We start from the raw sequence: 72,089 nt of genomic DNA, 5'->3' as shown, positions 1-72,089 counted from the left end.
AGCAACACACAAATTTAATGAGAAAAATAAAGAATAACAGCAAATAGCACAAGCACCTCTGGGCTCACCCAGCATGGGGATGCTCTGGGGTGCCCACACTTCTCCTGGCTCATGGTGGTTTCCGAGTCCCTCCCTCCAGCTCCCACGGGTGGCCCAGTGCCCAGTCTTTGCAGCTCACTTTCCAGCCATGCCTTCTGAGGCCCTGTACCCTCAGACCATCTGTGTTACCAGAGGAACCAGGAAACATCCTCCTCCTCTCAGACTCACATTTCCTCTTCCAGCTTTCGAGACTGGAAAGGGTCTATCTCAACCTTATTGTGTATCTGGAGGCTCATCTCTCTGGCCCCACTAGAAGAGAGAGGTCTTGTGATAATCAAATCACCCGTAGGAGGTGACCATGCAGTTTATTTTCCAAACTAAGGCAGTTTTGAGAGTGAAATGTAGGCAAGTGGGAGGTATTAATAATAATACTGATATGTATACATATGCATGACTGGGACATTATGCTGTATACCAGAAACTGACACATTGTAACTGACTATACTTCAATTTAAAAAAACAAATTAATTAAAAAAAATAATAAGTGCAGAAAACGGGAGTAAACCAGGACTATCCAGCTCTCTTCCCCCAACCCAGCCCCCCAACACTCTTAACTTGTCTAGTTACTTTTTTTCTGGGCTTCTGTGGCCAACCCACCTCTGCTTCTACTCCTGAAGGTCAGATTCTTTAGCTACATTGATGCCTTTAATACTGTTCATTCTTCGCTGCCTCTATCCCTTCAGGGTAACAGCTCAAATTTCTGTACTCACCATGTGTTGGTTATTGTAGTGGACCTCTCAAAGGAAATCTTATTTGCACTTTCCTGAGGGCAACTCAGGGTGGTTGTCTACCCCCATCCCTCCCTTTTCCCTCTCCCCTGCCCATCAGGAGGAATTAGTTTACTAAAACAACCTGAAATTGTAGAATTTATTTAAAATAAAGCAGAAATAAAACCCCAAGAGCAATGCAAATGTTCCACAAAAAGGCAATGTCCAAATCAAGCTGAAGGTATTGAAGTCATTGGTTAATATTTAGGGAGGTGGTGGTTTTGTAGAATCTGGCAATATGGAAAATGTAGATGCTGTAATGATTAGTGAAAAAATTAAGAAGGAGGATATAAAGTTGGACCACTTTGACTATAATTATACGAAAATAATAATAAATATGTTACAATGTCAGGAGGGAAAAAAAATGCCAAAATGCTAACAAAGCTTTGTTTCAATTATGGGATTAGGAATGGGTTTTTTTCTCTCTCTTTCACTATTCTCCAGTTTTTCTGGAATGTGGTTAATATAATGGAAACAATGCTCTCTCCCTCCCCTTCTGCAGGAATTAAATGAGGTAATGATTATGAAGTGATTTTCCTTTGTTTCTCCCCTCTCTGTAACCTCATTGTATCCTCACCACCTTGCTCTGAAGGAGAGAGAATGGGGGTCGGGTGGTTTCACTTGTTTGGAGGAGGTGTTCCCAGGGCCAGGCTTTCTCCAGTTTTCACTGTTGTCCTTCAACTAAGTCAGCCTTGAGCCACAAATGAAATGCTCCGAGAACCCCTCCAGACTTATCTTGAGGACCTCGTGCACCTGCAAAACAAAGCCTTCTGTATCACTTCCACAGAAACTGCAACCCTGTCAAACACAGCTTCGTTATGTGAGGCTTTATTGGGAAAGGAAATGTCCTGAAAATTTTCTACAAGTTCACTCCTCCTCTCTGACACTCACTCAGATTTCTGGCCACTTTGGTGGTCTAGGCTGTTAGCTTGTTGAACTGATTCCCTGTTCAGGTTCTGAGGTTATTCTGAATTTAGCCTCATCTTGATGTTTGCCACTTCTTCAATTTTCTTCTTCTTTATTCTAAGCCACTCGTGAAAAGGACAGGGACTCTTCTTCAAGACAAAGCATCTTTCCTCTATTGCTAATAGAACCCCATCTGAAGAAAATCTTAGAGGAATGAATGTGTCTTGACAGCACAGGGAAAGGGTCTGAGCCATGGAGAGGCCAGGATCCTGCTGGCAGGAGAATCCTGAACATTCTTCTCACATGTCCTTCCAGGAGCCAGCTAAACCCAGAAAACTGACCCATAAGTATATTTCCTGTGTCTTAGGCGAATCCTGACTTCACTCATGTCAAAGAGCCTTTCAACTACCCCATCAGTATTTATTTCCGCATACCTGGTAATAGCAGGCTATTGGAGGCATTCTTGTGTCGAACAGAGGTCTGGTTCGATAGATTATGGTGCATCCTAGCAGCAAAAATTCTAATTACAAGAGTGAAGCGCAGAACAACGTGTGCAGTAAGGTGTCGTGTTGCAGTGTGTTTAGATGTGTCTATAGGTAGGTGTCCTTAGGACATTTCTGCCAAGATAGAGACAAAATCAGTAACAGCCTCCCTTGGGGAGGATGAACTAGAAGACGGAAAGACAGAGAGAAGAGACTGATTTTTATGTTTTGTTTTTGTCTTTGTTTTTTCATATTTCTCTGTCTCTTTTGGATTTGGTACCAATTAAAAATATGTAATCTTAGCATTCCCACCAATTATACACTTACAACTTTTTCTAGTGACTATAAATACATGCATGTGTGTGTATGAATATACATATTACATTATATTTACTAGAAAGCATTAAATGTACAATTGGTGGGAGTGCTGAGACCCTTCTATTTGTGGGAATTACCTCCTAAGATTACAATTTTCTTATTTTCATCTCTCTGCATTAAAAAGGGAAATAATTTCCATGCCTGTACCTTTGGCAAGTCCTCTAACCTTACTTCCTTAAATTGCTTCAGGCTGCTGCAAACACATTCAAGGATTGCTTTCTTTGCTTTTCAGCTCCTCACTCTCTTGGGAGCCACTTTTAAAATTTTCAGGCTAAAAACTCACCCCACCCTTCCCTGCCCCACCCGCAAAAGGTGCAAGAAATCTAAAACATAAATACTGGAAAATTGATTTTTGATAAGAACTTAAGACATAATATTTATATAAACTTGAGCTCCCGCAAAAACGTCTCCAATGTATGCTAGATGTTGAATGATAAGGAGACCGCAGCTTTCAGCAGCGAAGTCAAGGTGATCTCAAATTGTTTACACATGGACAGAGGGATTAATAAGAGGATGGTGTAAGTTATGAATTGCTCTTCCACATTCAAGTGCAAGCAGCATCACATTTCTTTCTTTCTTTCTTTTTTTAAAATCAAATTACATCTGGCTCCAAGCATGTACTCCCCTCACTAACAGGGTTAGCAAGAAACACAGTATTGGCGGTTCTTGGGGCTCTCTTCCCTTCACTTAGATCACATGGGATCCTCGGGCTCCTGAGTCCAGGGAGATGGGCAAGAGCTGCTTCTTATCTATCTGTGTGGTTGGCATCATTGTCACTGCTGCATCCTGCTTGCCAGATGATTCCCCTGTCCTGTCTAGGGCACTGGGGCTTGAGGGCCCACAGAAGTGCCTCTTATCTCACATCATTGGCTAGAAAGAGTGTTTGCCGCTCGCTGGTCTCAGAAGCAGCAGAGTGTCATTTCTAGCTTCCATGCAACCATGCAAGACTGACTCCCTGCCTGCCATCCCTGGCCCTAAGAGCCTTAGCTGCCCCCAGACCTTGGTGTGGGAAGGGGCACAGGTTCCCACCAGGGCTCCCCTGCCCTTGCTGCCCAGGCATCTCCCCTATCTTGGAAACCCCATATTCCATCTTTTACTCTTAAACAAAAAGTGATTTCTCTTGATGGCCCAGCTTTCTAAAGCAAAAGCTTGAGTCTTCAAGGCTGCCTTTCTGTCTCCTGAAATTTGAGAGTTGAGTGATCAGGTCTCAGGAGAATAGTGCCTGCTTCTCTGAGCAGCACATTGATGCCTTCCTAGATAAGCCGATGACACCAGTACCTCCATCGCTCCCGGCAATGCTTGCTGCCTCACTGTCCACCTTAGACTCGTCTCTCAAAACTTAGTGCTCCACCAGGAGAGTGAAGCTCGGGCTGTCCCTGCCCTGCATGCTCTGGTTCCTCTCCAGCTTAGGTCTCCAAGCTCTGTCACTCTGCACCTGTACACAGGACACCTGGCTCCAAGGTTCCTGGCATCTGTAAGCCATCTGGGAAGAGCAAATTTTATGATTCATCCCTGGGGCACTGACTCCCTTCTGCTCCAGTATACTCTGAGTCCCCAGCTCTGGGCAGAGTGCTTGTTCCACAGCTGGAAGGATAGACTGTGAGCAGGTGGATGGATGGACGGACGGATGGACAAAGGAATTAACTGTAGAGTACACTAAATACTAAAGAATGAGAAACCAAAACAAAAGGACAAAGAAGTTAGCATTTAAGAGAATTTTAAAGATCATTGCCTCACATTGTCGCAGTTTGCTGTCAAATCTTACTTTTTAGATGATAAAGTGTAATGTATAATAATTTACACAATACAGATGTGTACAAATTAAAAGCTAATAATGCCCATGCCTCCCTCCAGACTCACACCTCCAAGGTAACTGATGTTAATACTTTGGTGTGCATCCCACCACATTTTTCTCTGTAGTCATAAAACTCATGTAAAAATGTATAAGATATTTTACTTAATGAAAAACAAAAACAAAGGTGAGGACTTACCATTTTCATTTATTTCTGTCACCTAGTATTAAATAAATGGACCTCTGTCACCTAAACAATACATCCTGGATATCTGTGTAGGTCAATTCAAATAGATCTATTTTTAAAAAATTATTTCATATACTTCATGGTATAAGTATACAATAATTAGGTCTTCTAGTTTCTTTTCTTTTCCTTTTAACTTTTCTTCCTATGTTTCCTGCCAGCTCCTCCCCTTGATTTTCTTATTTCTTCAAGTCTATACAAATAATCTTATAAAATCTTTGTACCCTCCAAGCCCAAATGGTGACTTGGTGCACTTAAAAAAAGACATCTCCCAAGACATTTTACAGCTGGGAAACTGTCATAAAATATATGTAAATTCATGGTGACTAATTGAGAGATGCTGCAGTGGCCATCACTCTCCCAACATATTTATATCTTTATGACAGAAGATCAGACCCCTGAGCAATGCAAATGCATACTTTAAATTGTAATAGTTCCTGTCAGATTACATTCCAAAAAAGTTGTAATACAATGCATGCAACACACCCTCAATAGCATGAATTTCTAATTTGAAGATAAATGCTTCGAAAATAGCTTTATTGTTTCATTGTAAAGTGATAAAGGCTCATTGTTAAAAGTCCCCAGAGTCCCAATAGCCTAAGATGGCTATTGTTAATACTCAGAGCAGCATTTGTTCAAGTATTCCTTTATGGCTGCTGACACATTTGCCAATACTGTTACATGAGTGGGATCACGTTAAAACAGCTGTTGTTGGACCTGCTTTTCCGGCTCCAAGGTATGTTGGGAATCGCTTTCTGGGCCAAGAAATGGAGATGTTCACCACCATTTTCTGGGGGTATGTGTGTTCTTCCCAACCCCTGCTTCTGAGTACATGCATTGTTTCCCATCCTGACTTTCTGGGGGACGTGTGTTTTTACCTGTCCTCGCTTCCACCTATTGGAGGGTCTATGTTTGGGGTTTGTTTTTTTTCCTACAGATTAAAAATAAATTTGAAAATATCTGAAAGTATTTACTGTTCTTTACAAATGCGAATGTATTGTTCACAGCAAATGTTTGGGTTTTGGAATTGTTTATTGTTTTAATGGTGCTTATGTTATGCTTTATTGATTTTCCTTTTGTTTCTATTTTTGTAATACAGTCTGTTTTATTGTTATTATTATTTTTAATTTGAAAGGTATAGCATCTTTTTAGTTCTACATTTATAATGTGAAGTAACAGCCTTAAATCAACCTTTGCAATTTTTAGTAAAATTCTTAAACATTTTGTTCACTCTATCATTTTTTGAAATAAATAAATTACTATATGTTGTCACTCAAGATGAGAAAATAAGTAATTTTCACTCACTGCTTGTCACTCCCCATATTTTTTTCCATATTCTGGAAGTTTGGCTCCATTGTACTACTGTAAATTATTAATATTCTTATTTTAAGGATGTTCTTTTTAAGAATGATAAACTCCCTATTCTGCTTTCAAATTATAATTACCTAAGTTATTTATATTTAATTATATTGATTTATTTTTCCTTATTAATGAAATAATTATTTATATAATAAATAAACTGCACATATTTAGAGTGTACACTTTGGAAAGTTTTGACGTGTATCTGTGAAACTGATACGGTAAAATGTGGGGTGAGAAGATGGCTGTGTCCCAGATCTCAGCTGAGTCCCTGGGATGTGCTTCACCAAGTGTGGGTTCTTGGCTTCACACAGGAAAGAATCTAAGAGCAAGCCACAGTTGAGTAAAAATAGATTTATTCAGAGAGATGCACAATCCATAGATGGAGTGCAAGCCATCTCAGAAGGCAAGAGAAAGGCTGCGAGGTATGGGGGTTGGGGCTTTATTTATTTATTTATTTTTATTGAAGTACAGTCAGTTACAATGTGTCAATTTCTGGTGTACAGCACAATGTCCCAGTCATGCATATACATACATGTATTTGTTTTCATATCCTTTTTCATTAAAGGTTATAAATGATATAGTTCCCTGTGCTATACAGAAGAAACTTTTTTTTACATTTAACTTTTTATTTTTTTCTTTTCTTTTTTTCAGTTTTTCTTTTTTTTAACATCTTTTTTCATTGAGTTATAGTCATTTTACAATGTTGTGTCAAATTCCCACATACAGCACAATTTTTCAGTTATACATGAACATACATACATTCATTGTCACTTTCTCTTTCGTTGTGAACCACCACAAGATCCTGTATATATTTCCCTGTGCTACACAGTACAATCTTGTTTATCTATTCTATATTTTGAAATCTCAGTCTGTCCCTTCCCACTCCCCATCCCCCTGACAACCACAAGTTTGTATTCTATGTCTATGAGTGTTTCTGTTTTGTATTTATGCTGTTTTTCCTTAGATTCCGCATATGAGCGACCTCATATGGTATTTTTCTTTCTCTTTCTGGCTTACTTCCCTTAGAATGACATTCTCCAGGAGCAACCATGTTGCTGCAAATGGCATTATGCTGTCGGTTTTTATGGCTGAATAGTATTCCATTGTATAAGTATACCACTTCTTCTTTATCCAGTCATCTGTTGATGGACATTTAGGCTGTTTCCATGTCTTGGCCATTGTAAATAGTGCTGCTATGAACATTGAGGTGCAAGTGTCATCCTGAAGTAGGGTTCCTTCTGGATATATGCCCAGGAGCGGGATTCCTGGGTCATACGGTAAGTCTATTCCTAGTCTTTTGAGGAATCTCCATACTGTTTTCCACAGTAGCTGCACCAAACTGCATTCCCACCAACAGTGTAGGAAGGTACCCTTTTCTCCACAGCCTCTCCAGCATTTGTCATTTGTGGACTTTTGAATGATGGCCATTCTGACTGGTATGAGGTGATACCTCATTGTAGTTTTGATTTGCATTTCTCTGATAATTAGTAATACTGAGCATTTTTTCATGTGCCTATTGATCACTTGTATTTCTTCCTTGGAGAATTGCTTGTTTAAGACTTCTGCCCATTTTTGGATTGGGTTGTTTGTTTTTTTCTTATTAAGTTGTATGAGCTGCATATGTATTCTAGAGATCAAGCCTTTGATGGTTTCATTTGCAAAAATTTTCTCCCATTCCATAGGTTATCTTTTTATTTTACTTATGGTTTCCTTTGCTGTGCATAAACTTGTAAGTTTTATTAGGTCCCATTTGTTTATTCTTGCTTTTATTTCTATAGCTTGGGTAGACTGCTCTAGGAGAACATTTTTGAGATGTATGTCAGATAATATTTTGCCTATATTTTCCAGAAGAAACTTGTTTTTTTTTTAAATCTATTTTTATATATAGTGGCTAAGATTTGCAAATCTCAAACTCCCAAATTTATCCCTTTCCACCCACTTTCCCCTGGTAGCCATAAGGTTGTTTACTATGTCTGTGAGTTTGTTTTTGTTTTGTAGATGAGTTCATTAGTGTCCTTTTATTTTCTTTCTTCCTTTTTTTTTTTTTTTTAGATTCCACACATGAGTGATATCATATGGTATTTTCTTTCGCTTTCTGGCTTACTTCACTTAGAATGACAGCCTCTAGGTCCATTCATGTTGCTGCAAATGGCATTATTTTATTCTTTTTAATGGCTGAGTAGTGTCCCACTGTAAGAATATACCACAACTTCTCTATCGAGTCATCTGTTGATGGATATTTGGTTGATTCCATGTCTTGGCTATTGTATATATAGTGCTGCTATGAACATTGGGGTTCATCTATCTTTTCAAATTAGATTTCCCTCTGGATATATGCCCAGGAGTGGGGATTGCTGGATCATATGGTAGTAAGAGTAGATACATACTCCACAGAGTGTGGGCATCTCAGAAGGCAAGGGAGCAAGAGGCCGTGAGGCGAGGTGTTCCTAGTTTTTATGGATTCAGTAGCTTCATATGCTAACAAATGAGAAGATTATTCCAACTACTTTTGAGGAAGGGGTGGGGATTCCCAGGAATTGGGCCACAGCCCACTTTTTGACCTTTTATGGTCAGCCTCGGAGCTGTCATGGCACCTGTGGTAGTGCTATTTTCCATGTTAATATATTACAATGAATGTATAATGAAGCTCAAGGTCTACCAGAAGTCAAATCTCCTGCCATCTAGGGCCTGAAGGTCTGTTGGGAGTTGAATTTTCCACCACCTTTGTGTTAATTGCTCTGGCATTCCTTGAATGGCTGTGCCCTGCCCTCTTCCTTCCTGTTTCAAAACCATCACCACAATCAATATAATGAGCATATCCATCACCCCTAAGAGTTTCCTTGTACCCCTTAGTAATCCCTCCTTACACCTTTTTGATCCCCTTCCTCAGATGGCTACTGATCTCTTTCCTGTTAGTTTAGATTAGTTTGTATGTTCCAGATTTTATATAAATGGGGCTATTCTGTATGTACACTTTTTGTCAACATGGCTTCTTTAACAGAACAATTATTTTTGAGATTTGTCTCTGTTTCCATGTGTATCATTGGTTAACTTCTACTTATTTCTGAGTGTATTCCATCATATAGATAAACTATAATTTGTTTATTGAGTGTTTTGTTGATGGACACTTGAGTCTTTCTCAGTATTAGGATATTACACATAAAGTTGCTAGGAAAATTTCTGGACAAGTCTTTGTATAGACACATGTTTTTATTTTTCTTCGGTAAATATCTAGGGGTGGAATGGGCACATCATGTAGTAGGTATGTGTTTAACTTTTTAAGAAACCGCCAAGCTGTTTTCCAGAGTGGTTGTACTATTTTGCAATACTGACAGCAGTGTCTGAGAAATGCAGTTGCTCAGTGTCCTTGACAACATTTGGTATCTTTTTAATTACAGAGATTCTGACAGGTGCATAGTAGTCTCATTGTGATTTTATTTCACATTGCACAAATGTCTAATGATCTTGAGTATTTTTTCTCCTGCTTGTTTGCCATCCACATAACTTCTTTGGTAAGATATCTGTTGAAATATTTTGCCCATTTTAATTGGGTTGGTTATTATCTTATTACTGAGTTTTGAGAGTTCTTTATGTATTTAAGGTACAAGTACCTTACTAATAAGCAATTATTTTCTCCCATAACTTGTCTTTTAATTCTCCTAATAGTGCACTTGAAAGGGCAGAAGTTGTTAATTTTAATGAAATCCAATTGATTAATTTTTAATGGATTTTTTTTTTTTTTTTTTTTTTTGCTGTCTTATCAAGTAATCTTTGCTTAACTCAAGCTCATGGAGGTTTTCTCCTATTTTCCTCTAGAAGTACAATAGCTTAACATTTTATTTAGGTCTATAATTCAAGTTAATTTTATATATGATGCAAAGTATGAGTTAAAGATCATTTTAAAATATGGTTTATCATTTTTCAGCACCATTTGTGGAAAAGATTATTTGTTCTTCACTGAATTTTCTTTGCACCTTTGTTGAAATTTTCATAAATGCATGGGACAATTTTTGGACCTCAGATTACATTTCACTGATCAATTTGTCTTTATGCTGCTAACACACTGTTTTCATGATTACACCTTGATAAATTTTGAAATCATGCAATATTAGACCTGCAATCTTATTGTCATTTTTGCAAATTGTTTTGGTTTTTCTAGGTCCTTTGTATTTCCACATTAATTTTAGAGTAACTTTGCTAATTTCTACAAAAAAAATTCTCCTTGGATTTTAATTAGAATTGCACTGGATCTGTAGATCAATTTGGAGAAAACTGTTATCGAACAATATTGAGTCTTCAGAACCATGGGCACAATATAGCTCTCTATTTATTTAGATCTTTTAAGTTTTTTCTCCACAATATTTTGTAGATTTCAGTGTATAGGTCTTACACTTTTCTACCAGATATTTCCTTATGTACTTCATATTTCATGCTACTCTAGTTAATAATATTAATTAAATTTTTTCAGTTTCACAATTTTCAGTGTTAGTATATGGAAATAATTTGATTTTTGTTATTGATATTAAGTCCTGCAACCTTGATAACCTCATCTGCACATAAATATAATTTTACTTCATCCCTTCCAATCTGGATGCTTTATATATATATTTTTTCTTGCCTGGGCTAGAACTTCCATTTCAGTATAGAATTTAAAAAAGAAGGTAACTATGGGAGGTGATGGATATGTTAATTTGTCTGATTGTGATAATCATTTCACAATGTATACACATGTAAAACATCATGTTATACACCTTAAAGATATACAAATTTTATTTGTCAAAAAAAAAAAAAAAAAGAAAGAAACAAAGAATGGTGAGAGCAGGCATTTTTGCCTTGTTCCTGACCTCAGGGGGAAAGCATTCAGTCTCTTTCTGTTAAGTAGGTGGTTAGCTGTGGGTTTTTGTAGAGGACCTTCAGCAGACTCAGGAAGTCCCTTCTATTGCTAGTTTGCTGAGAATTTTTTTTTTTCGAATTTTATTTTTGAGATAATTGGGGGGCAGATTTAATAACTAATAAAGAGAGATCCCATACAGCCTTCACCCAGCTTTCCCCAATGATAAAATATTGCATAACCATTGCACAATTTCACAATCAGTAAATTGACATTGATTCAAACACTGCCCTTATTCAGATTTCACCAGTTTTGTGATTTCCCTCATTTGCGTGTGCATGTGTGTAGTTCTATGCAGTTTTATCACATGTGTATCTTTGTGACCATCACCACAGTTAAGATATAAACAAGCCATCACAAAGATCCCTCAGGCTAATCTTCTGACTCTACTGCCACATCCCTTCCTTTCCTCTTCCCTAGGCTTGACAACCAGTAATGTATTCTTTATCTCTACAATTTTGTGGTTCCAAAAATGTGATATAGGTGGACTCATACAGTATATAATCCCTTGAGACTGGCTTTTTCTTTAAGTGTAATGCCCTGGAGATCTGTCCTGGTTGCTACCTGTATCAGTAGTTCATATCTCTTTATTACTGAGCGTTATTCCGTGGTATGGATGTACTACAGTTTTATCAATCATTCATCCACTGAAGGACATTTGAGTTGTTTCCAGTGTTGGGCTATTACAAATAAAGCTGCTATAAATATTTGTGTATAGGTTTTTATGTGGACATAAGTCTGGGGTAAGTGTCTCTGGAATAAATGGCCAAGAGTGAAACTGCTGGGTCGTATGATTGTTCTCTTTAGTGAAATGTCTCTTATGTCTTTTGTCTATTTTCTAATTGGTATGACTGACTTTCACTATTCAGTTTTGAGAGTTCTTTATGTAGTCTAGATACTAATCCTTTATGAGATATGAAGTTTGCAAATAGTTTCTCTTAGTCTGTAACTTGTCTTATCATCCTCTTCACAAAGTCTTTTGCAGAGCAAAAAGCTCTTAATTTTAATGAGGTCCAATTTGTCAAGTTTTCCTTTCATGGATTGTCTTTGAGTGTCAAGTCTAAGAACTCTAGGTCCCGAAAACTTTTTCCTGTTTTTTTTTTTCTAAAGGGATAGTAAGGAAAACTTTTAAAAACTTTTTTCTAAAAGTTTTCTAATTTTATATTTCAATTCATGATATATTTTGAGTTCATATTTGTACAAGATGTGAGGTTTAGGCTTTTTATTTATTTATTTTTTTTGGCCTATGAATGTCCAGCTGCTCCAGCATCATTTGTAAGAAAGACCATCCTTCCTTGTTTGAGTTGCTTTGTCAAAGATGAGTAGGGCATATTTGAGTGGATCTACTTCTGTCAGTATCACATTTCTTGATTACTGTGGCTATAGTAAGCCTTAACATTGGGTAGTGATTTCTCCCACCTCATTATCTTTTTTCAAAAGTGGTCTCACTTTTCTATGTCCTTGCTTTTCCATATACATTTTAGAGTAAACTTATTTTAAAACCTGACTATAATTTTGATAGAAACTGCATTGAATCTAGAGGCCATTATGGGCAAAATTGTCATCTTTACTATACTGAGTCTTTCAACCCATGAATATAGGGTGTCTCTCCACTTATTTAGGTCTTTTGTTTTTTATTTATTTCATCAGAATTTTGTGAATTTTAGTACATATATTGTTAGATTAGTAGCTAAGTGTTTCATTTTTGGAAAGGCAATTATGAATAGTGTGTTTTTAATGTCAATTTCCACATGTTCATTTTTGATGACTGGAAATTTGATTGATTATTGTGTGTTGATCTTGTGTCATGTAACTTTGCTGAACTCACTTATTAGTTTTATGAGTGTTTTTTTTTTTTTGGTAGATTCTGATTCCTTGGGATTTTCTATGTAGACAGTTGTGTTATTTGCAAATAGACGTAGTTTCAATTCTTTATTTCCAGTTTGTATGCTTTTTATATCTTTTTCTTTCTTATAGCACTGGCCAGGATCACCATTACTATGTTGAATAAGTGAAGTGAGAATGGACATCCTTGCTCTATTCCTGATTTTTGGAGGAAAACACTCAGTCTGTCACTATCATGTATGATGTTGCCTGTAGGCTTTTTGTGGATGCTCCATATCAAGTTGAGGTAGTTCTCCTCTATTTCTAGTTTGCTGAGAACTTTTATCATAATTTTGAATATTATATTTTTTATCATGGCTTCAGATTGTGTCAAAAGCCTTTTCTGTATCAGTATGTATGAGCACATAACTTTTCTTCTTTCATGCACTGATATGGTGGATTATATTGATTGATTTTAAATACTGAATCAGATTTACATTCCCTAGAATAAACTCTACTTGGTCATGGTGTAAAACTATTTTGATAGATTGATGGAACTGATTTGCTAATATCTTGTAGATCAATATGTCTAAGTTTTGACATAGATTAAGCAGTACTTTTCTTTACTGTGTTGTTAAAATGAGCTGGGAAATATTATTACCTATTATTTTCTGGAAGAGCTAGTGTAAAATTGGTAATTCTTCTTAAAATGTTTGGTAGAATTTTCCTGTGATATCAACTGAGCCTGCATATTTCTTTTGGGAATTTTAAAATTCTGAATTACACTTCTATAATAGTTATAGGACTATTCAGATTTTAAATTTTATCTTGGTTGAATTTTGATAGTTTGTGGTTTTCAAGGGATTGGTCTATTCTAAATTGTTCTAAGTATAAAGTTGTTCATAATATTTCCTTACTATCCCTTTAGTGGCTGTGGAATCTGTAGTAATGTCTCTTATTTCAATTTTGAAACTGATTATTTGGATCTCTCTAGAGGTATTGTTTTTCTGTTTTCCATTTTATTTATTTCTGCTCTTACCTTTATTATTTCTCCTTCTTGCTTTGTACTTATTTTGTTCTTATTTTACACGTTTCTTGAGGAAGGAACTTAGATTATTGACTTGAGAGTTTCTGTTCTATAACGTAAGCATCTTAATGTTGTAAGTTTCCTTCTCAGTACTACTTCAGTTGCATCTCACACATTTTTATATGTTGTATTTTAATTTTCATCTAGTTTGATGTAATTTATTTCCATTGGGACTTACTCTTTGATCCATGGATTGCTTAAAAGTGTGTTGTTTAATTTCCAAGTGCTTAGAGATTTTTCAGTTGTCTTTCTTCTACTGATTTCTAATTTGATCCCATTATGGTCAGAAAACATTCTTTATGATTTCAGTTTTTTTAAAAAATTAATATGTATTGAGGTTTGTCTTATGGCTCAAGTTATGGTGAACTGTTCCATGGACCCCTGAAATAAATGTGCTGTTGTTGAGTGTTCTGTGTGTATCAATTAGATCATCTGGGCTGACTGTGTTGCTCAATAATTCTTCTATGTCTGCTGATTTTCTGCTTACAAGTTACATCAGTTGCTGAGGGGGAGTGTTGAAGTTCCCAACTATAGTTGTGGATTTGTCTATTTCTCTTCTCAAATCTGTCCATTTTGCTTCATGTATTTTGAGTCTCTGTTGTTTGGTGCATGTACATGTCTTCCTTGTGGATTGATTCTTTTATCATTATGTAATATCCTTCTTTGGCTCTAATAACTTTTTTTTGCTTTGAATTTATTTTATGTATCAATGTAGCTACTTCTGCTTTTTATAAAATAGTTTTCTTAATGTTTGCTCTATGTGTGACAACATAATTATGAAACAGCCTATTAATATTTTACCACCTTAAGTGAATGTAGAAATCTTATTTCCATGAGGTCTCTTTACTCTCCCCTTTTTCAAAATATAATTGATTAAAGCACTTCCTCTACATACAGTGCATCAGAAGGTGTTATAATCTTTTATTTAACAATCAAATATTATTTAACAAAGTCATAACAGTTATATTTATATTTGTCCTTTTTGTTTACTCATTCTGATTTTTCCCCCTGAAGTTCTGAGCCTTCTGCTATTATTTCCTTTCTGTTTAGAGAACTTCCTTTAATCATTCTTCAAGGGTAAGTTTGCTAGTGGCCAATCCTCTTAAGTTTTCCTTCATCTGATAATTTCTTTATGTGCCCTTCCTTCCAAAAGGAGATTTTAGCCAGATATGGAATTTATAGTTGACAATATTTTCCTTTCAGAACTTGAAAAATGTTGTATTACTTCCTCTGGCCTCCATGGTTTTGGGTGAAAATCCCACTGTCATTCAAATTTGCATTCCCTTATAAGTAATGGATCATTTTGCTCTGGCTGCTTTCAAGTTTTCTTTTTCCCCTCTATCTTAAGATTTCAGAACTTTAATTATGATGTTATGCCTATTCTGGATTTCTTTGAGTTTATTCTATTTGGTTTCATTAAGTTTCTTAAATCTGTAGATTTCTTTTGTTTTTGTTTTGTTTTGTCCACCTTTGGGAAATTTTAAGACATTATTTCTTCAAATACTTTTCCAGTTCACTCTCTCACCTTTCTTTTGGGACTCTTATGATAAGAATTATCTCTTTTGTTATTGTCAAAGAAGTCTCTGAGACTGTTTCCTTTTTTTTTAGTCGGCTTTCTCTCTGTTGTTCAGATTGGGTAGATTCTGTTTGTTGGTCCTCAAGTCTCCTGACTCTATTCTCTGTCTGCTTCATTCTACTATTTAAATTTCAGTTACTGCATATTAAGAACTGAGTTGTGTCTTCCCAAAATTCACATGTTGAAGCTTCAATCTTGAATGTGACTGTATTTAGAGATAGGACCTTTATAGACATTATTAAAGTTAGGTGGGATTATAAAATCATAATCTGATAGAACTGGAGTTCTTATAAAAGGAGTAAGGGACACCAGACCTCTCTCTCTCTCTTTTTCTCCTTGTCTCTTTCTGAGCTGGTACAGAAGAAAGGCTGTGTGAAGACTCATGTGAGATGGTGGCTTCTGAGGAAGAGAACCCTCACCAGAAACTGAATGTTCCAGCCCTTGACCTTGACTTCTAGCCTCCAGAACTCTGAGAAAATAAATTTCTGTTGTTAAGCTACCCACTCTGTAGCATTTTGTTATGGCAGCCTGAACAACCTAATACATTTCATGTTTTTGTCCTATAATTCCATTTGGTTCTTTATTTTAATAAATTCTATTTCTTGGCTGAGATTTTCTATTTTTCACCTTTTCCCAAGAGAATTGGTCATTGCCAGCTTTGATAATGAATGCTTAAATAGCCTAGTTAGATAATTCTACCATCAGAGTCACCTGAGTGTTGTTACATGTTTTCTTTTCTCTTTTAAGTTATGATTTTTCTTCTTCTTGGTATAAGTGACTTTCAATTGTATTCTGGATATTTTATATTTGTATTTTATGAGATTCTGGATTTTATTTAATCTTGTATTATCAGTTAGCCCTCCTGTTGAGGTGTAGCTTGAGGGCTGGGTAGGTGAGTTTATTAGGCTTCCCACTGGGTTCCTTTGACACTGCCTCAGCAAAAGTGGAGCACTGGCTCGCACTGCCTCACTACAAATGAAAGAGGTGGGGACTCAGCTTCCCGCTTGGTCCTGCTGACTTCCTCCTGGTGCAGGTGGGTAACCAGCTCTCACTAACTTGTTGCCTCTGAATGAGGGTGTAAGCTCAGTTCTTTGCTGGGTGCCCTAACACCTGGGGGAAGGAGTGAAGGGCTGACTACTGTTTTGTTGCTGTAGGATGGAGGTAAAATTTCCACTCTCTGCTGGGACCTGCTGACACCAGGAAGGAGAGCTGGGGATGAAATGTGCCAACCGGCCCCTCTGCTGACCAACTGGTTACAACTCATTGATTCTGGGTGAGAATGGAGACTCAGCTCCCCGTGGGCTATGCTGACACTGAAGGGAGAGAGGAACAGAAGCAGAGTGTCAACTAGGTTGGGGTGGAGTCTTAGCTTCCCACTTGACCTTACTGATGTTGGTGAAGTGGAGAAGCAGAGTACCATCCAGCCTGCTTCCTGCGGCCTTGTTCAGTTTCCTTCATGCTAGGTTTGTCTGGAGGTTTCACTCCCCACTGGGCCCTGAGGACAGTCTCAGTGCTGACCAGCCCTGACTCATACTGACTCCTTGATGCTAGGTAAGGGTAGAGACTGAGCTCACTGCTGGACCCACTGACATTACCCTGGCAGTGAATTGGGACACTGCTTACTTCTTTTGGGTGATGGAAGATCAGCTCTCTACTCAGGACTACTGACACTAACCTAGCAGTGACGCCTGCTTCTGCTGAGTGAATGATGAGAAGTTAGCCAGCCCCTTGCTGAGCTCTGCTGACTCTACTGGTTGGGGGCATCGGAGCACCACCATCTGCTTCTGTAGGCTGTGAGTATGGAGGGGGTGAGGATGAGATGAAAGATCCCTGCTTTACAGAAACCATGGTGGGGGAGTTGGTGGGTGATTTTCTATTGGTGTTTGCTGGAGGAGGGCAGGTACTACAAGAAAGTTTTTTTGTGAAAGGCCAGCCTTTCCTCAGTCTGTTGGCTAAGGGAATAGGCTTTTCTTGGAACTTTTCTGTGCCTGTTTACAGTTGGTGGTTCCTGTAGGACCCAGTCCAGAATATATGGGAGGCAATAAGGAAACCCAGAGAACTGAGTACCATGCTGATTACCAATGCTTCTTTGTTGTGTTATGCTAAGAGTTTTTGGTTGTAAGGGAGAGGACTTGGGAGGAATGAGTCTACTTTATTTTGGCAAGAACCAGAAGTCTTTTCTCTTTTCTGAGAATTTTTAATAGAAATTGATGGTAGATGTTTTCAGATGCTTTTTCTCCATCTATTGAAATGATAATTTTCTTTATGTTTATTAATATGATGATTATACTAACTAATTTATTCCTTTATTCTTTAGTGTAGATCAAGATTTCTGACATTATTTTCCTTTCTCTTCTAAGACTTCACATTCTTGTGCTTAAGCCTGCTTGTGATGAATTCTTTTAGATCTTATATGTCAGAAAAAGCCATTATTTTGTAGCAAGATTTGAAAAATGTTTTTATTGGTTAAAAAATTCTAGCCTGAAATTGTTTTTTTCTTCCAGAACTTAAAGATGTTGCTCCACTGTCTTCTAGCTTGCACTTTTTGGGTGAGAAATATGCTGTCATCCTTATATTTCTTTGCATTAGTGTCTTTTTTTCCCTCTGGTTTCTTTTAGAACTTTGAATGGTTTTTCAATAATTTGATAGTGATATACTTTGGTGCAGTTTTTCTTTATGTTTCTTTTTCTTAAGGGTTAATAGAGGTTTTGAATCTGTGGGTTTATAATTTTCCTTACATTTAGAACATTTCCAGCAGCTATTCCTTCAAATATTTTTTCAATCTCCTACTGACTCCTTCAGGAACTGAACTTATACATATATTTGGCTTGTGTGAAGAATTCCCACAGTTCACTAATGCTTTTGTCATTTTTGAAATTTCTTACTTCCTTCTGTGTCTCACGTTGAATTGTTTATATTTCTATATGTTCAAGTTCACTAATCTCTTTTCAAGATTGTCTAATTTGCCATTAATCCCATCCAGCATGTTTTTTGTCTTACACATTGTAGTTTTCATTTATAGAAGTTAAATTTATTTTGGTCAGTTTTATATCTTCCAGACTGCTGGAAATATGTTTATCTTCTACTTCCTTAGACATATGGAAATCAGTCATAACATATTTTTTTAAATGTCTTACTCTACTAAATCTATCCTCTGTTTCATTTCTTGGTCAATTTCAGTTCATTGATTTTTCTCCACAGTGTGGGTTATATTTTCTTGCTTCTCTGCATGTCTGGTAATGTTTATTATTGGATGCCAGATATTATAAATTTTATCTTGTTAGATGCTTGATATTTTTGTCTTCCTATAAATATTTCTGAGCTTTGTCCTTGGACTCAGTTAAGTTACTTAACATATAAGTTCTGTTATATTTAATTTTAAGTAGGGTATTGTTCACTTTAAGTCACTTTATTGTTATGTTCCCAATTCTTAATTTTGTTTAATATGCTTTTGTAAAATTATGTTTTAAAGTGTAATTTTCAGGAAGTTCCATGATCTTCCACATTTGGATGACTTGCTTACCTTCAAACGCATTTCCATTGCCCATAGACTAGACACATGACAATTTGGAAAATAACAGGGCTCCTGAGTCACATTTTTCCTTCAACTCTCTACAGTCTCTTCGTGTTCTGTTATGAAGAAATGCTGAGGAAAAGACTATAGTTAATGAATAGTTTTCTTCTTAGGATACCAGCTTTTACTTTCTCAATGAATCTGATTATTTATTGGACAAATCTTGATGTTTTTCATCCTATATTCTTTTTATTGGGACATATTAAGACTTTGCATTGTATTTGTATTTTCTTTCATTGTGAGAAATATCCTATTTGTGTCTGAATACATGTCTTACAGTTTTTTTTTCTTTTTTGGAATCTACTTTGGGTATACAAACTGTTTTTATGTTAGATTTCCATTTCTCTTCTATTCATCTTTGTTATTTTTGTCACTCTAACTTTCGTTTCTTTGTCTTTCTTCCCTTTAATTTTTTTCTTTTTGTTTTAGTGGAGTAACACCTTCAGTGTTCTCTTCAATTACCTTTTGCATATTGTGTGCTTTCCTTCCCTTGTCCCCTCCTACTCTCCCCCCTTTTTCTTCTGCCCTACTAACCTTGTATCTGCTTCTCTCTCTACACTTCTTCCTCTTGTTAAAGTTTCATTTAATATTGAATGCTGTGGTTTTAAATGTATTTGTCTGTGAATAGGGTCAGTTCTATTTGAATTTGATAACCAAAGACACGGGTAGAATTTTCTTGACTCTCTTCCTTTTTAACCTGGACGACATTTTGATTGTCTCCTTAGGCTGAGTTAAAAGAATTTGTTATAACCTGTGTTTGGACATAAGTCATCCTGAGCTAGGAAGGAACCGGCAGTCATGATTCTACTTCACCTAAGGACCAATGATACAAATGCTCGCTAAATGTTTGCCCACTGAATGAATGAATCACTGAATGCTTGCTTGATCTGTATCACAGAAAAGTGCAAAGTTAAGTCAGAGGATTAAAGCTATCTTCATTATTACCAAGTACTTGACAAATCCCAGGCTGACGTTCTCAGAATTAGCCAAGGCAGCAGTTATGAGCAATGCATTTTGGTAAAACAATGCACTTTCTCTGAAACATCACAAGTTTTATTGCAAAGAAATTGGACCATGTGCACTTGGGCTCTGTTGCATGACCACAGAACAATGACAGATATTACAAATTACAAGTCTGCAGTTGTGACCAAATTCCTGGAAGTGGTGACTCCAGGGCCCCAGACAGACAATGTCTGCCCTTCTGAGTGCAGACTGGGGAGGGAAGTCCCCAGGCAACACTGCCACTGATGTAACACATCTGTGCAAAGTACTCAGTTCAAAGCTCTCCTTTTCCGGACGTTTCATACCCTGCCGCGTGGGAGTGGATCTTATGAGGTACATTAAATCCATGCTCTGTGGAGAGACCTGTGGCTCCCAGCAGCCTTCAGGATGGGCAACTTGTGCGTGTGCATGTGCGTGTGTGTGATTTGGGAGGTCACTGGGTCCCCTATCACTCTTGTTGTCTCTGCACTGTGACATACCAGAGAGAGCTCACACTCAGGCATGTCAGAGCTAAATGGTGCAGGCTGATTTCGTGTCACTTGCTAATGCCCTGGATTCTTTATTGCTGCAGATATGCACATGTGAGGGACAGCTCAGACTCCCAGTCGCCCAGCTCTGCCCTCTTCCATGCTAGATGGCAGACAGCAAGCCCGTTCCTTTCATCAGCTCCTGTCAGAGCAAAGTCTTTGCCTTCATCCTGTTTTCCATAACTGCCTCTCAGACATTGACTGAACCTCAAATTTTAATAGTCACTTGCTACTACTTGATCTGGCCATGCTTCTGTGTTTTTGAAGACTAAATACATCAAGACCTATAAATTCTTTGCATATAATAGATGTAAGATTTGCATCACTGAAATTAGTCCTGAATTGGTTAAGCAAGTTTTAATTAAAACTTAAAAAAAAAAAGCAGGAAAAAGCTTCTCCTGGGATGTGCAGAATACAGGCAGTAGGTATTATCTAGCTTACAATTCCTACAGGGTGTGAGTGGTGTCATCCATCCTGCTCCAGGCAGGGCTGATTGATTCAAGGGAGAGGAGTCTGATTCAAGCCCATCACATTCTCTCTTTTTGGACTATGAAAACCTGAGTGGACACAGAAGAGCCAGAAGGTGTTGGAGCACAGTTATCTTAGGACAGAACCCTAGACTTAAGGTCCATTGGCCCTTGTATCTGAGGTACCTGGCCTCTCCTCTAAGGTCCTCTCATTTCTGTCATGTCTCTTCATTCTCACTCTAAGCCTCTGGACCCAAAAGCCTGAAGATTGCCACAGCTACCCCCCTACTGTTGTCCTTACCTGTTAAACATGCCCCCGTATCTTATCCATGGCACAGCATAGCCAAGTATCCCCAGAATCCAAACATACACACTTTCAGGGTACTCAGGCCCCACCTGCACCCCCATTGTAGGTCACAGAACCCCAGGTATGGAAACCAGTGAAGACAGAGGTATGGGAGGTGTTTGTCTTTCTGCAGTCCAACTCATTTGTGCGTTGATCCTTCTGGTCTATTGAAATAAAATATTATCCAGTTTGTTAAAAATATATCTAAAGGCTTTAGAATTTTAATCTGGAACTGAGATGCCTACACTCAGTTAATAAATTGAATGATTATTATCATTTCTAGTTTGGTGTTATGATGAGGGGTAGATAAGATAAGGAAATTGAGTCACTTACGAGGAGTTTAAACTAAATAACACTGATCTACTTGCTAATTGATGGATTAATTCTTTGGTTTATTTACTGGGCATCCAGGCAGTCAATGACACTTCATGGAGAACAACCTCATGGCAGGGCATGAGTTGGGGAAGACCAAGATGAGAGCAAGATGCAGTACCTGTTTCCAGGGATCTCCACGGCGGGGTGTCCATCCTAAAAACATCTGTCAATATGCATGGGCAAGTGTGAGAAAGGACTTGTGAGCAGTAGCCTGAAGAAGCCTGAAGTGTATGAAATGACATTTAATTCAGGCATAAATGAAGGCCAGTAGACTCGCAAGAAGTGTCTTGCAGTCATGCAGGTGGGAGATGGTGGTCCAGACTACAGCAATAGAAGTGGAGATGGAGAATAGCTGATAATTCCCAGAGATACATAAGAAGTAGAAACTATGGAACTCAGTGATTGGAAGCTGTGGGAGTAGACAGAGAGAGGGAGAGTTAAGGATGCAGCCTCATTCCTGTTTTTGGAACACTCAGTCGATGGTGATGGACACAGAGAAGGAGGGGAATGTGAGAAAAAAAATGGGAGATAAACAAAAAGGAGACAAGAGGTAGAAATCAAACTTACTAGAGCGTGGTGTTAAGGACAAAGTGTTTAGATTAGAGAGGAGGAATCATTCCTGTTGAATGCTACTGAAGTGAGAAGGGTGACGTGTACTCAGTTCTTAACTGATGAGTTCTGGTTTTCTCTGAGCAGTAGGAGAGAAAGTGTTCTGAGGAGAGTGAATTTCAGAGGTTGGAGAACCGAATTTCTGGGCAACTTTCCAGCCTGATGTAGGAAGCAGGATGAGATAATCTAGGTAATGTGTTTTGAATAGTGCCTGGCAAAGATTAAGGTCTCAATAAATGTTGGCAGCTATTATAATGGCACCAAATTGTTCAGCTTCATGGGTTTTTTCTAACAGTGATTAGCGCCTGGGATATAAGTGCAGAACAAGTTGGACAGAGGCATTCATTCTGAGGGGGATTTTTTTAAAAAAGTGAAATGGCAGGATAAAAGAGTTGTGGAAATTGGCAAGGGTGAGAGAAATATTGTTCTGTGGAATTTTAACTGGATTAAAAAAACCCAAACAAACAGAAGACAAGAGAAAGCTGCTGGATAATGGGAACACAGACAGTTCCTGAGCCACAAAATCTTGATGATGGCGCAACACTGGTGCAGTGGGAAACATTGAATGAAAGGGACGAAGGCTGGAAAGTTGAGGAAGAGAGTGGGGTTTCTAAATTTTGAGCTTATGGGCACAGAAGTAATCAGTGATGACAGTGTTCTTGGGAGACAATGGAAGCAAGTTGATAATGTGGAAGGGAGGTGAAGGTCACTGGAAATGAGCTGATTGGACTGAAAACTCAAGGTGTAAGATTGAATGTTAATTAGTGTCCCTTTTTATCTTTTTCCCTTTTCTTTTTTTTTTTTTAGATTCCACATATAGAAACAGACTTGCAGACATAGTAAACAATTGTATGGTTACCAGGGGAAAAGGGGTGAGAAGGGATAAATTTAAGAGTTTGACATTTGCGAAGGTTAACCACTATATATAAAAATAGATAAAAAACAGATGTCTTCTGTATAGCGCAGGGAACTATATTCAATATCTTGTAATAACCTTTAATGAAAAAGAATGTGAAAACGAATATATGTATATGTATATGTGTGAATATATATATGTATATATATTCATGTATATATATATGTATACATATATATGTGTGAATATATATATGTATATAATAATATATATATATATGACTGGGACATTATGCTGTATGCCAGAAATTGACACATTGTAACTGACCATACTTCAATTAAAAAAAAAAAAAAAGATCGAACGTTAAAGTCACCAGGGTAGTGACAGGACTTGGAGGCAAGGGAGTGACCACAGGCTGGCAGATGACAAAGGTGGTATCTAGAAATGGGTGATGCATCTTAGTCTGGCTCCCCCAGAGAGCAAAGCCTAAAACTGAGACCTGGGTGAAAATGCTTTATTGGGTTCCAGTAGGTGGGAGTAAAGGTCGGGAAGAGCGAGGAAAAGAAAGAGGAAAAGCCATACCAGGATTTATCATCACCTTGGTCATTGCTGTAAACAACTGGTTGCCTGCTCCCATGGGCCAGTTTAAGGAGCCATGTGAAAGGAATCTCAGGATCTTCTCCATGGAGGAAAGAGGAGAAAGAGGGAAACATTTATGCATTGACTCCCATTCCCATTAGTCAAAGAACCTCCCCTAGGATGACACCCCCCAGATTTCTGGGTGGAGCATCTGTGGATACTAAGCAGGTCACAGAGAACCACTGCAGTGGGAGATGAGAGGCACAGGAGCGATGCTTCTGGGTGTACCTGTGTGAAGGATGTTGACTCCTACAGAGTACTGATGGTGCATCATGGCTAGAATGGGGGCAGGTGAGGCTGAGGGCATTTGAAGGGATGCCCGAGAGGTGTCCATTGCAGGCCTCATGCTGTACCAGTCATGTCTGCTGATGTCATCCATCCAGTGCCATCTGTCACAGAGTTGGTTTCAAGGTAGTGGCTGCTGCAAGCTCTACAAATGTTTAATTAAAAATGATTAGTGAAACAAGTCATTATTGCAGCTGGCTATGTGGCAATAACTAGTGTTCAATGACATTCCTCTGCCACCTGTCTTAGATTCTCTCCCCCTCGGCCAGCACTTGGGCGGGTCTAGGTCCCTTGATTGATGTAGGAATTTTGACCTTCTTACCCGGAGCAGCGAAGTCCTTGGTCATCTTACTTTTGTCAGCTGGCAGTCGCTGCAATTGCCCATCCACCGTTCTTACTGGCTATGAGATCCACTGGTAAATCATCTGGGTTCTATACAGACCCCTATCTGAAGCCATTACATAGGAGAAATCCTAGCTCCTCAGAGCAGTTGGATCTAGGATCCCCACCAATAACTCTGTTTTTTTTCTTTTTCTTTTTCTTTTTCTTTTTCTTTTTCTTTTTCTTTTTCTTTTTCTTTTTCTTTTTCTTTTTCTTTTAACCCTGTTGGTTCACTGTCATTAGTGGTCCAAAAATGACCAGGCGAAAGTTCCAACTTCAATTTGAGTGGACTCTTTATTATGTTCATTGAGAGAGAAGCCTTTCCCTCTTGCCGCTGTGTCCACCCTAACACATAATTACATCTGTCCCCAGCTGTGTGGTAATGGGGTCTCCCCGGGCTAAGAGCTTGTTTACATCAGGCCCGCTGACATGCCTGGAGCCCCCTTGCAAACAGTGAGTAGGCTTTCTGCCACAGAAGGTTTGGCCCTGCTCCAGCCCCCGGGGGGGGGTCTGTGACCCAGCTCCACTACTGGGGCTCTCCAGAGACCCCACCCGCAGGGTCCCCTTCCACCAGATGGCACGTTGCCCAAGGGGCAGGGTAGTTAGCGCACTGCTGGGCACGTGGTGGATCTTTTTCTTGCTCTGTGCCTCACTCAGAATTGACAGCCTACTGGGTCATCTGATAAATGGGTCAAACCAGTACTTCTAAGTGTGGTCTATGCTGTGTCCAAAATCCATATGGCCTCGTAAAAGCTGTGTCCTTTCTTAGTGGTGCAACAAAGTGTCCTTCATCTGAGAGGAGATGTCCCAGCACATCCCAGACCACTGGACTCTCTGGCTTGCTGGGGGTGAGGGGAGGAGCAAAACTTTGTGGGATTTTTTTCTCCCTTCTTTTGGTCCCCTGTGTCCTGTGATTGCATCTCAAGTACATTTTTGTGATATCAAATCAGAGAACTCTGCACTTTGTGCCTCTGAAAGGTCAATCAAGCTGTGATTTTCAGCATTAGGGTTCTCAAGGGCCAATTCATTTATTTCCACCTGAAAAAATGGGACTGTTAATGTCTACCCTACATTCCTCATAGTGTTATGATGACGGTCCTATGAGAAAATACACATGGAACACTTTAAGCTGTAAAGCATTGTTCAAATGTTAAATGTTGAATATTATCCTATTGTGTCATGTTGCCTTTTCTTCTTCTTCTTCTTTTTTTTTTTCTATTTTCCTTTCTCCTTTTGGACCTGAGGGTTGCAAGAGGAGAGAAAAATAAATTACTGCTGCCACAATCAGGGCTCAGGGCCGTTCTGTTCAGAAATATTTTGAGAATTAAGCAAATGAGGCACTGCTCTTATTTATACAAATATGTCCCCAGGAGTTTCCCAGATCACAGCTGGCGACCTGGGATTGATAACTGAAGGAATCTTCCCCAGGTCTGATTTTTTAAAATTCTCTCTCTTTTGTACAAGGATACAACTAAGTTGTAACCAAGCTGTAATCAAACCCATCTTGAATAGAAGTTGGCCAAGGACTATGTGAACTCTGTGTACTGTACACGTGGCTGATCATTCTAAGGTCTGCAAGGGTCCAGACAGTCTCATCACTGGTGTGCGATTTACTGGGAGCAGGGCTTGGGATCGATCGGAATTTCCTAAGTTTTCACTTCTTTTTGAGTAGAAAGTGACCCAGAGTAAGCAGTCCGACTTGGAGCAGATGGCCACGTGCATGGCTTTCTGGGAGTGATGCCTGGAGCTTCAAGACAAGTTGATGACAATGGCATAGGAAGAGGCTCCACGAGCAAACCTTGGGGATTCAGCTGCTGGAATGAGTTCCGTCTGGCCCCCTTTGCGCTGTGTCAGGGCAACATACAGCTTGAAGATGAGCAGGGGGCCAAGTTACTCCCCAGCAGTTCAGCTTTCCAAGAATAACAGTATTCTGGAAATCCAAGCCTTCCTCCTGTGCACAGTCAAAGGAAATAACTAGAAATACAGCTTCACTGTGGACATTGGACAAGCGTGACTTGTGAGACGCACTTTCAAAGCAGTTTTTATCATCAGTATGCTGATATTTATTTTTTCCTGGTCCCTAGGTGAAAATTCAGCAGTCTCAGGACCAGAGTTATTTATTAAAGAGAAAAATTAGAAAATAGACAAAATCAGATACTAAGAAGAAGCTACGATAACGTGGAAATATGAAAGGAAACAGTCACACTGGTACGTGAAACTGAATATCCAGCAAGACAGGACTGGGGCGCAAAAGTCAAAATATTCTTTCAACAGCTGGGCTTCATGGTTTTGGGCAGCTGACATCCTCTCTGTCCTGAATGAGAAACCCTCCCGGAAAGTGGTGTAAGGTGTCACAAGCACTTGGCTGTCTGCAGCTTTAGTGTAGTACATCTATCTGTTTTTCCCCAGATTCATTTTTAAGGTTTTGGAGAAAATCATAAGAAGTGAAAATAGGGAGGAAAAATAAGTTTGTAAAAGGTTAGGAACAAATTTGATGGAGTCTTACTGCCTTTTTTCATTGACAATTCTAAAGCTGGTATCACAAATGGAGGTTATTTAAGTAAGTCCAATAACATTGCAAATATCTTAAGAAAAACAGTTTTCTTGGTATCGTAAGACAGTCTTTGTTTGCAAAGTGCCATGGTGCTATGATAAACAGGGCAAAGGATTTTTGCTGCTGTCTCAATGGAAATATTATTGTAGTGCATCATAAGAAAAAAGTATGTAACGTCAAATGTTTGTGAATGTTCCCTGTACTTTTCAATCTAAACAAGAATACCCATAGGAGTCATTTCAGTCATAGCTCCCGTATGCACCCTCTCATGCTGGCATTTCCTCAGAGACACGTGTGATGTAAAGGCTGACCCCAAAGGCTCTGAGTCAAATGGGCTGGCTGAGTCCCAAGACCTCCTTTTATTGGCTTTTGACCATAGGATGTTAGATCATATTTATAACCCTGTATCTTCATTTGGAAAATGATAAAGATAGCACCTAGGTCAGAGGGCGAAGGTGAAAATTAAATAATAAATAGGAAGTGCTTATTAGCATAGAACCCAAAACTCTGAAGAGAGTTGGTGCATGACATCTTTTTCTATTGTTGTTATTACATAAGAGACATGCATCAGATGCTGAGTGAGTTGCACTCAGTTGAAAGAATAAAGCACCTATTTTGTGCAGGACACCATGAGAGGCTGGCTCATCACAAGTCCCTCAAAGGAGCAGAGGGAACTATGTAGAGGTGCAGAGCTAGGACATTTTAGGGATGTGAAAGGGACAGGCACACACATATAGGTACACGCACCAGCAACCCATATACCCTCCCTCCCAGCACATACACACAGACACACATGCCACAGCAGAGCCCTGCTCCTCAGTGTGTCACCCGCTTCTCACATTTCCAAGGCTTCCTTGCAGGAAGTCAAGTGTTCTGGACAACAGACTGTGAGCAGAAGTGACAAGGGTCTCTTCCAGGATAAGCCGGTCAGGGTACCTCCTCTTTCCCTCCTGCTGGGACTTTGGGGGCCACTGTCCTAGGTCACACAGTTCAAGATGGAGGGGGCTTCCTGACCCGCATCAAATATTGTGTGAGAAATAAGCCTTTGTGTGTTAAGTGACTGAGATATTAGGGTTAGTTGTAGGAGCTAGTGCCACTCAGCCCTGAGATTTACCTGTAACCTAAAAGGGCTGAACTCTAGACTAGACTCTAGGTAGAGACAAGAACAGTAGGCAGCGGTTGCTCTTATTAGATAGCTCAGATGTGATCAACTTTCAAAAACAAGGTGCTCATTAAGATGCAGCCTTGTTGGGGGAGGGTATAGCTGAGTGGTAGAGCCCGTGCTTAGCATGCATGAGGTCCTGGGTTCAATCCCCAGTACTTCCATTAAAAATTTTTTTTTAATAAATGAAAAATTCAATTACCTCCCACCCTCTCCCAAAAAGAAAAAAGAAATTTTTAAATGATGCAACCCTGGAAAGGCCATGACAGTGAACTTTTGCCGTGTCGATCCAGCCTACATTTAGAGGAACGATTTTCACACTTATAGTGGTTTATGCTGTGCTGGAAATCTCCAAAAACTGGACTAGTCCCTCACCTCTTTCTGGTCCTCCTGATGATTGAGGCTAATGCCCCTCCCTAATCCAGACATCCAGGGCATGGGATGTGGCTTTTTGGAAGAAGACTGGGGAGGACCAAATGGGTCCCAGCCACATGCAGAGAAAATGCCAAGAGAGTTGGTGATGGGTACGGTGTTGCTGGGCAGGCTCTGGGAGACCCATGGAAAAATAGCAAACTGTAGACCCAGGCTGTGGTCAGCATCAGCAGGGTCGAAAGTCCTGTAACGGTGATAAAGGATAGGGAAGAGGGAAGAGGCTGGTGGTCCCAATGTGGGCCAAGTGCTGGTTCAGTGGTAACACCAGCCAATTCGTACCGAATGTCTGTTTTGTGCTAAACATCTTATGAATGCTATCTTTTCTGATCTTCCTGACAAGCTTATGAAATAGGATTGATCACATTTTAATGGTGAAAATAATTGAGGCTCCAAGATGTTAAGTCATTTGTCCAGGATCACAGAATTATTAAATCTGGGGCCAAAATTCAAAGCCAGATATCTCAAACTTAAAAGCCCTTCCTCTCCTCACTTTAGTTTGCTGCCTCCCAAGAAGAGGAAAGATGTGGAAAAAAAAAAAGAAGGGTCATTACCTGTATGATTTGGCAGGGCAGTGTGTTGGGTCCATAGCCAGGAGGAAGGGGAAGCCAGGAAAAGGTGTGGCAGATGCAGAAGAGATCCAAGCCACTGTCATTTCCAAGGGGAAGTCTGTTCTGGAAGTTCCAGTAAATGCAGGTGCAGTAGGAAGGTCACCATGACCTTGTTCCATCCAACTGTCTGGCACTTTGCTGGAAGCCTAGGGAAGAGTCCAACTTCCCGAGAAGGGGTCTGGTCAAGACTGGGCAGGGCTCTCCTCCCCGTGGGTGGACTGGTTACAAATCAGAACATGGTGACAGCAGAGCTCTGACTGCAGAGGCTGGGAAGGGGTCCGGCTTGTTTCAGGCCACAGGAAGCTAAGGGGCAGCTGTAGGGTCTGTTCTTCCAGCTGCTGGGTTTAAGCCTCCAAATACTTGGGCTGTGTTGTGCCTTCAGCCTAGGGCGGTGCGGAAAGTCAGTGACTGACACAGGCAGAAGTAAAAAACTGCCCCGTGATTCCCAGTTACATGTTACATTTCACCCAGTTTGAGGATCTAGTTCTTTTTTTTTTTTCAGTTGAGGTATAGTTGGTTTACAATGTTGTGTTAGTTTCTGGTATACTGCATGGTCATTCAGTTTTTTACATATATAATATATATATATTCCTTTTCATATTCTTTTCAGTATAGGCTATTGCAAGGTACTGAATATAGTTCCCTGTGCTATACAGTAGGACCTTGTTGTTTATCTATTATATATATATATTAGTTAGTATCTGCAAATCCTGAACTCCCAATTTATCCCTCCCCCCTCCCCTTTCCTCCCTGGTAACCATGAGTTTGTTTTGTGTGTCTGTTTCTGTTTTGTAAATAAGTTCATTTGTTTTTTTTTTAAGAAGTGATAACATACGGTATTTTTCTTTCTCTTTCTGGCTTATTTCACTTAGTATGACAATCTCCAGGTCCATCCATGTTGTTGCAAATGGCATTATTTTATTCTTTTTTATGGCTGAGTAGTATTCCATTGTATAAATATACCACAACTTCTTTATCCAGTCATCTGTCAATGGACATTTAGGTTGATTACATGTCTTGACTGTTGGAAATAGTGCTGTTTTGAACATTGGGGTGCATGTAGAGGATACAGTTCTGAATGGAATATAGGCCCCATAGAAGTGAAGACTGAGGACCTGTAAGGTCAGTGATGTGGTTGTCAACATGCATGAAGATAAAGGTGAGTCAGGTTCCCAAAACTTAAGGCGGCTGATGAGCAGTGGATCCCGCGAAGGGTGAACCAGGAGATAGTGGCAATTCTCCAGGCACTAACTGACAGGCTGGGATGTGAATCCCCAGAATGTGTCCCTTTATTAGGAACTACAAACTGATGACTCTGGGGCTTGGCCCAATTTTGTTTGGGTTGCACAGGGTTAAAATGTGAGTTGATATGCCCTGGGTGGAGCCTGTGTTTTCCAATTCCCCACAGTTCCCACCAGTCTCATCTGACATCTGGATGGCTTCGTTCATGTGTACAAGCTGCTTGGCCATGGGCATTTGCTGCTCCTCTGTAGATCTTTGAGAACTGTTGTGGGCAGACCCTCCAGCCTTGCCTTTTGTTTTGTGTAGATGCACTGGTCCAGCTTCAGACTTTCTGCTGCAGGACTGACAGTGAAGTGAGGGCTGGCTCCACCCTCTCTGCCTCCCCTCCATAACCATCTTCCCCAGGAGAAACCACAGACATGCCTCCAGCAGCCACCTCCCCTTCTCCACTATCCTGATCAATCTGGAAAGGGGGACTAGGGAGGAAGAAAGGAGAAAATTTGTTGAGAAATGATAGCAAAACAAAGGTTGGAAAAGGGCAGTGAAGACCAAGGGAGACAAATGCTTTTCTCCTGGAAGTCCAAATGCAGTGCTGGTTCGTCAAGGTGCTTTTACACATGCATTTCCCAGGTTCTTGGTTTTTTTAATCATAAAGGTTTGCTTGACATGTTGAATATAGGAAGGCTGACGGGCCAGCTAAAAGAGTGGTGCTTCACACTTCATCCTTCAAGGAGCTAGGAGTGGGGGTGCCTTTGACGGGTGTGTCTTGGGGTCTCTAGAGGGAGGGGAGTTGCAGGTTTAGAGAAATACAGAGACTTGAGCAGAGCTGGATGAGTCAGAGTGGAGAGGGTTCTGTCCAGCTGCCCCTCCCACAAGTGAGCACATGTGGCTGTTGTGACTGATTGTGTGGCTGGTCCAGAGGGAGGTGTGCTGTGGGTGTGAAATGCACAGCAGATTTCAAAGACCCAGTGTGAAAAGAAGAGTGTAACCTATCTCATCAAGACATTTTAGGGATGTTATGTATTGAAATGATGGTATTTTGGACATATTGAGTTAAATAAATTATATCATTCAATCATTTTTTTGTACCAGTTTCTTTTTACTTTTTAAAATATGGCAACTAGAAAATTTAAAATTACATATGTGGCTTGTATTAAATTTCTATTTGATAATGGTGGTCTAAGCTATTTCTAAAGCTCCAGGAACAAAATACAGGAACACACAATCACACACACACACACACACACACACATTCTCTCTCTCTGTTGAGGGTTCCAGGCAATTCTAGCAGCTGGAAGGGAAGTCTGTTGAACTTTTCTCTTGAAACTGTGATAAATTCTCGAAAATAATGTCGACCCCTCCTGGGCCCTGGGTGACTCCGGCTGCTGATCAGTCATCCTTTTTCTCCTTGTCATCAGCCCCTCCATTCTGGTCATCTCTGCCCTAAACCCAGCTTAGGCTGTTTCCCACTTTTAAAAAATGCCACCATAGATTCAGGGTGTGAGATGTGCCGGAGAAAAACAAACAAGTGCTTAACATTTTCAGAAAAAGAAATCATTTTCTTCCCCCAGACGTTGGAAATTAACATAACATGGCTTTTCGGCATTCCAGCTGTAACGCTGGGTCTGGCAGGCTGGCTGTTCCCTGATATAATGTGAAACATAACTCAGTGGTCATTTCCATGTGTAAAAAGTTCAGCAGTATTGTTGGAACTATCATCATAAATCAGGAACAACTTTCTTTAGGGACTCTATTGCCACTTGATTTAGTGTTTCCTGGCAAGTTGCCTATCGTGGAATGAAGCCACGATTGCTTCCTACACCAAATGTTATCTGCAAAACTTCCCGCCAGAAACCTATAGAAAGAGCGCTGACCAGCTTGCAAGTTTTGATAATCTATGGCTGCTTTTTGTATTGAGAATAAATTTGACAATGGGACTCATTGTTAAATTGGACAATATATTCCACGGAATACCTTCCAAATTAAAATGGGTTTTATACGGCATTTTACATACCATTTGTTCTAAAGGGAAGAAAATTGGACTCTTTCATTTCTGGGAAGAAAATTCAGCAAAACATGTATACTGTGAAAGATGAGAAATTATCCTCAGCAACTTTCATGCTAACATGTTCAGTTATTATGAAAACAGGGAAATAAATGTGAATCAGCTGTAGAGAGTGGGGGAGCGTGACAGCCTCCTGTCCAAAATGTCCTGCAGTTCCTTTCCGTTGAGTTGTCTGGGGATGCATGGCTCCTCATGTGTAAAGGACTAATTTACCTGGAAAGGACTAGGAGGAAAGACTGGAAGACTCCTTCCGATGCCCTATAGTAGTTTTGCCTGGCAGTGTGTTGTAGATGAGGGGCGCGGGGGGGATTTAGGGGTTCAGTAAAAGGAAATTATGCTCTTCAGTTCACAGACCCACAGTGGCTCCAACCCCTGGATGACCCTTGTTGCGGACGATAAGCCCAGGTAAAGAACAGGAGTGACCCTCGGCCAGTGCTTGGCAAAGCACAAGGACACGCCCAGAGTACACCTGAGACCCTCCAAAACTTAGAAAAGGTACAGAGCAGAGATGCAGAGCTCCGTGCAGGGAGCATCTCTGCCTGCTCACTCCCTGCTCCCTAACGCCCCAGGCTGCTGAAACAGCAAAGTAAAACCTGAGCAAATCTAAACCTATCTTTTCTTCCTTCTCCCTTCCTTGGGTGGGGATGGAGCGATTCAGACTAGGATCTCAACTCCCAGTTCTGGACAAATATTGCACTCCCTTTGTAATGATGAGCACACAGAGAAAAACTGCCAGGCACATGAAAAGACAGCACAGTTGAACAGAAGGGATCACCCTGAGGAATCAGAGAAAATATTTTTCTATGAAATACAGTTTCTACAAGAGATAGGGAAAATTTTGAGAACACTCCTGGTCTATGTTTCCAAAAGACTTCAAAGGACATTTCTTCTATGAAATTTGAGCAAAGAACCATAAAGAGAAAAACAAACAGGTTATTGAAGCCAGCACAGAGATTTTTAAAAAATGTTCACTTCAAATTGCAATGAAGGAAATGAACAACAAAATGGATCTTACGGAAAACAGATTTGGTGGAGCAGCAGTTAATTTTGACATCACAAAACTTAGAGAAAAAAAGATAAATAGATAAATTAATGGGAAACTATATAAAAGGCATGGACAAGAGATATACAAACAATAGGAATTTCAGGAAAAGAACCCAAAAAGTGGAGGCATTATTAAAGAACTATTTGGGAGAAATTTTCCTGAGCTAACAAAAAACTTGAGTTTTCTGGAAACCAGACAAAATTAATGAAAGATTTTTAATGCCTAGATTTATCTTGATAATTTATTTTAATTTCCAGAATAAGAACAAATTCAGGGAGGATCCATGCTGATAAAGCTTGTCTCTCACATCTCCTTTGCAGCATGAAGACAGAGCTGTCTGCAGAATTGTGAGGAAAAAAGGATTGTGACCCAAATGGGATTGTCCATTAAAATGTGGAATTACAAAAAGTAAAAGCAAATTCCTCATATTACACAGGCAATAATTGACATTGCTCTATTTTTGATCATGAAAATGAGAGAAAATACATTTCCATACATTTTTATTATATGTCACTAGTAATAGGATAAAAATAGTAGATATGATTTCCAAAGCTACAAAGGAGAAATCAAATTAAAAAAGATAACTGTAGACAGTATACAAAGGTCTATTTAAAAAGAACCATAAAACAAAACGGTAGAAATAAAACTAAGCATATATATCTGGTTAATAAAATGATTGAGATAAACTCTTATTTTTGAATCACAGACTTTTATATTGGGTTAAAATTAAAATTTAAATATTGCATCAGTGTACCCAGTCAATCCAAAAATAATAAAAATAAGGCACTGGGCAAAGGTATAGTAGATGAATCCGAACAAAAGCAGGACAAGAGTGGAGCATGAATAGGAGACAGTATGGAACCCAAGGCTGACACAGTCAATCTGGTAAACAGTGTTAACCTATGCCACAAATCCACATTGAAGATATGACAGGTTTGCAGTCCTCTACGTGAATATATGAACATCAAGTATAGTAAACAACAGTTTTTAGCAATACAACAAGAGGAAGAGAAGTGCTGTTGGAGTGGGCTATGTTGACATTCTTCTTTCGGGACAAATCAAGTGGACAAAAATGAGTAAGTATGTAGAGAGTTTAAACGATGTAACATATTTATATCCCCCAAATGGCGAAGATACAGCTTTTCAAAGTATACTTAGAACATTCCTACAAACTCATCCCAAAGAATATCTTAGTAGATTCCAGCAATTAAAATTCCACCAATGCACCTGGGTTTTTGGTTGTGTCATAGGGCACTGAGTGCTGCTGAGAGACCTTCACCATGATGATTACCGTCATCACAAAACCTTACCGAGAGTCTGCGATGCATGTGTCCCGCTGCGTGTGACATAGACCGAGGTCAGGAGACCCCACAGCCATGTGTTTAAAGGAAAAGAAGAGACACTAGGCTTTGGTCCGTTGTGAATGACTCCCAAGCTCTGATTCTTCATCTAGCTGGAAACTTGACCTTTCAGTCAATGAAGAAACTAAAATCTAGTTAGTGTCTGTGGAGCAAATCATTGCCAAGGACAGCAACTTGTACACATTCTCACTCCTGCCTCATTTTTCAAACTTCTGTACATCAGAGGACTGTTGTCATGGAATGAGAATGAATCACTCTAGACGAGCTGTGTTTCAGAAAGGGCAATTTCTTATTGTGGAGCTTAGGATGTTCTGGAAATATAAGCTGCCTAACCTGGAAGGCATGTCTCATTTTGAGAAACATTGCAGGAGCACACGTGATCCTTTAGAGAGTGATTATAAAGTGATTTATAAAGTGATTCTTCACTGCACAGACGAATTCAAGGGTCCTTAAACATGAACACAATCCATCTGTTGCAGTCAGATGAGGGTTCCATCTGACTTTCCTGGAACGCATCTGTTGCAGAAGGTACAGCCAATGCGCACCTCGGAGGGAAACTCACTGAAGCTCTGCATGGCTGTCGGGGTGTAAAATGAAGAAACCATGTGTGGTCTGGACAGGAGTGATCAGTTCTTAGACACTAAGTTGTCTGGTGCAAGGTGAGTAGATTGTTTTTAGTAAGTAGATAATCACGAAAAAGCATGGAAATAGATCCTCCAACATGCTGTACGGGCTCCATTCTAACCACTGACTCGGCAGTGACTTTGTGGTTTTGTTTTTGTTTTTGTTTTTGATTTTTTTCTAACCTTTTTTTTCCCTTAAATTTTTTACCTTTATTGAGTTATAGTCAGTTTACAATGTTGTGTCAGTTTCTGGTGTACAGCACAATGCTCCAGTCATACATGAATATACATATATTCATTTTCATATTCTTTTTCACCATGAATACTACAAGATATTGAATATATTTCCCTGTGCTATACAGGATAAACTTGTTTATCTATTTTATATATACCAGACTGTGTTTTTAAGGAATTGAACTCCCTGGCTCTCCTCATCCAGGTGAGTCGAATGTGATCAAGAAGAAAAGCTCCCTGGGGCTCCTGAGGTTGCTGGAGCCCCCCTTGTCCTGTCTTGGGTCACCCTGTCTGTCAGAGAGCCGAGCTGAGTTCATGTACTCTCTGTCTGAGTTTAAATACATACACAATCTCACTGAGAGCGCCTTTGAATCTAAACACTTACATCAGTTATTTGCAACTGCATGATTTCATTCCACACGGCGGTGATATTTTTTTCTCCAAATATGGACTCCTTAAGGTGGTAAGAAATAATGCAGTCTGGGCGTAGGAAATGGAGTATCCTTCCCCTAGGGTTATTCCAGGGAAGCAGGGACGGAAGCGAGCCCGGCTATTTCAGGAAAGCTGTTGGAGGCTGGGTTGGAGGGCTGGTAACTGGGCGGCAGCTGTCCTCAACCTTGCGGTGTACACGAAGGGGAGCTGCCAGATCTACATTGTTTAAAACTTAACTAAATTAGCTATGAAAAGAAGGATGGGAGGAGCCCCGCTTCGTGGGGGAATTCAGGCAGGCTTTCTGGTTTCACACACTTCACACACACACACAATCATTTTCCCAAGAGTCTGCCAGGGGGAACTGGAGAAAAATTGCCCCTGATAGCAAGACTGAAAACAACAACAGTGAAAATGCCTGCTTTAGGAAGCTGGGCTGGAGGGGCCTGGTCACGTTGGGCTGGAGTCTAAGTTAGACCCTAGATCAGCAGCATGAAGACTGGTCCAGGAAGGTGGATCCCAAAAATAAGAATGAGAACCCGAGGCTTCAATGCTGGGACAGGAACCACTGTGATGCAGGCAGGTGTTGTGGGTCTGGGCCCCTGAAGCCCTTTGGAACCATCTCTGGTCTACTTACCGGATTTTCAGCTTAGCTACTGTTACACTTAGGGGACAATTACATCTAAGAATGTTAAATGTTGGCTCTTTTTAAAAATACCTTTATTGTAGTATGATTCCTGTATAGTAATCTACACATATTTCAGATGTACACTTTGATGAATTTTGATAGATGTACACACCAATGAAACCACCACCACAGTCAAGATAGCTAACATTTCCACCACTCCCCAAGAGGTGCAATTTTTGAATTCCCAGTTTATCTCTTCCCACCCCTATTACCCCTGGTAACCACAAATTTGTTCCCTATGTCTGTGAATCTGTTTCTGTTTTGTAGACAAGTTCATTTGTGTCCATTTTTAGATTCTACATGTAAGTGATATATGGCATTTTTCTTTTGCTTTCTGAGTTACTTCACTTAGAATGACATTCTCCAGTTCCATCCATGTTGCTGCAAATGGCATTATTTTATTCTTTTTTTATGGATGAGTAGTATTCCATTGTATAAATATACCACATCTCTTTATCTAACCACCTATTGATGGACATTTGGGTTGTTTCCATGTCTTGGCTATTGTAAATAGTGCTGCTATGAACATTGGGCTGCAGGTGTTTTTTTGAATTAGGGCTCCTTCTGGATATATGCCCAGGAGTGGGATTGCTGGGTCATATGGTAAGTCTATTTTTATTTTTTTAAGGAACGTCCATACTGTCCTCCATAGTGGCTGCACCAATTTATATTCCCACCAACAGTGTAGGAGGTTCCCTTTTCTCCACACCCTTTCCTGCATTTATTGTTTGTAGATTTTTTAGTGATGGCCATTCTCACTGATGTGAGTCAGAATATTGCTTTTTGTCAAGTTGGGGTGGTCATTAGTGGATGGCCACTGAGCTCTGTAATTGAATTTATCCTCTTTAACATTTAATCAGTGGGTTGAGTAACACCATGGAAGACATTTACCTAACATTTTAATAACTTAAAATATGAAGGCGTATATAATGGAAAACAGAATCATGATTTGAGATAAATTTGGAAAATGATAAGTTGAACTAGGCCCAACTAGGTGAAGGTTCCTAGGAGTAAACAGAAGATTCTCAAATTAGATTCCTGAAGTCCATTTCATATGTATAATGTAGAAGAACTCTGGTTGGGCAGACACAGCATCTCAGGAGATGCTCTGTGCCTCTGATTACACATGTAGGAAGTCTTGGGGAGCCAGGACTGTCCTGTGGCAAAGGAAGAAATAGCCCAGGTAGCACCAGCAGACCCTGATCTGGCTCAGCTCCAAGGACCCTGAAGACCTATGGAAAAGCCAGGAACAGTCACCTTCTCATGGGAGGAACTTGTAAAGGACACTGGGCTATTGATCCTGGAAAAGACTTCACTAATACACGGTCTCCATGTCTGAAGACGCTTGTGGAGGCCTGGCAGTGATTGCTCAGATAGACTCAAAGCGCAGAAGTCACAGGGAGGGAGACTTAGGCTTAAAATACAAAAATATTCTAATGACTCAAGGTGTCTAAAGAGAGGGGCGGATGACAGCTTTGCAGAACAAGTACTGAGTGTCTGAGTGGAGGAAAGAAGGCCTGTGTTAGGTCAGACACTGGGGCCATCGCTAAGACACCATCAGTGCCATGATTCTCTGGAGTCCAAGTGGGTATTATTTAGTTGTCTTTAAGAAACAAAGCCCATTCCATCCCCTTGATAATGACACGAAACCTCTTTAGTGAATGGGGCTTCTCAGAGTGACCTTTGGGGTCTGAGTTGCATCTTCCCTAAGTAGAGAAAAGATGTTCACTCTTTCAGCCCAGAAAAGGCCTCCAGGCTGAGGAGGCCCAGCTGAGACCAAGGCATGTTCTGGCCCAGGACCGACCCCCAGGGCCTGCAGGCTGAGGTTCGGGCCCCTGGGGACCCATCATTTAAGCTGGTGCACAGCAGAAACATGTACACTAGAGGCTGAGCTGTGTGTTCGCATCAGTGGACGACAACTGGATTGAAGCTGTAAATGTTCCCACTCTGGGGGATGGCGAGGGAACTGGGGGTGGAGGGCGCCTTTGATTAAGCTGCACAGGTCCCAGGAAGCATCACAGACCCAAGTCTGTGATTTTCTTCCTAAACTCATAACAGAAGACTTTCCAGATCACTGCTCCACTCTAGTCTTGTGACAAAACAATCCAGGTTCCCCTTCTGCCTGTGCTTCCTGGGTGACCCTGGGCAAGTTATTTGTCCTGTCAGATCTCAGTGTCTTCATGTATAACAACAATGTTTGACTTGCTGATGGTTGTGAGGTTTAAAAATAGCGCACACCGTGCCCTGTAGGATAGTCAACAGCCCACTTACTGGAGGAACCAGCACAGATGAAGACTCGGGTTATTAACTGTTGCTGTTTGCATTATTTTAGGTAATTGCATGCACCTCTTTTCTGTGTTGCTAGCTCTCTGAAGATAGGACTTAGGTCTTATGCATTTTTCTGTAACCCAGAACTAGTTTCAAGTTTGGCACATAAGAGCTGTCTAAGGGCTATTTATTACACAAATGAATAGTTCATATTTTAATATAATGTGCTGCTAATTACAGAACGACCATCAACATAATGAAATAGCTTTTAGGTAATAATAATAAAAATAATGACCAACTATTCATCACTTCCTTTGGGCCAGACACTTCACATGCAGTACTGAATTCTCCCAATGACTCTCAGAGGAAGAAACAACTAACTCCACTTTACAGAGGGAAACACTGAGGTTCAGAGCTTAGACGACTTGCCTGGAAGCCTGTAGCCTGGCTCTGACCCCTGAGGGGGGAGTCTCACATCGTAGTCTTTGCTCTCCATCACCAGGTGACCAGACGTGGGAGCTGTTCCCATTTCTTCCATAATATCCACATGCACTGGGCTTGGCCCCACACTCCCAGTCTGCTTCCTGATCTGATGACAGCACCCCATTCAGCTCTTACATGGGGCTTGGGAGAAACCATGTTCCTTCACCTCGATTCTAATCAATAGCCTCACACTCTGTGTACACATCCCTGCTGAGTGTCAGTGCATGGGGGACATCTGTTTGGGAGACGGGCCGCTCCCGGTGGGCTCCTCTGCTTCCTGTCCCCCACTGAGCACACAAACAGGGACAGACCCAGCTGCCTGAGTCCTGACAGTCATCACCATTGTGATTCCTTTGCTGTCAAGAACATTCTGAAAGTAAAGATGAAGGTTTTCTTCCTAAGTGAAACAGGGGTGTCACTTCAATACATGTACTCTAACTAATTTACTATAACCTTTCCAAGAAATACACAGGAAAAATGAAAATTAGATTCACTGGGAAGACATCTTAAAGACCAGTTAATTTGTGACCATTTTAACAATATTGATTCTTCCAATCCAAGAGCATGGGATATCTTTCCATTTCTTAAAGTCTTCTTTAATTTCCTTCATCAATGGTTTACAGTTTTCTGTGTATAATTCTTTCACCTCCTTGGTTAGATTTACTCCTAGGTATTCTATTACTTTGGGTGCTATTTTAAAGGGGATTGTTTCTTTACTTTCTTTTGCTGTTGATTCATCGTTCGTGTAGAGAAATGCAACTGATTTTTGAATGTTAATCTTGTAACCTGCTACGTTGCTGAATTCTTTGATCAGCTCTAGTAGTTTTTGTGTGGACCTTTTAGGGTCTTCTATGTAGAGTAACATGTCATCAGCATATAGTGACACTTTTACCTCTTCTTTTCCAATTTGGATCCCTTTTATTTCTCTCTCTTGCCTGATTGCTGTGGCTAGGTCTTCCAAGACTATGTTGAATAGGAGTGGTGATAGTGGGCATCCTTGTCTTGTCCCAGATTTTAGTGGGAAGCTTTTGAGTTTTTCAATGTTGAGTACTATGCTGGCTGTAGGTTTGTCATCTATAGCTTTTATGATGTTGAGATATGTTCCCTCTATACCCACTTTGGTGAGAGTTTTTGTCATAAATGGGTGTTGAATTTTATCAAATGCTTTTTCTGCATCTATTGAGATGATCATGTGGTTTTTGTCCTTTCTCTTGTCACTACCTAAGGCAATCTACAGATTTAATGCAATCCCTATCAAATTACCCAGGACATATTTCCCAGTAGTAGAACAAATCATAATAAAATTTATATGGAACCATCAAAGACCTGGAATTGCCAAAGCATTACTGAAGAGAAAGAAAGAGGCTGGAGGAATAACTCTCCCAGGCTTCAGACAATGCTATAGAGCTACAGTCATCAAGACAGCATGGTATTGGTTCAAAAATAGACATATAGACCAATGGAACAGAATTGAGAGCCCAGAAATGAACCGACAAACTTTTGGTCAACTAATCTTTGACAAAGGAGGCAAGAATATACAATGGAATAAAGACAGTCTCTTCAGCAAGTGGTATTAGGAAAACTGGACAGCAGCATGTAAAGCAATGAAGCTGGAACACTCCCTTACACCATACACAAAAGTAAACTCAAAATGGATCAAAGACTTAAACATAAGACAAGATACAATAAACCTCCTAGAAGAAAATATAGGCAAAACATTATCTGGCATACATCTCAAAAATGTTCTCCTAGAACAGTCTACACAAGTAATAGAAATAAAAAGCAAGAATAAACAAATGGGACCTAATGAAACTTACAAGCTTCTGCACAGCAAAGGAAACCATAAGTAAGACAAAAAGACAACCTACAGAATGGGAGAAAATTTTTGCAAATGAAACCGACAAAGGCTTGATCTCCAGAATATATAAGCAGCTCATATGACTTAATAAGAAAAAAATAAACAACCCAATCCAAAAATGGGCAGAAGGCCTAAACAAGCAATTCTCCAAGGAAGAAATACAAATGATCAATAGGCACATGAGAAAATGTTCAATATCACTAATTATCAGAGAAATGCAAATCAAAACTACAATGAGGTATCACCTCACACCAGCCAGAATGGCCATCATTCAAAAATCCACAAATGGCAAATGCTGGAGAGGCTGTGGAGAAAAGGGAACCGTCCTTCACTGCTGGTGGGAATGCAGTTTGGTGCAGCCACTATGGAAAACAGTATGGATATTCCTCAAAAGACTAGGAATAGACTTACCATATAACCCAGGAATCCCGCTCCTGGGCATCTAACTAGAAGGAACCCTACTTCAGGATGACACCTGCACCCCAATGTTCATAGCAGCATTATTTACAATAGCCAAGACATGGAAACAGCCTAAATGTCCATCAACAGATGACTGGATAAAGAAGAGGTGTCATATTTATACAATGGAATGCTACTCAGCCATAAATACCGACAACGTAACACCATTTGCAGCAACATGGATGTTACTGGAGAATGTCATTCTAAGTGAAGTAAGCCAGAAAGGGAAAGAAAAATACCATATGAGATCGCTCATATGTGGAATTAAAAAAAAAGCATAAATACAAAACAAAAATAGACTCTCAGACATAGAATACAAACTTGTGGTTGCCAAGGGGGTGGGGGGTTGGAAGAGATAGACTGGGATTTCAAAAATGTAGAATAGATAAACAAGATTATACTGTATAGCACAGGGAAATATATACAAGATCTTATGGTAGCTCACAGAGAAAAAAATGTGACAGTGAATATATATATGTTCATGTATAACTGAAAAATTGTGCTCTGCACTGGAATTTGACACAACATTGTAAAATGATCATAAATCATTAAAAAATGTTAAAAAAAAAAAGACCAGTTAATTTGGATGTGTTTGCTGGGCTTCAGTTAACCTGACTGATTAAATACAGAGTTACATTTAAGTTACCCACTGAAGACTGGTGTTGTCCTCGTGTGCACCAACAGATTCACTTATTTCTGCTTGCTTTGAAGCCACAGAGTTCAAAGCCAGAGCTGCCTGTGTGATTTGTTGCTTATACTGCACTGCCATGATCTTACTGAATGTATTTTTAAAATTCTGTTTATGTGTACCATTTCAGTACAGTTAAGCGATTTGGAAGGAACCAGGACCCCCCACCAAAAAAAAAGATGAAAACTTCTCCACAAGAAACTCTTTTTACAAAACATTCTTCTTTGATGTTTTAGTAACAAAAGAATTTTGTAGTAACAAAAGAATTTTAGTAACAAAAGAATTTTGCACATAGAGCTTCCGATTTACATTTTCCTTGTTCTATTTTTATATAAAGTCTTTTTTTTTTTCCCTTCAGAGGAACAGATAAACCAAGACATATTTGTGAAGGTGGTAGGTGGATGAAAGGGATGTGCTCAAAGTCCATAGCCAGGCTTGGCAAACTGATTTATAAAAGGCTGTAGTATTTTCAGTTTTTCAGATCATACGGAATGATTCAAATCAGCCACTGCAAAGCAAAGGCAGTCATAGATCGTACATTTAAATGAAGGTGCTGGGTTCCAACGCAACTTTATTTACAAAGCAGGCAGCAGGCAGATTGGATCTTCTAACATCGTTTGCCAACCCCGATTCTAGACAGTCAAACAGACCTCAGCCAGTCAAACAGTTCAAGCCTTGTCTCCATCACCTGTCAGCTCAGTGAGTGAGTGTAGGCTGTGAACCTCAGTTTCCTCATCTGTAAAGTGGGTATCCAACATATATTTCAGAGAGTTACTGAGGTTGGATGAAAGGTAACACTTCTAAAGCACTAAGTAAATCTGTGCCTCTAAAATGGAAAAGGAGAGGATGGTCCACATCAGTGAAGTCAAGGCGAGAATATTTTTGGTGGACATGAGGCTAAATTAGAAATAATTTCTGCCCTGTGGCTGTTCTTTGGTCTTTTGGCTTCGGCTTACTCAAAAGAATCAAAGAAGAAATAACTGCATGGGTTTTATGTATTCACTGCAAAAATAACATTAATGACATTTTGTTCTGTATTTCTCAGTGAAGCCACAATGATGATCTGGGCAAAATAATTTCTCAAACAACTTTGTCTTGCCCTGAAGGGTTTTTATGCTTTTACTTCCCAGATAATATCAATCACTTTGTTTTCCTTTTTGTCATGGCTGCTAGGAGGCTCCAAATGAAATCCATGGCTAAATTTTCAAAATCCAGCAATTATAACTTTATAATAGTAATAATTTTTAAAAAGTTTTTTTTGAGCACCCAGTATTTGCTTGGCAGTGTTCTAGGCGTTCAGGTTATGGTGAGACACAAAACTCACATGTTCTTAATCTGTTGGAGCTTTCCTCTTAGCGAGGGAGCTAGATAATAAACGTGGTTGCAGAAATATTGAATGATTTCAGAGAGTGGTGTGACAGAGATAAAGCATCCTGACATGGTAGAGAGTGATGGAGGGAGGGGTGCACTTTAGGGGTGTTTGGGGAAGGCTGGGAGGAGCTCAGGGTGGGGGCCTGTGTGCAGAACATGAGTAGTGAGTTAGGGCCCAGCAAGGAGGTGGGAGGGGCTGGAGCAGAGCAGACAGGAGACTAAGCTGAGGAGAGGACACGCCTAGGCTGTCCTCAGCTCATTTCAGTGTAACAGGAAGCCAGTGGAAAGCTTCCTGCCGGGATTACGTACAACCACATCCACTCTTCTTGGTAGAGAGGGCTCTGAATGTTGAGGAGTTCACAGAGTCATGTAACCAGCCCCACATCAAGCAGATCTCACTTTACTTTTTATTTAATGGGGGTACTGGGGATTGAACCCACGACCTGTGCACACTAGGCCTGTGCTCTAGTGCTGAACTATACCCATCCTTCTGAACGGGGCTCATTTTAATCCCCCCATCTCACTATCCTAGAAACATCGATGCAACTGCCCATGTTCCCTCCTGATCTTGTCCTGCCTCCCTGGTGGGTGAACTCTTGGTGCCCTTTAGCCGTCTTCCTTAACATTAGGTTTCTCAGAGTTTCATTCTCAGTCCTTTTCTTCTCTTTCTGTATTTTTCCCCTGGGGATGTCCACCCACCCCAGGCTCCAGTTGCTGCCCCCCACCATCAGCCTCCCCTCCTGGATGCTGCAGGGACCACGGGAGCCCTCAATTCCCTGGAGTCTGCTCAAATGTCAGTTCTCAGCACTTTTCCTGACTCCTACTTAAACTCACCTCTGCCGTCCCAGCTCCCCAGTATCTCCTATTCCGCTTTCTCCTGGACGTCCTTTCATAACCTTCATCACGCCCAATCATATGATGTGCTGACTTACTTGTTTCTGCTCTATAGTCCCACTAAAGATAAGCTCCAGGAGGGTAGGGGATTTTACCTGTGTTGTTAGATTTTTCAGCTTTTAGAACTTGCTCGGCACATAACAAGGGTTTAATGACTATTTGTTGGGTGAATAGAATAATCTTGGATGACCTGGTGCTCACTTGGACATCCCAGTCTGCTGTTCCCGGTTCCTGAAAGGCAGCCTGCCCAGCCCTGGGCAAGAAGGAGCCGAGTTCCTGGTACAGATTAGGGCTTTGAAGCTGGGGCCGCTCTGGGGAGGGAGGATGGGGAGTTGAGGCTGAGTGCCACTGTGTGTGCACTGCCCAAACAGGAGGTTCTGAGGCTCGAAGGCCCAGGGTTGTGCCTCTTGGGGAGAAGGGCGGCGTCTGTAGGGAAGGACCTGGAACGTGGGACAGGATGTCGCACTGGGATTTGCCTGCCTCCTGTGTCCCAAAGTGAGATGCCAGATGCCCCACCCTCACAGAAACCATGAATTAAAAGGGCTGACTGTAGAGGGGGAGGGTATAGCTCAAGTGGTAGAGCACATGCTTAACATGCACAAGGTCTTGGATTTATGCTCCAGTACCTCCTCTAAAAATAAATAAGTAAACCTAATTACACCCCCCACAAGATAAAATAAAATAAAACATTGAAAAATTTTAAATAGGCTGATTGCTTACTGTGAATGGTGGGAACAGATAAATTTGGGAGTTTGAGATTTGCAGATATTAATTACTATATGTAAAAATAGATTAAAAAAACAAAATTTCTTCTGTATAGCACAGGGAACTGTAATCAATATTTTGTAATAATTTTAAAATATATTTTTATTGAGGTATAGTCAGTTTACAATGTTGTGTCAATTTCTGGTGTACAGCATAATGCTCAGCCATGCCTGAAAATACATATATTTGTTTTCAAATTCTTTTTCACCATAGGTTACTAGAAGATATTGAGGATAGTTCCCTGAGCTGTACAGTATGAACTTGTTTTTTTTAAATATATATATATTTGTTAGTATCTGCAAATCTCAAACTCCCAGTTTATCCCTTCCCACCCCCTTCCCCACCTGGTAACCATAAGTTTGTTTTCTATGTCTGTGAGTCTGTTTCTGTTTTGCAAATAAGTATTTGTCTTTTTTTTTTTTTTTTTTTAAGATTCCACATATACATGATATTGTGTAGTATTTTTCTTTCTCTTTTCTGGCTTACTTCATTTAGAATGACATTCTCCAGATCCATCCATGTTGCTGCAAATGGCATTATTTTATTATTTTTTTTATGGCTGAGTAGTATTCTGTTGGGGAAATATACCACAGCTTCCTTAATAGAAGAAGAATACAAAAATGAATATATGTATGTATATGTATGATGGGAACATTATGCTGTACACCAGAACTTGACATATTGTAACTGATTATTCTTCAATTAAAAAAAAAAAAGGCTGTAAGAGAACATTTAGTTTTGGGGAACATGTTGGTGAGCTATTGGGTTTTCTCTCCTCATCCTATTCCACCTTTCCTCAAGCCAAAGGAGGGAGCTCCAAGTGGATCAGAGACCTGGAATCAGGGTCCTGGACAGTATGTGAGGCTGCAGCCACATCTGGGCCTGTACACCTTAGGAATGACCTCAGGTTCTAGATTTTGTTGGGACAAATGGTGCATGATGGTGTCCCCTCTACCATAGACCCTCAGCCTGGAGACACCTGGGAGACTTTGCCCAGGAGGGCCACCTGGGTCAAGGGCACTGCAGGAGAGAGGGTCCCAGAGTCAGGGTTCTCTGGAGTCACCCCATGAGACCCCAGGGAGAGACTGCATCGGATGATGGCAGGACCTGCTAGCTGAGACCTTCGCTGCCCTCGCTGCCTTTCTTCGTCTCCTTCCCAAAGCCGGGTGCTTGGGAATTAGTGTTAAACTGAGTCTCCAGAATGGGTAGAATTAGGTGTGTGAGCATGAGCGGTCGCTGAGCACTCCTGGCAGAGAAATCAGGATTGGTTGAGGGCTGGAGAAGGCACTTCTGAGGAAGTCCCATGTGGCTGGCACACGGCGGGTGCTGGGAAAGTGGGAGGAAATGAGACTGAAAAGACATACAGGGACTATGTTCTAAGGAGGCTGACCGGAGGGCCAGGTTCCATACTTAGGGATATCTGGAAAGGGAAGCCACTGCAGGGCTAAACAAGAGGTTCAATCCAACTCCCAGTCTGGCTGCAGAATGGAGAGTGAGTCTACTTTGTTGGGGGGGGGGTGCAGGAATGGAAGGAGGCCAGGAAAATGGACATCTGGGTTTCCGAAAATCGCTGTGTATAATTTACCAACTAAGGTGTTGATTCAGCTGTTGACAGGAGAGTGATGGGTGACAGAGTCCACATCAGTTTAGAACTAAGACTTTGAGATTAGGTCAGGGATGTGGAGCAGGTGAGTGAGGGATGGAGACCTAGTGTCTGCTTAGGGAGCTGCATGAGGGGCCTTATTGTCTGAGACGGCTTCCATCCAGGAGAAGCAGGTTTGCAGGGAGGGGAAGATAAACAAGTCCCACTTTGCAAAGTCTGAGTCTGTGGTTCCTGCAAGATGTCTACCGAGTGTCCCATGGGTAGCTTGCTGGCTCTGAGACAGGGTCTGAGGTGTGAAGCAGACAGGTGTATGTGATGCCAGGGATGCAGAAAGGTCTGCTCCGGGAGAGTGTGGACGAGGGGTGAGAAGCAGAGGACCAAGTCACAACCCAATGGAACACCAACTCTTCTGGATGGGTGACCAAAGGGAGTCAGAAAGTTTCTGGAGACTGTCTAAGCTTTCATAAAAGCTTTCATGTTCCCTCCTTTCATTCATTTGTTGTCAGTGGATGCCTTTGGTCTCTTGCCTCCTCTTGCCTGGGTCTACTTGTCTCAAATGTCTAAATGGATCCAATGTCTTCCAGAAAGGAGGCTCACCTAACTTAGTGGTCTCGGACACAGGAGAAGTCCCCTTAACACATTATTTTCCCCAGAATGTCATGGGTTGTGACACCTATCGTGAGCAAAGATTAAAAGTCAAGACTGGTGCATTCATGGTTAGAATACCTAACACAGTAGTCACTCCATAAGCATTTGTCGAATAAATGAATACATGCTTAGCAATGTTAGATACTTCCAGGGAAAGACTGACTCATCCTCAACTGTGGTCTGGTTAATCAGTTCCTTCCTCTGGGACTGAGAAGAACTGATGACATGGCTGTAGTCATCCACCTTCCTGTCTAAGGCTCTGGTTTCTCAGAGGGTTGCCATTTCCCTCTGGGAGATAACTAGGCACGGAGGGGTAGACCTGCTGCTTTTTAATAATCTTTAATTAAAACTTAATATAATCTATAAACATTTTCCCCAGCTTTTCCAAAGTATGATTGACAATATTTATATATAATTAGGTTATACGGTGTGATTTTTTTTAAAAGGGGGAAAACCGGATGATTGAGACATACACACTGTGAAAAGATTACACATTCAAGTTAATTAACACATTCATCACCTCACACAATTCCTATTTTGGGGAAGAGGCGAGAACACACTTAAGATTTACTCTGTTAGAAAATTTCAAGTGTGCAAAAGAAAGGGGTGTCGACTACTGAATGTCTAGTGGGGTGCCTGGGCCACTGACCTGAGCGCCATACATAGGGTGAAGCCAAGAGACCAAACTGACCCAGACAAGCGTATCTGAAGAAGGAGGTCTTTACTTTTTTTTCTATTTATTTTAATTGTGGTAAAATATACATAACATAAAATTTATTAACCATTTTTAAATGTCCAGTTCAGTAGCATTGAGTAGATTCACATTGTTGTATAACCATCACCATCATCCATCTCCAGAATGTTTTCATTTTCCCAAAATGAAACTCTGTCCCTATTAAACACTAACTTCCCATTTCTCCCTATCCCCAGCCCTAGCAACCTCCATTCTACTTCATTCCTCTATGAATTTGACGACTCTCATTACCTCATATGAGTGGAATCATACAGCATTTGTCTTTTTTTATTGAGGTATAGTCTATTTACAACATTGTATTAACTTCCAGTGTATAGCATTGTGGTTCAGATATATATATATCCCTTTTCATATTCTTCTTCATTATAGGTTATCGCAAGGTATGGGATATAGTTCTCTGTGCTATACAGTAGGACCTTGTTATCTATTTTATGTATAGTATGTAGTATCTGCTATATCTTGAACTCCTGCTTTATCCCTCCCCACCCTCTTTCCCCGCTGGTAACCATAAGTTTGTTCCCTATGTCTGTGAGTCTGTTTCTGCTTTGTAGATAAGTTCATTTGTGTCCTGTCTTTTATATTTCACATCTAAGTGACATCATATGGTATTTTTCTTTCTCTTTCTGGCTTACTTCACTTAGAATGACGATCTCCAGGTCCATCTACATTGCTGCAAATGGCATTATTTTATTCTTTTTTATGGCTGAGTAGTATTCTATTGTATAAATATGCCAGAACTTCTTTATCCAGTCATCTGTTGATGGACATTTAGGTTGTTTCCTTGTCTTGGCTATTGTAAATAGTGCTGCTATTAACATTGGGGTGTCTGTATTTCTTCGAATTAGAGTTGCTTCCAGATATATGCCCAGGAGTGGGGTTTCTGAATCATGGTTTATTTTTCATTTTTCAAGGAATCCCATACTGTTTTCCATAATGGCTGCACCAAACTACATTCTCACCAACAGTGTAGGAGTATTCCCTTTTCCTCACACCCTCTCCAGTGTTTATCATTTGTGGAATTTTTAATGATGGCCATTCTGATCAGTGTGAGGTGATAGCTCATTGTAGTTTTGATTTGCATTTCTCTGATAATTAGCAATATTGATCATTTTTTCATGTGCCTACTGGCCACTTATATATCTTCCTTGAAGAAATGTTTGTTTAGGTCTTCTGCCCATCTTTTATGTTTTATTTCTTACTTTTTGTTATTGCGTTGTATGAGTTGTGTGCATATTCTGGAAATTAAGCCCTTGTCAGTTGCATAATTTGCAAACATTTTCTCCCATTCTGTGGGTTGTCTATTTGTTTTGTTTATGGTTTTATTTGCTGTGCATATAAATTTGTTTATTTTTGCTTTTATTTCTATTGCCTTGGTAGACTGCCCTAGGAGAACATTGCTAAGATTTGTGTCAGAAAAGGTTTTGCCTATATTCTCTTCTAGGAGTTTATGTGGTTTTTTCTTATGTTTAAGTCTTTAAGCTATTTTGAGTTTATTTTTGTGTATGGTGTGGGGGAATGTTCTAATTTCATTGATTTCATGGCTGTCCTGTTAATTCAACACAATTTGCTGAAAAGACTGTCTTTTCTCCATTGTATATTCTTACTTCCTTTGTTGAAGATTAGTTGACCTAGGTGTGTGGGTTTATTTCTGGACTTTCTATCCTGTTCCATTGATCCATTATGTCTGTGTTTGTGTCATACCACACTGTTTTGATTACTTGGCTTTGTAGTATTGTCTGAAGTCTGGGATGGTTATTCCTCCAGCTTCCTTCTTTTTCTTCACTATTGCTTTGGCAATTTTGTGTGTTTTGTGATTCCATATAAATTTCAGGATTATTTGTTCTCGTTCTGTGAAAAATGTCATGGGTAATTTCATAGGGATTGCATTAAATCTATAGATTGCTTTGGACAGTATAGCCATTTTAACCATATTAATTCTTCCAATACAACAGCATGGAATATCGTTCCATTTCTTTGAATCATCTTTAATTTCCTTAATTAATGTTTCGTAGTTCTCCATGTATAAGTCTTTCACCTCTTTGGTCAGGTTTATTCCTAAGTATTTTATTTTATTTTTTGATGGGATTTTAAAAGAAATTGTTTTTTCACTTTCATTTTCTGTTATTTCATTGTTAATGTAAAGAAATGCCACAGACTTCTGTATGTTAATCTTGTATCCTGCTACCTTGCTGAATTCATTTATCAGCTCTGGTCGTTTTTGTGTGGAGGCTTTAGGATTTTCTATATGCAGTATCATGTCATCTGCATATAGTGACAATTTTTCCTCTTCTCTTCCAGTCTGGATTCCTTTTACTTCATTTACTTATCTGATTGCTATGGATAGGACTTCCAACATGATATTGAATAGAAGTGCTGAGATTGGACATTCTTGTCTTGTTCCAGATTTTAGCAGGAAGGATTTCAACTTTTCACCATTGAGTATTATGTTGCTGTTGGCTTGTCATAAATAGCTTTCATTATGTCAGGATATATTCCCTCTGTACACATTTTGGTAAGAGTTTTTTTTTTTATCATAAATAAATGTTGAATTTTATCAAATGCTTTTTCTGTTTCTATTGAGATGACCCTGTGATTTTTGACTTTTCTCTTGTTGAGGTGGTGTATCACATTGATTGATACAGAAATATTTTGAACAACTGTAGGTAAAATAAATCAATACCTTATATAAAATGGAGAATTCTTTGAAAGACACAAACTACCAAATCTCACTCAGATGGAAATAACCTGAATAAACTTATATCAAAGGAAAATAATTTGATGTTAAAAACCTTCCCACAAAAAAAAACTCCAGGCCCACTTCACTGGTGATTCTTCCAAATATTTATAAAAGAAATAATAGTAATTGAAGATACATTATTCCCCAAAATTGAGGTGGAACAGATACCTCTCAACTCATTCTACTAGTTCAACTTTATATCCTGATATCAAAACTTTATAGGAAAGGAAGATTATAGACCACTATCCCTTATAAGCATCGATGCAAAAAATTTTAACAACACTTCAGCAAGTTGAAGCCAACAATATATAAAATGGATCATGACCAGATGGATTTATCTCAGGAAGGCAAGGTTGATTTTACATTTAAAAATCAATCAATGCAATGCATATTAACAAATGGAAAGAAAAAGATGTACTCATCTCAATAAACAAAAGGAAAGTATTTGACAAAACCTAACATCAATTCCTGATAAAAATTCTCAGAAAACTAGGAATAGAGAGAAAGTTTCCTGACCAAAAAAGGGCATTTAGGAAAACACTCCTACGGTTAACATTCATACTTCATGCTGAAAGACTGACCGCTTTCTGTTTATGATCCAAAACAAAGCAAGGTGTCTATCTTTACCAGTTTTATTCAGCATTGTACTGGAGGGTTTTGCCAGGGAGATTAGGCACAGAATGAAATGAAAGTTATCCAGATTGGAAAGGAAGAATTAAAAGTGTCTTTATTCACAGATGACGTGATGGTCCACGTAGAAAATTTGATGGATTGTACAAAAACTGCTGAAAGACTTAAAGAATATAGTTCAGCAAGAAGGAAGTTTTAAAATCAGAAGAAAGGTCTCTCAATAAAATAACATTCAGGAAAAAAAAATTACACCTGTCAGCAGTTTTAAAATGACTAAAATTGAGGATTCAGAAGAAAAGGTGGAACTAAAACACCAGACAATACAACAAGTTGGCAGATGGGAGGATGAGACATACTGGGCAAAAATCACTCCAGAGTTCTCGTACTGTCTGGGAGGAAGTCAAAAACTGACCTTTATACTTTGTGAAGCCTAGTATGCACATTAAAGTGTAACAGTAGCTAATAAAAATAATAGAAATAGAATGTGTAATTCTAAACTACCAGAGAACAGGGGAGAAGGGTGAATTGAGCCTGGATAACTATAACAGCAAGTAGGAAAGGAGAAATAATGAAAGAAAAAATACAGTAAAGTAAAAATAAAAAAGAATAATAAAATAAGTCTAAATATATCAATGTTTACAATACATTTAAGTTGATTAATCTTATTAAGTTAAAAACAACTTTCCTAAATTAGATTAAAAAATCCAGCTATGTTCTATTTGTAAGAGATTCACCTGACTTTAAAATCTAAAATAAAAGTAAAAATCGAAAACTGAAGCAATACTAATGTTAGACTAAATATATTTTTAAACCTGAAATCACTAGTAGGAATAAAAAAAATACTCAATGAGAAAAAGAAAATATTAACCAGGAAGACAAAACAATTGGAAACTGTGCATATATTAAAAAACATAACACCAAAGGGGTAAAATAGAATTAATTAAATTTTTGCATAAAGATTGAAAAACCTATACTAATAGTAGGAGATTTTAATACACTTCTGTCATAACTGATGAATTAACTGAATAAACTTGATATAATAGCTTGATAGAAATAACTGCATGAAACAAAAAGAAATAGTCATTATTTTCAGACACTTGTGAACTGTGTAAAGATTGAAATCTCAGCAAATACCAACAAATCATTATCACATAGATCACATTTTTTGGCAAAATGAAATAAAATTAGATATATTAATTAAAAGTTAAAAGGCAAAAAATAAGGAAAGAACAACAAAACACAATAAACTAAAAACAAACACACCTTTAAAAATTTCATGGATCAAAGAAGTCATCATGAATATTTTCAAAGATTTAGAACTGCATAAAAATATATATATTACATATCAAAAACGGTGGAGTATGGCTACAGCAATATTTAGAAGGCTAACGATAATTTAAACGTGCTAGATCGTCATTTCAAAAAGTTAACATAAAATTGAATTAGCCCAAAGTGTGAGAAAAAATAATAAAAAGAGGAAGTTAATGAGATAGAAAAAATTGAAGAAAACATATATAAGATAAAAACAAAACAAAAGTTGTTTTTTGAGAAGACATGTCATAGAATGGTACAATCCTACTAGCAGGATTGATTAAGCAGCAGAGAAAGCACAGATTATAATATTGGGAAGGACAGAGGGAGGAGGGATGTTGAAAGCTGCGGTTCGGAGCAGTGGCCAGGGGAAGGTGGTGAGCTGTCACTGGGCTGGGCCAAGGCTGCAAGCTCATCGAAGGACTGTGCGCTCTGGACCTGTTGCTAGGGTGGAGTGCTGCTGATGCCCCTCCTCCTCAACCTGGTAGGAAGCATGCGGGGGCACCAGGAAGAGAAGCCCCGTTCTCCTTCAGTGTCCCTCCAGCATCTTCAGCTGACAAAGTTGAACATGTGGGTGCCAGTTGCAGACGAGAAATGCTTACATCTCTGTTTTGGATGAACAAGAAATAAAGGATGGATGTGGAGTTGAGAAGCATTAAACTAATAACTGGTAGCAATGGGATCCAAGATGGAGAACCAGTGATGACTGCCGGGAAACTGGCTTGAGTCACTGAGAGGAGAGCTGTGGTGTTTCCTGAAATGGCATCCTTATGGAAAAGTAACAGTAATTTGAAAATGCTGAGTTCAACCACTTGAGAAACAACAAGCAGGCAGCTAGTTTCTCAGGTGTCTGGTGCCTGAAGGGGGTGCCGGACCAGAGGAAGAGATGGGCAGGTCTCGGGCACACACAGTGATGGCTTCCATGCGTCAGGGGGAGCCACAAGGAGAGACAGTCAATTAAGAGAGACCCCTAAGCAGCTCTAACACCCAAGGCTCAGTAAAAGAGGCTGAGCAAATGCAGCCGAGGTGGTCAGAGAAGAAAGAGGAGGGAGCGTAGGGGTCTCAGGAGATGGGCAAGTTCTATGAAGGATGTAATGGTGTCACGTAAGAGAAAGACTGGAAAAAACCACTGGCGTTAGACCCAGAGGTCCTTGATGACAAGTGACCAGAGAAGCTGCAGTGGGGATTGAGGAATGGGGAGGAGGTGAGGAAGTGGCTGGTGGGTCTGACAATCTACACGTACAGTTTTGCCTTTGAATAGAGGAAGGATGAGTGTAATCTGAGAGATATGGGATTGAGACAAGGTCTTAGTTTTCCTGGAGAGAAGGAGCATTTTTATGTTGATGTGGACACGGCAGAGAGCGGGGCGTGGAAGTTGCACATTGCCACGTGTGTGAGTGAAGGAGGAAAGAGCCAGCGATGCGCTCTCTCACCTGCTGGGAGGGCCATAAATATCTTTCGGATGCCTTCCAGGACCGAGCCAAGGGACTCAGAGGATTTAGTAAGAATGATAGAAGGTAATTCTGCCATTGAGCAGGGTCACATGGAAGTGCATGGTGTGTGTTTATAAGAGCTGCCAGAGCTAAGGTTTCAAAGTGAAGTCATTTGCAGAAGGTGAGGAGGGGGTGGGGACGGAGGGGAAATCAGAGCCAAAGACTTCAGCATTTACCGTTACCTTCAGTTAGTTCTAGCCTGTGAGGTGTCAGGAGGTAGCAAGAGTGCAGTTTCTTGTCCTGTTTTGATTTCCATCTGTGGTGGTTTCCCAAATCGGCTTTCAACAGGTCACGGTGAATTTCAGCGCCAATCGCTAGTCTGTCCAGATTCTTGTAATCCTCACTCTCAGATCTCCAGAACGCCGCACTTCTGGAAGCAGCTTCCTTGAGCTCGTGGGTTGATTTGCTTTCATCTCTAGTTTTGCCAACTTACCTTTCATGTTTCCTGCGTGTTAACGTGTTCTCTCTCCATCACTCACTGATGTGACCCAGCCCAGTTCTCTATCAGATCGGGGAGTGTCAGGAGGTGGTGTTTCTCGTGGTTGCTGGAACATCTGGAGGGCTGTGGTACCTCTCTCCATCGGGGCCTTACATCCCGCCTGCAGGGTGGGGCACCTGGACGGTGGCCGCCCTCCCTCTAGGACTCTCTGAAGGGGAAGCTGTAAAGGATGTGTGATGATATTACAGAGTGCTCTAAGCACTTCCGTTTAAAGATGGTGCATAGTCAGAAGCATTAATGGTTCAGAATTAACAAGGTATTGGAGGCTCCATTTAAACTACAGCTGGTGTTTTTGCATTGTAATGTATAAAATTGCTGTCAGAGCTAACTTGAGGCTTGTCTGTTGCATTTTATTTCGTACAAACGTGTGTGGGCCTGAGTTGGGCAGGTTGCCAAGGACCAGCCCTTCTATGAGGCAAACCACACCATTGAGCTTCCAGGTGTCTGGGTAAGATTGCCCTACAATTGATCAGCCTGCTCCACCATTGTGGAAATCTTCTTAATGCTTTGTTTCCAGAGCAGACCAAAAGCGGATGGCCACTAGGAGCCCACCACCCTGCTGCCTACCCGCCCTTCTTGGCCCCAGGATGTTGATCTGTCATTGTATGTGCTTCCTAATATTAGCTTCCCCCTACTTGTTCAACAGTGTTCAGTGATGTTGTCTTCCTTCTGTCCTAGCATTTAGCCAAACCTTGCATTTTGTATTCCCCTGGTAACATTTGGCAGAATCTGGCAATTCTAATTGAAGCACACACTCCGTTTAAGTAACTGAGCTCTTAGAAAGTGCCAGGGACTTTTCCTAGGAGCTAGGGAGCAAAGGTGGAGTAGATGTCCATAGTTCAATGGAGGACATGGTTCCAAAGGCACTGCAGCGAGTGACCTAAGGCAGGCGTGGTGCAAAGTGCTATGGGATCACAGATGAGAGAGCAGTCCATTCTGGAGCTGACGAGGTGGGACAATGGAATGACAAGGGGGCCAGGGAAGGCTGTCTGGGCCTGGAAGGATGACTAGGAGTTCATCAGGTAAGACCATATGCACTGAGTGTGCAGAGAAGAGTAAGTATCCCAGGTGACAGGGAACATGGCTGAATGGAGGAGGGGAGTCCATGGAACTAGCACCAAAGCGGGTGTTAGGTGCCCTGTTTGGAATTCCCATTCCATGGGAACCATAGAAGGATTCTGAGCAGGGGAGTGACTGACAGAAGCTGTGATAACAGATCGGAGAGGGTAGGATTGAAGGAAGCCCAGCACAGCTGCAGTCTCCTGGCTCACCTGCCAGGGCACCATGGTCGCCATGGAGTCCTTGCCCACCTTCCATGAGGCCAGGTGTTTCTGAAAGCTCTTCTGGTCTAGATCTCGTTGACAGGGGAACTTGGTATCTGAGAAGAACCTGATGGACTCAGCAGCTGGGCAGAGATCCCGCAGTTCAGGGATGCTGTGCCTCTCGGCATAAAGGTGAGAGCAGTGCCTCTTAGCAAGGAGTCCCCTGGACTAAACACAAGAGCAGGTGGAGAATCCAAGGGCCAGGGAGTGTGGCCATGCCTTCTTAGCCCCTCCAGGTGGGCGTGCGATTTAAGAAGCATCTTCATGCTCATGGAAGGAAATAAAACTGTCACTTATAATGGGAGCTGATTCCAAAGGTACCTTCTAATGCTGATCTGATCAGTTCTTCTTCTGCTGTTTGCTTCAGACTCATATCCAATTTCCATCAACAGTGGCAAAACAATCTCTCTTGGTTCAATGGCCCAGAATTTGCATAACAAATGCAAGGCGTGGTCATGACACTTTCCTGCCAAATGGTGAGTGTTTCTTCTGAGGATGTCTTCAGACCAAAACATCCTATTCTCTTCCACACCTGGGACTTCTAAGCAAACTGTCAGACTAAAACTTAAATGGTGCTGGCCTAAAGCTCATACTGAGACACCAGCCCCCCCACAGTGTATTGAAAGTTAATTCTGGGTAATGTAGTGTTGTGTTAGTGACAGTTAGTCTGGTTGATCTATATTTTTGAAATCCATATTCTGTGGGAAGTCTAGCTGGCAACCATGTGCCAACAGGGATTTTAGTTAAGTGAAGCGCTACCCAACAGAGATATGATGTTCAGAGGATGGCATTCCCCAATTCCTGCCCCCATGTCCCAGTGCCACCGTGGATGGGGAGGGGGCTGGGGAAGTGACTGTTCCCTCATTGTACTAGGAGAGAACATGACCTCAGCTCTGTTCTTAGTGAAAGCTAATTATCTTTCTATTTTTCCTGCCAGCGTAGACCATCACAAATTTCAGACGTAAAATAAAAGAAAGATAAACACGAGCATCACCTCACAGCAGGAGCCACCACTGCCTCATGATCCATGCCCTGCCCATCCCAGTGCCCCGGCTGAGGCCTGAGCAGGTGTGGGTGGGGGTGTCAGTGAATGAGGGGAGCTGGGCAGGGTGCAGAGGGCTGTGCATTCCCCTGAGCTGTGCTGCCCATTCCCCAGAGCCATGGAGAATCAGAAACTCGCTTTGTCAATACATGAAGTGAAATACATCAAAACCCGGTTTGAAGATTCAGGTTGAATTGTGGTAAATGGAGCACTTTGGAAGCACTCCCTTTAGGAAAAGAATATTTTTCTCTTTTTGCACGAGTCACCAGGGTGTCCGATGAGAGACCAGCCGCTTTCACCCATCTTGTCTGGCAGAGGGCCTCAGAAAAGCAGTCAGAGAGTTCTGGACCCGAAAGCAACTCACACTCTGGGAAGACGCCCGAGGGCAGCAGCAGTGGGGCTGGAGGTCGGCCCGGGATGCTCAGCCTCAGCAAATGGCAGCAAATGAAACCCTTGGCAGACTCGTGATCCTGCCTCACCATGAAGCAAACACAACTTCTGTTGTGGTTCAGTCCCATCTCCTTTGTCCTCAGTGAGAGCAGAGGATGGCTGGTCCCTCCCAGAGAAATCGTGCTCATCACGAGCCACGTCAGGCCTTCATCTTAAAAGTGCCTTTTGCAGAAATTTTGCCGGACAAATTGCACATACCATTTGCAGCCACACACACTTACTTCTCCATTTGTCTCCACATCTTGGCTCTTTTCATTGAGATAAGCCAAAGGAACCCAGAGAGACACATAAATAACCTGGCTGTTTTATTGCCCTGGTTCTCATAATAGGCTACATTGTGTGACCCGACCATATCTTTTTCAGGAAATTTACGTCGTGGCAATAATAATTCCTTCTAACAGAAACAACCCATAACAGGGTGGCTTTATTAAGAGAGTATTTATGGCTAATTAAGCTGCCATGAGCACTCTTTTCCCTCTGGGGCTGCTGAAGAGCAGATGCACATGGGGAGACAGCGGGAGCATCTCAGCAAGTGATTGGGTCTGAAGATGGGAGACCAGGGGTCTGCTCATGGCCGTGTCACCCACGGTGTCATAACCGTGGGCAAGACGCTGCCCTTCTCTGGATCTCAACTTTGTCAACTGGAAAGTGATGGGGTTGAATTGGACGAACTTCTTGCTGTGATTTGCAAACCTGAGGGTCGAGGGGAAGCTGAGTATTTGCTCAGGGATGTGATAAGAATGAAAGATCACAGTCCAGTGAGCCCTACACTCTCACATACTTTGAGACTTCAGCCCACCAGTTGTAAAGGTGACAGATGGTTTAACCAAGTCCAGCAGCTAAATCCTAACATAAAAATAAATTAGGCAACCCAAAGAATCAGGTCCATTGTGTGTGTGTGTGTGAGAGAGACTGTGAGCTTCCAGAGTCTGACCCTGACCCCACTAAGAACACCAAGAAGTAAAAGCACACCAAGTGACCTAACCAGAGGCCATCTGTTATCAAGAAAGTGCCCATCACTCATCACCTCCCTTAAGTGTGTGTGCTTCCACTCCGGGGAGACACATCGGCCTTCCTGCTCAGGAATCCTCTCTCTCTCCTAGTCTCAAATCCCCAGACAAATACAGTTGGGAAGAAATTATTCTCACAGTCAGAAATGACACATAGTTCCTGGAAAACATTTTAGCACTTAGCAGCACACTTCCACCCTCTCTCTTGCTAAGATGCTGGATAAATCCTGACCCCGGGGAAATCAGCTTCAGCTGACCTAACCCCCTCTACCCCAGGCATTTACCTGGAGAAGTAACCATAGCCCTTGTTTTCTCAGCAAGTCTCTCATGTTCAGTGATGGTGTGACCACCCACCAGAAGCACTCGAAGGTTCACACTGTCCCATCAGTTATTTAATTTTTAAAAATTGAAGTCTAGTCAGTTTACAATGTGTCAATTTCTGGTGTACAGCATAATGTTTCAGTCATATATACATACTATATATATATATATATATATATATATATATATATATATATATATTCCTTTTCATTTTCTTTTTCATTATAGGTTACTACAAGATATTGAATATAGTTCCCTGTGCTCTACAGAAGAAACTTGTTGTATATCTATTTTATATATTGTAGTAGTATCAGGGATAAATTGGCAGTTCAAGATTTGCAGATGCTACCCTATCAGTTATGAGTAGACAGGGTTAAGTGTGTGGCTGTTTCAACCAAATACACAAACAGGGTAAAGGTGCGAGGGTCTTTGATCCATGAGAGCTTCATCCCCATCACCTCGGAGGGGCAGTCTGTGTGCCACCCATGGACAGGTTGCTCTAGGGAATGGCAGAATTGTTTAAACATGATCCTGGTCCTGAAAGAGTTTCCTGTTTGGGAAACTCCCTCTTAGAGGGAAAAATATTAGCAGAATTACTAGTTGCCGTCAGTTCCTTGCCCAGACTGTGCAGAGAACAAGGAGGGGAAGTTCGCATTGCAAGGTTGGTGGTAAGATACTGGTTCCCACTGTGTGGTCTCACACAAATCCCTAAACTTCTCTACACTCCCAAGTTCCCAATAGGAAAATAGCCAATTCCCCTACCCCAATATTCAAGGATGAGATAACTATTGGAAAGAATTGAACTTACCCCACCAGCTACCAGAAATTCAACTGCTAATTTCCACTGGCTGTGCAGCTGGGCTTTGCCTACCAAGACAAAACCCTCTGTTGATGACAAGACCAGACTTAAACCCCAAATGTGCTTCTCGTGGTTTTCTAATAACACGTTGAGGAGTAGAGTCAGAAGAAGCACTTTTCAATAAGTCTGTAGATACTTGAGAGGTTGATAAATGACCTCCAGCTCTGTTCAGTAAATCTGTGGCAAAAATCCCTCAGTATGAAATAAAAGCATGTCACTGAATGATTGGAGCCTATACATAGCCATTGGGTGCCTAAAGGTCTTATATGCTTCAATCTGGTCCCTGTTAACAAATGATAATAATAACATTGACACTATTAAATAGTTATCAGTTATCACACCATACCACTTATCAAGTATTGTGCTAAACACTTCAGACATGGGACCCACTTTAACACTTCAGACAATTCTACGAAATAGACACCAGTTTCTCTAGAGAGGTTAAGGCAAATTGTCACCGACTTAAGGAAAATAGTGGCAGGCGGAGAAACTGAGATTTGGCCCCAGTGACCTGGCCCCATGCCTGTGCTGCTTTGTGCTTTGTATCTGTCCCTCCAGTCCTGCTGCCTCGGGGGCACTGATGCTCTCTGAAGCCAGATTTCCTAAGGAGCTAGAGAACTAACACTTTATTGTTTCAGTTCAAATCTCTTTACAAGCTAATGCACATTTCCACACCTTGATTTTTAAACAGCTTTATTGAGATGTAAACCACATACCTATTCACCCATTTAAAGTCTATATTTGCTCATTTAGTACATTCACAGTTATGCAACCATCATCACAATCTAATTTTAGAACATTTTTGCCTTTCCCAAAAGAATTCTGTTCATTAGCAGTTACTCCTAGTCCTCCCTAAATGCCAATTACTGTGCTCCACTAATCTGCTTCCTGTCTACATAGATTTGCCTCTTCTGCACAATTTATGTAAATTAATCATAGATTATGTGGTCTTTTGTGACTGGTCTCTTCCACTTAGCATAATGTTTTGAAGTTTCACTTATGGCACCTATCGGTACTTCATTGCTGTGTATTGCTAAATAATATATCATTTGTGTGTGTGTGTGTGTGTGTGTGTGTATGTGTGTGTGTGTATAAACATTTTATTTATCCATTCAGCAGTTGATGGATATTGGAGTTGTTTCCACATTTTGACCATTATGAGAGTGATGCAATTAATATTCCATGTACACGTTTTTGTGTGGACATATACTTTCATTTCTCTTGAGTATAAGCCTAGGAGTAATATTGCTGGATCATATGGTAACTCTATGTTTAACTATTTGAGTAACTACCAAAATGTTTTTCAAAGAAGCTGCATCATTTTACATTCCCTGCAACATGAGAGTTTCAATTTCTCTACTTCCTTACTAACATTTGTTATTGACCGTCTTTGATTTAGCTATTCAAAATGTAAAGTGGTATCTCAATGTGATTTTAATTTGCATTTTCCCAGTGGTTATGTTTATTGGCCATTTGTTCATCTTCATTGGAGAAATGTTTATTCAGACCCTTTGCCCAGTTTTAATTGGTTTATTTGTCTTCTAGTATTGATTTGTAAGAGTCTGTTTTATGTTCTGGATATAAGTCCCTTCTCAAATGTATGATATGAAAACATTTTCTCTCATGTTTTTGGGCATGTCTATTGAAGCATGATGATGAAGTCCAACTTATCTATTTAATCTTTTGTTATTTGTGCTCTTGGCGTAATATCTAAGATGCCATTTCCTAACTCAAGGTTATCAAGACTTACCCCTAAGTTTTCTTCTAAAGGTTTTATAGTTTTAGCTCTTACATATTAGTTTATGACCATTTTGAGTTAATTTTATATGGTATGAAGTAGGGTTCTAGTTTCATTCTTTTGCACTGAATATCCAGTTGTCCAAACAACATGCTTGAAAAGGATTTTCTTTCTCTCATTTGAATTTTCTTGGCACAATTGTTGAAAATCAGTTGACCATAAATGTAAGGGTCTACTTCTGGACTCTAAGTACTATTTCATTGCTCTATATGTCCGTCCTTACAGCAGTACCATAGTGACTTGAATTTTGTAGTAAGCCTTAAACAGATAGTGTGAGTCCTTCAACTTAGTTTTTATCTTTCAAGATTATCTTGGCTTTTCTGGGTCAGTAGCATTTCCATGTACATTTTAGGATTAACTTGTCAATTTCTGCAATAAAGCCAACTATTATTTTTATAGAGATTACCTTGAATCTGTAGATAATTTGGGGAGTATTGAAATATTATCAGTATTAAGTCTTCTAATCCATGAAATGGGATAGTTTTCAAGTTATTTAGAGCTTCTATTTCACTCAGTAATGTTTTGTAGTTTTTCAGTGTACAAGACTTGCATTTCTTTTGTTAAATTTATTCTTATTTCTCTTGACGCTAGTGTAAATGAAGTTTTTTTTTAATTTAATTTTTGCATTGTGTATGTTGTATCTTGCAACCCTGATCAATGAATCTATTAGATATAATAGTTTTAAAGTATATTCCTTAGAATTTTGTATGTAAAGATATGTCTTCCACAAATGGAGGTAGTTTCACTACTTCCATTTCAATCTGGGCATCTTCTGTTTTTCTTTCTTTCCTTCCTTTGATGGGAATTCAGTGCAATGTTGAATAGAAGTGGTGAGATTACTTACCCTGTCTCATTTCCTGGACTTCAGGAAAAAGCATTCAGCTCCTCACCATTAGCTATGATGTTAGATGTAGGTTTTTTATAGAAGAACTTCATCAGGTTGCGGAAGTTCGTTCTATTCTCCAGTTTGTTGACTCTCATCATGAGAGGTGTTGAATTTTTCAAATGCTTTCTCTGTATCTGTTAAGATAACCATGTCTTTGTGTCTTTATTCTATTAATATTATGTGAATTGATTTTTAGATGTTAAACCAACCTTACATCCTAGAATAAATCCCACTTGATCATGGTGTATAAAGTTTTTATATGTTTACTGGACTTGGTTTGCTACTATTTTGTTGAGAATTTTTACATTTGTATTCATAGGTGTTATTTGTCTGTAGTTTTCTTTTTTGTGTATAATATTTTTGTTTAGTTTTGGTGTTAAGGTAATACTGATTTTTCACAAAATAATTATAAAGCATCCCTACATCTTATTTGTTTGAAAGAGTTTATGAAAGGTTGCTGTTGAATCTTAAATGTTTGATAGAATTTGTCAGCAAATGTATCTGGGGCCTGGACTTTTCTTTGTGAGTAGTTTTAAATAACTAATTCAATCTTTTTTATATTATTATTCAGATTTTATATTTTTGATTGAGTTGGTTTCAGTAATTTGTGTGTTTTTAGATATTTATCCAATTTATTCAGGTTATCTAATTCATTGCCATACAGTTATACATAGAATTCCCTTTAATACCTTATATTTCTGCCAGACCAGTAGTGATGTCTTCTCTGTCGCTCCTGATGTTAGTAATTTGAGTCTTTTGTTTTTTTTGGTCATTCCAACTAAAAGTTTGTCAATTTTGTTGATCTTTTCACAGAACCATATTTTGATTTCATTGATTTTCTCTTTGTTCTTCTTTTCTGTAATTATTTCTTCTCTAATGTTGTTTATTTTCTCCCTTCTATTTTCTTCTGGGTTATTTTCTGTTATTTTTTCTAATTTCTTCCCCCCAACTCTCCAGTTTTACTGAGAGATAATTGACATACATCACTGTTAAAGTTAAAGTGTACGCTTGATGGTTTGATTTACATATATTGTGAAGTAATTACCATAATAGTTTCAGTTAATATCTATCATCTCATATAGATACAATAAAAAGAAAAGAAAAAAGCAATTTTAAAATTTATAAATATTCACTGCAGAACCTATTAGAAATTGTGATTACATGTCCTTTCATTTCTTTTCCCTTTTAATAAAGTATAATTGATCTACAACACTGTTAGTTCCAGGTGCACACTAAGGTGGTTCAATATTTCTATTCGTTTCAAAATGATCACAACATAAACCTAGTTACCACATGTCACCATAAATAGTTATTACAATGTTATTGACTATATTGCCAGTGTTGTACATTTCATTTCTGTGACTCATTTGTTTTGTGACTGGAAGTTTTTACCTCTTAATCTCCTTCATCTATTACACTAATCTCTACACCAACCTCCCATGTGTCAACCACCTGTTTTTCCTCTCTATCTATAGTCTGTTTCTGTTTTGATTTGTTTGCTCATTTGTTCTGTTTTTTGGATTTCACATATAAGTGAAATCATATGGTATTTGTCTTTCTCTGTCTGCCTTATTTCACTTAGCAAAATGCCCTCTAGGTCCATCCATATTGTTGCAAATGGCAAGATTTCATTCTTTTTAATGGCTGAATAATATTCGTGTGTGTGTGTGTGTGTGTGTGTGTGTGTGTGTGTGTGTGTGTCTTCTTTATCCATTCATCTGTTGATGGATACTTAATTTGCTTCCATATCTTGGCTATTATAAATAATGCTATAATGAACATAGGGATGCATCTATCTTTTCAAGTTAATGTTTTGTTTTTCCTCAGAAAAATACCGAGAAGCGGAATTGCTGGATTGTTTGGAGTTCTGTTTTTATTTTTTTGAGGAACTTTTATACAGTTTTCAATAGTGTCTGTACCAATTTACACTTCCATCAACAGCACACAAGGGTCCCTTTCCTTCACATCCTCACTGACATTTGTTATTTGTTGTCTTTTTAATATTAACCATTCTGACAGGTGTGAGGTGATAGCTCATTGTGGTTTTGATTTGTATTTGCCTGATAATTTGTAATATTGAGCATCTTTTCACATGCCTGTTGGCCATCTGTGTGTCTTCTTGGAGAAATGTTTATTCAGATCCTCTCTATTATTTAATCAGGCTCTTTGTGTGCATGTGTTTGATGTTAAGTTGTATGAGTTCTCTGTATATTTTGGATATCAACCCCTTTGCTGGATATACCATTTGAAAATATTTTCTCGTATTCAGCAGGCAGCCTTTTCATTTTGTTGATAGTTTCCTTCACTATGCAAAAGCTTTTTACCTTTATGTAGCTCCATTTATTTATTTTTGCTTTTGTTTCTCTTGCCTGATGAGACATATACAAAACAATAATGCTAAGATCAATGTCAAAGAGCATATTGCCTATGTTTTCTTCTGGGAAGTTTATGGTTTCAGGTCTTATATTTAAGTCTTTAATGCATTTTGAGTTTATTTTTGCATATTGAGTAAGAAAGTAGTCCAAATTGATTTTTTTGCATTTAGCTGTCCAGTTTTCCCAACACCATGTATTGAAGACTATAATTTTGCCATTGCACATTCTTTTCTTCTTTGTCATAGATTAATTTACCATATAAGCATGGATTCTTTTCTGGGATTTCTATTCTGGTGCATTGATTGGTGTGTCTGTTTTTGTGCCAATAGCATTCTATTTTGTTGCTGTAACTTTGTAGTATAGTTTGAAATCAGGAGGTGTGGTGCCTCTAGCCTTGTTCTTCTTTCACAGGATGTTTTGATTATTCAAGATCTTTTGTGTTGCCTTAAAAATTTTAGAATTATCTGTTCTAGTTCATGAAAAATGCCATTAGTACTCTGAAAAGGATTGCATTAAATCTACAGATTTCTTTAGATAGTATGATTATTTTAACAATATTAATTTTACAATCCATGAGCATGGTATATCTTTCTATTTGTTTGCATTGGCTTCAGTTTCTTTCATAAATGTTTTATAGTTTTCTGACAGATCCCTTACCTCCTCAGTTAGATTTATTTCTAAGCATTTTATCTTTCTGATGCTGTTGTAAATGGGATTTTTTCCTTAATTTCTCTTTCTTATAGTTCATTATTAGTGTATAGAAATGCAATAGATTTCTGTATGTTAATTTTGTATGTTACAACTTTACTGAATTCATTTATTAGTTCCAATAATTTCTTGGTGTCATCTTTAGGATTTTCTATGTATAGTAGCATGTCATCTGCATACAGTAACAGTTTTACTTCTTCCTTTCCAACTTGGGATCCTTTTATTTCCTTTTCTTCTCTGATTTCTATGGCTAAGATTTCCAATATTATGTTGTATAAAAGTGGCATGAATGAGATTTTTTGTTTGGTTCCTGATCTTACAGGAAATGCTTTCATCCTTTCAGTATTTAGTATGATGTTGGCTATGGGCTTGTCATATATGGCCTTTATTTTGTTGAGATATGTTCCCTCTATACCCACTTTATTCAGGGTTTTTATCATAAATGGATGTTGAATTTTGTTAAAGTTTTTTTCTGCATCTATTGTGATGGTCATATGGTTTTTGTTCTTCAGTTTGTTAATGGAAATTATCACATTGATTGATTTGTGGGTATTGAACCATCCTTGCACCCTGGGGTAAATCCCACTTGATTGTGGTGTATGATCCTTTTGTATTGTTAAATTCACTTTGCTAAAATTGTGTTGAGGATTTTTGCATTTATGTTCATCAGCAATGTTGGCCTATAATTTGTGTGTGTGTGTGTGTGTGTGTGTGTGTGTGTGTGTGTGTGGTGTCTTTTTCTGGTTTTGGTATCAGGGTGATGCTGGCCATGTAAAATTAGTTTGGAAGCATTCCTTCCACTTCAATTTTTTGAATAGTTTGAGAAAGATAGGCATTAATTCTTTAAATGTTTGGTAGAATTCCCCTGTGAAGTTGTCTGGTCCTGGACTTTTGTTTGTTGGAAGTTTTTGAATTACTGATTTAATTTCACTGCTGGTAATTGGCCTGTTCAGATTTTCTGTTTCTTCCTGATTCAGCCTTGGGAGAATGTACATTTCTAGGAATTAATCCATTTCTTCTAAGTTGTCCATTTTATTAATGTATAATTGTTTGTAGTAACCTCTTATGATCCTTTGTATTGTGGTGTCAGTTGTAACTTATCCTTTTACATGTCTGATTTTGTTATTTGGGTTTTCTCACATTTTTTCTTGATTAGTTTGGCTAAAGGTTTATCATTTTGTTTATCTTTTCAAAGAGCCAGCTCTTTGTTTCATTAATGCTTTTTTTTTTTTCAGTCTCTATTACATTTATCTGTCTGATCTTTAAGATTACTTTCTTTCTACCAACTTTAGGCTTTTTTTTTAACTTCTTTTTTCCAATTTCTTTAGATGTAAGGTTAGGTTTTTTTGAGATTTTTCTTATTTCCTGATGTAGTCTTGTATCATGATAAACTTCCCTCTTAGAACTATTTTTGCTGTGTCTCATAGATTTTGGATCATTGTGTTTCCATTTTAATTCGTCTCCAGAGAGTTTTTAATTTCATCTTTAATTTCTTCCAGGACCTATTGGCTGTTTAGTAGCATATTGTTTAGCCTCCACTTGTTTGCATTTTTTCAGTTGAGGAAGATCTGTGTAGGGTTTGTGTTATTAACCTTCTTAATTAGAATTCCTCATTCTCTTATTTCTTTCTGTGGATTTAAGTTTCCAGCTGGTGTCAGCTCCTTATTCCAACACAGCTTTTTCTCCACTTACTTTCTTTGTTTTGATATTTTCAAATACCCTGCATTTCTACATATTACAGACAAAGCAATATTTATACACATATTGTTTTATTCAATTATCTTTAAAATCTACTAAGAGAGGAAAGAAGAGAAAATATGCATTATACTGTATTATATTATTACTTGCATAATTACTTTTACTGACCCTCTTTGTTTTATTGTGTGTATTGAATTACTTTATGGTGCCACTTGCCTTTATCCTGAGGAATTCTTTTAGTATTTCATTCAAAGTAGGGGTTTTAACAATGAACACTTTCTTTTAAGTGAACTCTGGGACAACATGAAGCACACTAACATTCTCATTATAGAGGTCCCAGAAAGAGAAGAGAGAGGAAAAGAACCTGAGAAAAATTTTGGAGAGGTAGTAACTGAAAACTTCCCCAACTTGGGAAAAGAAACAGTCACCTAGGTCCAGGAAGTGCAGAGAGTTCCACACAGGATCAACTCAAAGAGGAACACACCAAGGCATGTAGTCACCAAATTGACAAAAATTAAGGATAAAGAGAAAATATTAAAATTAATAAGAGGAAAGCAACAAATAACATACAAGGGAACTCCCATAAGGTTATCAGCTGCTTTTTCAGCAGAAACTCTACAGGCCAGAAGGGAATGGCATGATATATTTAAAGCAATGAAAGAGAAAAACTTACAACTAAGAATACTTTATCCAGCAACGCTCTCATTCAGATTTGATAAAAAAAACCAAAAGCTTCACAGATAAACAAAAGCTAAAAGAATTCAGCACCACCAAACCAGTTTTACAATGAGTGTTAAAGGACCTTCTCTAGTCATCAAACCATTAGAAAAGAGAACAAAAAGAAGAAATAGAAAAAAAAAAATACTTATAAAAGATTGCTTTGGCAGTTTGGGGTCTTCTATGGTTCCATATAAATTTTGGAATTGTTTCTTTTAGTCTGTGAAAAATGATGTGAGTATTTTGACAGGGGTTGTATTGGATCTGCAGACTACTTTGGGGAGTATGGCCATTTTGATAATGTTGAGCCTTCCAATGCAAGAGCGAATGATATCTTTCCGTTTCTTTGTATCATCTTCAATTTCCTTCATCAGCATTTTACAGGTTTCAGAGTATAGGTAACCTCTTTGGTTAAGTTTATTTATAGTTATTTTGTTGTTTTTGATGCAATGGAAATGTCTCTGCCAGTTATAAAATTCTGGCTTTTGAAGTGAAAAAAATGAATGAAGGGCTGCAAATGGCAAAATATCCTTCTTTCTTATGGATGAGTTGTATTCTATTAAATATATATGCGGCATCTTCTTTATCCATTCATCTATTGATGTGCACTTAGGATGCATCTGTATCTTGGCAATTATAAAGAATGTTGCTGTTAATAGCAGGATATATGTATCTTTTTGAATTAATTTTTATTTTGTGGTTGGTTTTATTCCTTTGATAACTATGTAAGTTTAAAAAGCTAAAGCTCTAAATGTTCTTAGAAATAATGAACAGTACTGTATGTAAATTAAAAATATGTGCAGTATATTATGTATATGTATTTACATGCAACATATTGTATACGTGCAGTCAAATTGTAACAGTTCTACCTAATAAAACTGAAAAATGAAAAAAAGAGCTTTTTCTTCCTTCCTTCCTTTCTTCCTTCCTTCTTTCTCTTTTCTTCTTTTCTTCCTTTGTTTTCCTTCCTTCCTTCCTACCTCCCTCCCTCTCTCTTTCTTCTCTTTCTTTCTTCCTTCCTTCCTTTGTTTCTTCCTTCCTTCCTTCTTTCCTTTCTTCCTTACCTATTTGGAATTTTCTTATTTAGCCTTCATTTTTGAAAGAGTTTGTCTGGTTATAAGGTTCTTGGTTGATTGCTTTTGCTTTCAGTACTTTGAATCCCACTGCCTTGTGACTTCCACTGTTTCTGATAAGAAGTCAGCTGTTAACCTTCTTGGGATTCCCTTGTGTGTTGATGAGTCATTTTTCTTGTGTTGTGTTCAAAATTTTCTGTTTGTCTTGCTTTTTAAGTAGTTCAGTGAAGTCTATTTCCCTGCAATGTACAGCCTCTGATGTCTCTCCTCTGAGAGTGCAGCATTGAGAACATATTTTCTCCTTCATCAGCAGAGATGTTGGTGTCTATTTGTGTACACTTTGAATCTCTCTTTCCTTGATCTGCCTCTTAAGCTTCTGGCTGGTCTGCTTTTGTTGGTATCCCACCTAGATGTTAGCCTCTACTAATTGCTAGCTATTTGCTCTATTTATTTTTATAATACTTTGTTATTGTTTGATAATACTTTTGTATAAATTTCTCCATAGTCTGATGCAATTAAAGTCATATTTCTTTTCAGGAGTAGGGTGTTCCCTGTCTTTGGATCTTACTCTGACTGCAGGAGGGCTCTTTTTAGCTGTCTTTTCCTTAGTTCTCTCTGTTAAACTTCTAGCTGGTATACCATGTTGCTTACTCATGGAGCCACCAGGCTTGTCCTGTGCACTACCAAGATCTTCATTGTATTTTAAGAATGTCCTTAAGCATGATCTTCTCAAATTATGTTATAAATAAAATCAGACCTTTTGAGGAGTGATGGGAACCTCACTATTCTTGAAACTCACTTCTCACTTCTCTACCTAGTCAGAATCTCTGTACCACTAAACCAGAACTGGGTGGTCCTCTTCTCCTTGTGACACTCATGCTTTATCAGTGAGAGGTCTTCTCTTGCTCCTCCTAGCAGTGAGCCTCCATCCTACAAGATGTCTAGGGCAGGGGTGATAAAGGCCCAGTATTTTTGGCCCTATGAATGAGTGCTCATTGAAGAAGGGAGCCCCAGTCCTCTTGGGCATCTTTGCCTGGATTAGAACTCCTGTAGCATGAAGATGATGAGGGGATGAAATTTGCTGAGAACTTCCCCATGCTGGGGTGAAATCATAACCCTAGACTGGAATCTTTAGGGAGAGGGCCCTCATCTTCATGGCCACACCAACCTAGCATAGAGTTTCCATTACACTGGGCTGAGGGTGGGGATATGAGTTCGGTTAGGGCTCAAATGCCACATACTCTCACTGTTAGTACTGAGATTTAATAGATTTTTCTTGAGCAAATGTTTTCCACTATGCCATTAGGACAATCCCTAGAGACTTTAAATATTTGTTTTATATAACATTACATAAATAAATGGTTGTTTTGCTGGGGAGAGGGTCTACTGAGCTCCCTGTGACACCATTTTTCATGTCCTATATCTCCTTGCCTTTTATACATTGAAGTTGGATCATAATCTGTCCTCTTCTTGATCTTTCAAAAGCCATTATAACATAATTCCACTATGGAATGTTATGAAGATTTTTTTCTACTATATAATATGATCTCAGAATCTTTTAGCTTAAATTTTATAGTTTTTTGAGTTCTTCCTCTAACTTTGACTAGTCAGCCATTAAAATATTTTTAAAAACAATTTTGGCAGCCTGTGTGTGCATAGTTACCCTCTTTAATGCCTTCTAATTTTCAGATTTGAAGCTGATTGGAAGCTTGTCACAATTATGGGCAATTGTAGTAAAAACATTCTGAGGGCCTAGAGAAATCTCCAATGAACCAAGTGTCTATCCTCCAAATCATGTCATTCCACAAAGACTATCCAGAGCCTTTGATAAGTCTGTTAACTTCCTGGTGTTGATGATCCTCCAGACAGGGGAGTTAGTGGGGAGCTGAGACGTGCTATAGAAGTGACCTCACAAGCTGCTCCCAGCTTCAGCAGTGATGACTGGGCTAAGTGGTCAAGAGGTGTGTGTATGTGAAAACACAGCAACTCTAGAAAGGGCTAAAATTTTAGAATAGAAAAGAAACACCTTGCCTTGGAGGCTCATGGGGTCTGAGAGCCAGTCCTGAGGTAAGGCAGGAAGAGGGTGGGAAGCTCTGACCCACAGAGGGGCCCAGCACTGGCTTTGCTGCAAGTCTAGCCCAAGCAAGAATGCCCTGATTCTGATAATCCAGTTATTGCATCTTCTCTGCGTCTGAATACTGCCATGGACAGCTGCTGTTCCTCAGCGCGTCTGTGCCCTGGGGTGCCATTCTGCCTTTCCTAGTGTCCGTGTTAGAGATTTGCATGAACAGCATCCCCTGGCTGCAGCCTGCCATTAACAACAAACTTTCCTCGATGCGCATGGCCAGCCGTTAACGTGCACAAAGTTCTTTCATACTTGTGCCCGAAGGTCTTGTTTGCTGGATCTCATCTGCTTTGTGTGTTTTACCAGCTTGCTGTGACTGTCTCCTGTGATCT

The sequence above is a fragment of the Camelus ferus genome, chromosome 11 (genome assembly GCF_009834535.1).
Source record: "Camelus ferus isolate YT-003-E chromosome 11, BCGSAC_Cfer_1.0, whole genome shotgun sequence".
Lineage (NCBI taxonomy): Eukaryota > Metazoa > Chordata > Mammalia > Artiodactyla > Camelidae > Camelus > Camelus ferus.
Note: the sequence above shows the minus strand (reverse complement) of the source record.